General features: G+C 40.6%; 2 protein-coding genes and 1 long non-coding RNA gene across 4 annotated transcripts; 2 read left to right on the forward strand and 1 right to left on the reverse strand.

Annotated features, from left to right (window-relative positions):
• The first annotated feature begins 19,508 nt into the window (after positions 1-19,508).
• Positions 19,509-26,038, forward strand: LOC110938391. 2 transcript variants are annotated; one of them, XR_004886253.1, is made up of 3 exons: positions 19,509-19,776; positions 25,589-25,935; positions 26,012-26,038. It is a non-coding gene; the product is annotated as an uncharacterized LOC110938391 (long non-coding RNA). The 2 variants fall into 2 exon arrangements; XR_004886254.1 differs by having other exon boundaries at positions 25,589-25,659; positions 25,739-26,030.
• A 2,218-nt stretch (positions 26,039-28,256) lies between these two features.
• On the reverse strand, positions 28,257-29,707 carry LOC110939525. Its single transcript, XM_022181084.1, has 3 exons — positions 29,177-29,707; positions 28,597-28,790; positions 28,257-28,530 (listed from the first exon to the last, which is right to left on the reverse strand). The coding sequence occupies exons 1-3, from the start codon at positions 29,705-29,707 to the stop codon at positions 28,257-28,259; spliced, it is 999 nt and encodes a 332-aa protein (XP_022036776.1).
• Positions 29,708-34,433: 4,726 nt separating this feature from the next.
• LOC110939571 (serine/threonine-protein kinase PBS1) lies at positions 34,434-38,204 on the forward strand. The gene is made up of 5 exons (XM_022181127.2): positions 34,434-34,864; positions 35,256-35,461; positions 36,245-36,434; positions 36,523-36,914; positions 37,579-38,204. Exons 1-5 carry the CDS (start codon positions 34,744-34,746, stop codon positions 38,005-38,007), a joined length of 1,338 nt encoding a protein of 445 aa, XP_022036819.1. The 5' UTR covers positions 34,434-34,743; the 3' UTR covers positions 38,008-38,204.
• Positions 38,205-72,089: the final 33,885 nt, after the last annotated feature.

Raw genomic sequence — 72,089 nt, forward strand, 5'->3', positions numbered from 1 at the left:
CCATGATTAACCAAGCAATTAGGAAGAAGAATCAAGTGTTTTCATCAAGAAATGAGCAAGTTATACCAAGTTTAGTGTAGAGGTATGAATCTGTCCGAAAATGCAGATTCTTGCTGGAACTTGAGAGTGTTTTTGAGAGATTTGAGTGTGATGAAAGTGTCCAAGTGCTTGGAGGGCCTTGGGTACTTATAGGGAGGTGATTAGGGTTGATTAGAGGGGTTAACAATGGCCAAAACTCGGTTTAAACCAAAGAATCCCGCTCAAAAATGAACCTGGTCGCGACTCTCCATATTTTTTGCAGATATGAGGTCCAGGTAGGGCTGTTCACGAGCCGAGCCGAACCGAGCGGACCTTTGCTCGTGCTTGGCTCGTTTACAAACCGAACCGAGCGGAGCGGCTCATTTAAAACCGAGCATTAAATCAAGCGAGCATTTTTCGAGCAGTAAAAATTCCGAGCGAGCGGCGAGCGAAGTTCGAGCGATTTGGACAACCGTGTCGCCCAATTTAAATTTGCAGAGAGAGATAGTGACAATGTTGGGTCTTAAGTTTTTATGTCTTTAAAAACATGCACATTTCATTGCATAAGATTTTTCTTATGAATAACAATGTTGTGGCTAACGAGGCGATGATCATATTGCACGAACAATTACGTTGAGAGCAGGAGACAATCGACTTTAGGTAACGACATGAAATATTGAGGCGATGAACAGATTGTCGTTTATTGGTTTAGGGTTTAACTTTTAGTTTTGATTTTAATTTTTTATTAGAGTACTTGGGCTAGTACGTATAGATATAGTTGTAAATTTGTATATACTTGACCAAAATCTAATAGATTGGTACATATAAAACTATAAATTTAATTTATATTTAAGTATATATGTATGTGTAAGTGTGTCTATATATATAGGTGTATGTGTGCATATATACGTATAATTTATATTTGTGTATATAGATGTGTATATATATGTTTATAGATGTATGTGTATCAGTGTATATGTATATATATACTAATTAAAATAATAATTTGAGCCGAACCGATCTGAGCGGACCTTTGCTCATGCTTGGCTTGTTTACAAACCGAACCGAGCAGAGCGGCTCGTTTACAACCGAGCGTCAAATCGAACGAGCATTTTCCGAGCAATTTCCGAACGAGCGTCGAGCGAGCGACGAGCGGCGAGCGATTTGAACGGCCCTAGGTCCAGGCGGCCCGCTTGAGGTTTCAGGGTAAGTCCACGCGGGCCGCGCGGGCTTGTTTATTTGGAATAAGTTTCAAAATTTACAATTTGGCCCCTGGAGTTGTGTAATTGATGTTTTAAGGTGTTTTAAGGACCATTCTTGCCACAAACGCATATTTTAAGGTAAACCCAAGTACGAGGAGTATAAACTAAGTATAATTACGCGTATAAGTATCAAATCAAGTGTCGTTCTCGTTCTAAATACGTTCCATGCATAAATTTAGATTAATTACAAGTTTCGCACATAGTTTCCAAGAATCACGATTAAACATAGATTGATTCACCAAATCGAACATACGAGTATACATAGAATGCGTTTAACATAGATGTAACAAAATATAAGCTTCATTAATGATCCAAGTCTGTGTTTGACAATGATTACAAAGAAGGGAACGATTACAAGAATACAAAGTTTCAGAAAATAGAAATACGAACAAAACCTTCTATAAATGGAAAGTACAAAAGAGCCGGGCGTTACGGTCTCCCCTCCTTTAGGAAATTTCGTCCCGAAATTTAGGAAGACGCAGGGAAAAGATGAGGATACTTTGACTTCATATCCTTTTTGAGTTCCGAAGTAAATTCGGCGCCACGTTTTCCTTCCCATCTAACCTTGACGATAGGAATCTTACTGCGCCTTAGTAACTTGACTTGCTGGTCCACGATTTCTACAGGTTTCTCCACGAAATGCATAGTATCGTTGATTTGAAGATCTTCGAGAGGAACTTGAAGTCCTTCATCAGCGAGACATTTCTTTAGGTTAGAGACGTGGAACGTTGGATGAACGTTGTTGAGCTCTTGAGGTAAATCGAGTCGATAAGCCACCTTACCAATCCTTTTGAGTATCTTGAAAGGACCAACATAGCGAGGGGCAAGTTTTCCCTTTTTACCAAAACGAACCACTCCTTTCCAAGGAGACACCTTGAGAAGAACGTGGTCACCAACGTTGAATTCCATAGGTTTGCGTCCCTTGTCAGCGTAGCTCTTTTGACGGCTTCGAGCCTTGAGTAGATTGTCATGGATTTGAAGAATCTTATCCGTCGCTTCTTGTATGATCTCAGGGCCAGTAAAATGCTTGTCACCAATCTCGTGCCAGCTTAAAGGAGATCGGCATTTGCGACCATACAATGCCTCGAAAGGAGCCATTTGAATACTGGAGTGGTAGCTATTGTTGTATGAGAACTCGATCAAGGGTAAATGCACATCCCAACTACCACCAAAGTCGATGACACAAGAACGGAGCATGTCCTCTAGGGTTTGGATAGTACGTTCAGTCTGTCCATCCGTTTGAGGATGAAAAGCCGTACTAAGATTCAAATGAGTACCCATAGCGGACTGAAAAGTTTGCCAGAGACGCGAAGTGAATCGACCATCACGATCAGAAATGATGTCGAGAGGAACACCATGATGGCGTATGACTTCATTGGTATAGACACGAGCAAGTCGTTCAACCTTGAAATCTTCGCGAATGGGAATGAATTATGCGGACTTAGTTAAACGATCAATGACTACCCAAATGCTGTCGTAACCAGAAGGTGTACGCGGGAGTTTAGTTATGAAGTCCATCGCAATGCTATCCCATTTCCACACGGGGATTTCAGGTTGTTCGAGTAGACCAGAAGGTCGTTGGTGCTCGGCTTTGACTTTCGAACAGGTAAGACACTTGGAAACGTACACAGCAATGTCTTTCTTCATACCGGGCCACCAATAGGATGTACGTAGATTATGGTACATCTTGTCAGCGCCAGGATGAATTGAGTACTTAGATTTGTGTGCTCCGTTCATGATAAGGTCACGAAGATTGTCACGATCCGGAATCCAGACGCGATCACAACAATAGAGGAGACCATCAGGTTTTGAAACGAGTTGACTTTCAGATGCTCCATGTATTTCTACAGCCATGGAACCTTCATTGATAGATGAGTACTGTGCTTCACGAATACGATTGTGAAGAACACTCGAGATATGAAAACAACGAATGACATCTACATGAGCCTTACGACTAAGTGCATCGGCCACGACATTCGCCTTACCAGGGTGGTAGCGAATCTCGCAGTCGTAGTCGTTGAGCAATTCCACCCAACGTCGCTGTCGCATATTGAGTTCTTTTTGGTCAAAGATGTGTTGTAGGCTCTTATGGTCAGTGAAAACCACACACTTAGTACCATATAGGTAGTGTCGCCAAATCTTTAACGCAAAAACAACTGCGCCAAGCTCGAGGTCGTGGGTAGTATAATTTTTCTCATGTATTTTGAGTTGGCGAGAGGCGTAAGCGATGACTTTGTCTCGTTGCATGAGCACACAACCAAGACCACGATTTTGATGCATCACAATACACCACGAAGTCATCATTCCTATCAGGGAGAGCGAGGATAGGAGCGTTGCGAAGCAAGTCCTTGAGAGTTTGAAAAGATTCCTCTTGCTCAGGACCCCAAGCAAAAGGTTTCTCTTTTTGAGTCAACGAAGTGAGAGGAACGGCGATCTTCGAAAAGTTCGAGATGAATCGACGGTAATAACCCGTCAATCCTAAGAAAGAACGGATTTCAGAAGGAGATTTAGGCGCGGTCCAATTCTTCACGGCTTCGATTTTTGAAGGGTCGGCATGGATTCCTTTTTCACTAACAACGTGCCCAAGGAATTGAACTTCTTTGATCCAAAACTCGCATTTAGAAAACTTAGCATATAAACGTTCAACACGCAAAAGTTCAAGTATAAGGCGGAGATGACGCTCATGATCGGCTCGAGATTTAGAATAAATGAGGATATCATCAATGAAGACGATCACGAAGCGATCCAAGTAAGGCTTACAAATACGATTCATGAGATCCATGAACACAGCGGGTGCGTTGGTCAAGCCAAAAGGCATAACCACGAACTCGTAATGTCCATAGCGTGTGCGAAAAGCGGTTTTTGGAACGTCCTCTTCGAGGACTCGAAGTTGGTGATAACCAGAATGAAGATCGATTTTGGAGAAACAGGTAGCGCCTTGAAGTTGATCAAAGAGGTCGTCGATACGCGGAAGGGGATAACGATCTTAACGGTGAGTTTGTTGAGCTCACGATAGTCGATACACATGCGGAAAGAACCATCTTTCTTTTTAACGAAAAGCACAGGAGCACCCCAAGGAGAGGTACTTGGATGGATAAAACCCTTATCGAGGAGTTCTTGAAGCTGAGAAGACAATTCTTGCATTTCGGAAGGTGCAAGACGATAAGGAGCCTTGGCAACAGGAGTCGCACCAGGTACGAGGTCAATACGAAAATCAACAGATCGAGGAGGAGGAGGACCGGGTAGATCTTCAGGAAAGACGTCAGGGAAGTCGCGTACCACTGGAACATCACTTAAACTTTTTCCCTTGCCCTTTTCTTCCACAACGTGGGCTAAAAAGGCAAAGTACTGTTTGCGTAACTACTTGTTCGCTTGTGTGCAGGACATCAACTTTAGTCCCCTTGAAGGTCGGTCTCCATAAACGTGCAAAACGTCACCGGATGGAAGAGGCAAACGAACGAATTTCTCGTGGCAAGCGATTTCAGCATGATTCTTTTGAAGCCAATCCATGCCTATGATGACGTCGAAACTACCCAATTGCATGGGTATAAGATCAATAGAGAAAGCATGCTCGTTAAGAGTAAGACGACAATCGAGGAGAATGGAATCGACTAGGATAGACTTGCCATTGGCGACTTCAACGGAAAACGACTTAGGTAGTTTAGAGCGTGTGCAATTTAACAATGATTCGAATTCTAAGGACACAAAGCTTTTGTCCGCACCAGTATCAAATAGTATCGAAGCATAAAGATGGTTAACAAGGAACGTACCGTTAACGACATCATTGTCGTTGCGCGCTTGATTCGCGTTTAGGTTGAAGGCGCGTCCACGAGGAGGTTGTTGCTGCTCTTGATTCCATTGTGGGCATTGAGGACGAAGATGATTAACATCCCCACATTTGAAACAAGCTCTAGCGGGTCTTGCGTTTTGAGGAGCAGGTAGGGCTTGTTGCGCTTGCTGGGCTTGCTGAGCTTGCTGAGCTGGTGGTGCTTGTTGTGGTTGTTGGCGACAAAAATTGATAGTATGACCATAACGGTTGCAATTGCCACAACGACGGCACCTAGCATTGACGGGATGATGGAAATTACAAGTGGCACACTTGGGGTGAATCCCAGTGTACGGCCTTTGGGTGTTATCAGGAGCAACAGGGTCCGGGTTAACAGGCGGCACAATCGCGTTACAAACGGGGTTGGATTGCTTTCGCTTCTTTCCCCTGTTGTTATTTGATTGTTGGGTGATTTGATTGGCTGGCTTCGAAGGAACGAGGTTTGCGGCTTGCTTATCGCGAATACGGTTGTTGTTCAAGGACGCGGCCAGACGGTAAATGTCTTTGATGCTATCGAGTTTGGCTGCCTCGATTGTGTCACGCATATTAGGGGGTAAACCATTGATATACTTGCTTTTCTTGCGATCAGGGGTCGAGACAAGGTGAGGGACAATGAAACAGAGTTGTTTGAATCGGGTGGTGTAGGCTAGGTTGTCATCACCAATCTGCTTTAACACCCAAAATTCTTCCTCCAACTTTCGTTGCTCATGCGGAGGACAAAACTCATCCATCATTAGGGCCTTAGTCTCTTCCCATGTCAAAGCATATGCCAGCTCGTTCGAACGTATGTTTCTTTCATTCGTCCACCACTCGAGAGCTCGCGCTTGGAATAACCCAGTCGCGCTGCGCGTCTTGAGCTCATCGGGGCACTCACTATTGATGAATGTGACCTCTATGCTGTCAAACTACTCAAGCATGGCGGTCACCCCATCATTGCCAGTGAATGGCTTTGGATTGCACGATGAAAAGTGCTTGAAGTTGAACGAGACGGGCTTGCGTGCTTCAACCTTAGAGTCGACGGAAGAGTGAGGAGTTTCAAAGGCTCGAATCTCGGAAATGACCTTTGGAACGACGCGAGCAAATTGATCGGCCATGAAAGCCATCATCTTCTTGGTGGAGCAAGACTTTGACTTCTTAGACGCGTTGGAGTGACGAGAAGACATCTAAGATTCAAAAGAACGAATAGGTGAGACTTGGTCATAATGTTTGTTTAAGAAAACGAAATTGATCACATAGCATAAAGGTTCACATAGCATCAAAGGTTCAATTTGATTCACATTGCATAAAAGGTTCAATTTGATTCACATAGCATAAAAGGTTCAATTTGATTTACATAGCATAAAAGTGTTTCATATAGCATAGTCATGAATTCCACATAGCATAACATGAATAAACGAAAGCATCGTAAATTTAGTTTGTTCACGAGGAATTATTATTGTTTGTGATTGCGATAACGTGCGAAATGATTAAAACGACATTTGGAAATGAATGAACGTTCAAGTATAAAATCACATATAAATTGAGATACATAAAAGAGAGGCTCAATAAAACATTGGATTGTTTCGGGTAGAGAAACGTCGACTATTCCAAAGTGGGTCGAAAGTTCTTTCGAATTAGAGATATTGTGCTTTGGCCTATAAGTAAGATACTCTCGTCGAGAAGCGATTAACGGTATCTTACCCTTCCGGTTACTACACATCTCTAAATGATTGAAACATTCGGGACTTTGGCGAGAATAAAAATCGAGGAATGGGACTTAATCGACGAGATGCGGGTTTCACCCCTAACTTGACGATTTCGTACCCTAAATGTGGTTGGTACTCGTCGATCAAAATAAAATTTTGACACTTTGACGAGGGTCCACTAGAGTTGAAATGGAAATTACCATTAAGTTGTGGATGTCACTCCTAGCTTAATGGTGAAATTTCGTGCAAAATAGATTAAAGGTAGAATGAGAGTCGTTTACCAAATTGTGGGTTTCACGCCTATTTTGGTAAATTCTTCTCGTTGGTGTTATAAGAGCATAAAAATAGCATAAGTGTATTAGTGTTAGCCTTAGGAAAGGCACATAATTTTAATAGAAAGTATAGCTAGGAAGCATGCATGGTAGAGCACAAAAGTTTTAAACAACAAATAAGAGGCAAAATTCCTAGAACTATAGATTACGGCAAAAGCATGGCAATTTTCATAATTCCCTATAGTTATGGCTCTGATACCAATCTGTCACACCCCAATCGATGGCGGAAACATCGGGATGAGACGAAGTGTGTATAGATTGCTAGAGACGTCATAACACTATGTGACAATATTTAATTTAATTCAAATTTCATTGCAATACTAAATGTCATACAAATTCAAAAGGAGATAACAACATTGTTTCAACCAAAATCATAACAACAAAAGATAGATAAATTTAGGTGTGTATCTAGTCCACCCTAAGCTTGTTTCATCAATCATCCATACTTCAATAATCAACCTGCAACATGTATTAAAATAGAGTTTCAATGCAAAAGCAAAGAGCGAGTATACAAGTTTGTTTACATAGCATAATAGAATAAAAACTCGTATCCAACATGAACATATTAAAATAGTTTCAACCATGCTAGTTTACGCAGTCCAAGTGATAGCCCAAGTTTCCAATGCGTTAAAGTACCTAACCCAAAGTTTCACGGGAGGTTAATATGTCTCCTCCTAACAATACCCCAAAGACTAACGGGGAGGTGCATTACCCCTATAGCGCTACCATTGTTAAGGCGGAACTACACACAAGGATTAAACGTTCACATAGCACAAAATAGTCTCAAGTATCACAAGTTTCATGTTTCATGTTTAAAAGGATAGAGCATGTTTCAAATAAGTTTCAAGTGTCACGTGCGTTTAATATAGAATACATGTTGCACCCAAAGTGTTTAAAAGTAAAATGGGTTCGAGTATACTCACGGTTTACAAGTCTTGACTTGAAGTTCCGAGAGCAAGTTTGGTGGATGAATTAGTTTGGAGCACCTTGTCCTTCTACACGAGGAAAGCGAAGGTGTGTGAGTTTGGGGAAATCGAAAGATTATAGATTCGAAGTCTTAAATGTATAGAAAATAATGTAGGTGAAAATAATCATCTTGTACACATAACCCTTGTTCTTGACACTATTAAACTCAAAAGAGTTGGTATGATTTCATGGATTCAAAGGTCCATTAGAGTCGTAACAAGAGCATGGTCATAGATGATGTAACATATTCTTAACAAGTAACTATTTAGTTATCATTAAGTTTAGTTACTTAGGTATTTATATACAGAATAACTTAGATAATATATAGATTACAAGTTATATGATTCAAGCATGAGGTAGGAGATTAATGTCTCCATTTAGGCACCTCTTTGTGACATAGAGTTCATACATGAGGTAGGAAGAACAAGCTTCCATTTAGGCACCTCTATTGTTCACCACTACACTTGTTGTTATAAACAACAAGGAGGGTCATGAACATACAAGTATTAAGGTAATAACAACAACTAATCTATGGAAAAAAAATCATCAAGTAGTGAGTGGATTTCTATGAAGGATAGCCCAAGCTAGTCCAACCATCACACATTCAACAAGTTTCATACTTGTACACTACTTGTGGGTAAAACCCTAATTAAAACAGAAAGTTTGTGAGGTTTTAACCTCTGATTTAAGTGTCTCAACCATGTTTTTAAGCTTAACCAACCATAAGAGGGGTTGTAAGCATTAGGACATTGGTTTGAGTTGTGTTAAACACAAGTTGAATGAAGTTTGCATAAGATGTAACAAAACAGAAAGTTTTTGGTCAATTTCGGAGCAATTCCAGGTCTGATTTCTCCAAGGAGAAGTCAAGGAATCAAACTCCATGATTAACCAAGCAATTAGGAAGAAGAATCAAGTGTTTTCATCAAGAAATGAGCAAGTTATACCAAGTTTAGTGTAGAGGTATGAATCTGTCCGAAAATGCAGATTCTTGCTGGAACTTGAGAGTGTTTTTGAGAGATTTGAGTGTGATGAAAGTGTCCAAGTGTTTGGAGGGCCTTGGGTACTTATAGGGAGGTGATTAGGGTTGATTAGAGGGGTTAACAATGGCCAAAACTCGGTTTAAACCAAAGAATCCCGCTCAAAAATGAACCTGGTCGCGACTGTCCATATTTTCTGCAGATATGAGGTCCAGGCGGCCCGCTTGAGGTTTCAGGGTAAGTCCACGCGGGCCGCGCGGGCTTGTTTATTTGGAATAAGTTTCAAAATTTACAATTTGGCCCCTGGAGTTGTGTAATTGATGTTTTAAGGTGTTTTAAGGACCATTCTTGCCACAAACGCATATTTTAAGGTAAACCCAAGTACGAGGAGTATAAACTAAGTATAATTACGCGTATAAGTATCAAATCAAGTGTTGTTCTTGTTCTAAATACGTTCCATGCATAAATTTAGATTAATTACAAGTTTCGCACATAATTTCCAAGAATCACGATTAAACATAGATTGATTCACCAAATCGAACATACGAGTATACATAGAATGCGTTTAACATAGATGTAACAAAATATAAGCTTCATTAATGATCCAAGTCTCGGTTTGACAATGATTACAAAGAAGGGAACGATTACAAGAATACAAAGTTTCCGAAAATAGAAATACGAACAAAACCTTCTATAAATGGAAAGTACAAAAGAGCCGGGCGTTACACAAATGATCTACAGATTCCTTATACTCGTTGCAGAAAGGGCACATAACCGATAAAATTTCCACGTTCATTCTTCTCAATGAACTCTAGTTGCAAGCCTATCCAAATTACCTCTCCAGGCCATGATATTATATTTAATTGGAACCCATTTGCACCACTTGAACTTTGCAAGGTTGCTGCTACCCCTATCAGAAATTATTGTCTTTTTTACTGATTTCACCGAGAAGCCATCCTGTCTGTCAATGTTCCAAATCCACGAGTCCCTATTGTTTGACAAATTTACGGATTTAATAACTTCTTTATATTCCTGCCATTCCTTAAGCTCCGCATTCGTCTCGGGTTGTCTAACCCAATTCCAAGCGTAGACTCCATCACCTTGACCCGTTTCAAATCTCTCTGAAACCCTGCAAGATTTATTTGAATCCAAAACTAACAAATGGGGCCATCTTTCCACGAACGGAAGATCACTTATCCAGGTATCTAGCCAAAAATGGACATCCATCCCATTCCCCACTTTGCCCTTAATAACCTGATTAATACCTTTCCCGTTTAATTTCATTTTGGATATTAGGTTCATAATGTTTTTCCAGCACCCCGTGTACTTACCGTTTAAAGGGAGGAAGCTTCTTTGATTGTTTTTATTATGACAAGCTTCCACCACTCTCCTCCATAAACTTTGACTATCAACCCTATATCTCCATCCCCACTTATAGAGAAGCGCCTCATTGACTTCTTTGAGTCTGTTAATACCCAACCCTCCTTTTTTTCCTTGGGCCAAGTGACCCAATCCCAAGCCACCCAGTTCATTTTGTTATTGTCACCATAACCCGCCCAAAGAAACTTTCTCATCTTAGCTTCAAGAGTCTTAATAATACCAACTGGGGCTTTATATAAAGAAAAGTAATATAAAGGGAGACTCTTCAGAATAAAGTTAATCAAAGTAAGTCTACCCCTTATGGACATAGTTTTAGCTTTCCAAACCGATAATCTTTTATCGAAAATTTCAACATTTGGACTCAAATTACTGATTCTGTTCATGTTGGCTCCCACCGTGATACCCAAGTAGGAATCAAGTTGTTAGCTATAGTAACGCTAACTTCACATGTTGTTGACTCACATTTCAATAATTAATTGCCAGGTGTCTTTTGGCTTTTTTTATCTTTTGAGATTTCACATTTTTTTGAACGGCAAATTTCTTTTATTTCTGTCGTCTGTGAGACTTGCACCCATGACCTCTCCCTCCCCCTTTTTGAGATTTCACCATTACCCATGTATATTGGCTTCCATCAAACCCAGTAACATAGAAAATCAATAAAAACAAATATTACAACTAGTACAGTTTGAACAACTAAAAATTAAAATTCTGGTGAAAACCACATGAAATATTAATTTGATATGTTTCGAAAGAACAAATAGTTAACTTTCGTTTTGCTCCCTGTCGTTTGGTCATTTTAACGGTTTTGCTCCAATAGTTTAAAAATAGTCATTTTCCTCCCTGATCTTTCGAGTTTGTCGCCAGTTTGCTCTCTGCCTCTAACTCATTTAAAACGTTCAATTAAAGTAGGGGTATTTCAGTAGTTTACTCCCTGGCTCTAACTCAATTAAAACGTTTAGTTAAAAGTCACGGTAGTCGTGGTTGGCTGGTGGTAGTTGCAGGTGGTGGTGGTGGTGGATGGTTGTAGATGGTGGTGGCCGGTAGAAAAAGTGGTTGGAAAGATGGGGGATCAGAAAAGAATTACTTATATACATGTAAATAAACAAGTTATAAGTTTATTTAGGTGAAAAGACTTACATGCCCTTGCTTTTATCTATAAAATTATTAAAATACCCTTCTAGTTAATGGATTTTTTGGATGAAGTTAGAGGCGGGAGCAAAATGACGATAAGTTAGAAAAATCAGGGAGGAAAATGGCTATTTTTAAACTAATGGGGCAAAACCGTTAAAATGACCAAATCACAGGGAGCAAAATGGAAGTTAACTCAAGAACAAAACATACACAGACATAAGTATAAAAAAAGACTCGCTTCACCCCTCCCTCTTGATTTAGTTCATTCACCGGACCAAAAAGTATCGATACAGCTATCAGTGCTATCGGAAAATTTACCGACATTCGTTTTTATAGTTTTAAATCAATTATAACACGTGTCCACATCCCTTCAAGTCTATCATGACTTTTTCTTTTTTAATTCTATATCAGTTGTTATACTGAGTGCTGGTACCGTATGAAATACGGATACCGTAACAAAATGAACTGATACTGACCGTATTCCCACCGCATAGCACGGGGAATTTTACTAGTTTCTTTAATAAGGTTTAAGTGGAGGGTTCAAATGAGAAGAATTTTTTTGTAAGAAGAAAAAAGAAGAAGTTTCAACTAATAAGAATGCTTCATTTTACTTCATTTAATATTTGGATTTAATTTTAATATAAGGGTATATTGGTAAACTTACAAAAATCATTAATTTGTATTCTTCCCCTTTAATAACTAATTAAATTAAATTTGTAACCCCTTTTCAAAATATATACTTTTTTCAAATTAGAAAAACAACTTAATTTAAAGTGTAGAATAAATTACTAGTCGTGTAGGATAAATTACGAGTTGCGTAGGATATATTTCGAAGTGTGTAGGATAAATTTCGACTGTGTAGGATAAAACTCTATAATGTGTAGGGTATATGTAGGAAAATTTTGATATGTGTAGGTTTTGTAGATTATATGTAGGTTAATTAATGATTAGTTGACTAATTAATTAAAGATTTAAAATTAATTATATGAGTTATAAATGAAATAGTATTTTACTAATATGCTCTTTCTTCTTTTTCTTCTCACATTAAATTTCTTCTCCAATGAACCTTACCCTAAGGTTTAATTTATGTTCCATTTAATAATAAGATTTTGGTATCAAGGTCTTTCAAATTGCATTAATAAAAAGATAAAATATCTTTTTTTTATTTGATAAGTTATAATGTTGAAAGTGACGAGCGGATGACATGGATGCAACATGGTCGCTCTCTTTTGGTTTCTAGAAACAATTACAAAACAATCTTATACCACACAAAAGAATAAATATTACAAAAAAGTCAAACATCATTCAGATTTTTTTTTGAACGGCCAACAAAATCGCCAATTTATTTATTTATCCAAAGGTTAACATTAGTTAACCCACACCAGCTTACAAGATACACCACATCAAAAGCAACAGTGAGCAAAAAAGAAAGAAAAAACATACAGTGCATCACATCCACCCCAATTGACTTACACACCTAAAGAAGCCAAATTAAATAACCTCCATACATCCCAGCTAAGGCCTGTAGCTTTGGCTCTACTTTTGACCCATAAAAAACTCATAGATTTGACCTCTTCAACCACATTCCAGATCCGAGGCTGCTTGTTGTTAAAAACTGCATCATTACGACACCGCCATAAACACCAAACAACCGTTTGCGTTACCGCATAAACTATCTTCTTCCACTTAGCCGATCCCCGGGCGAATAGATGAAAGTTAATTATGTCCTTTCTTTCCAGCAAAAAAAGCCCCTGAATCCTCACCCACTGACCCATTTCATCCCATAATCTTTACGCAAATGTACATGAGATGAATACATGCTCAACCGTTTCATCCTCGGCACCACATATAGGACATCTAACACACGAAACTTGAATATTACGGTTTCGCAAAGCCACCCTTGTTGGTACACGTCCCATATATACCCTCCATAGTAGGAAGTTGACCTTCAGTGGAGTCAAAGAGTTCCAAACAAATCCCTGACCCAACCCCGGACTCCTCCTGCTCTGCATTAGTTCCTTCAGGCTCTTCACAGTAAAACGGCCAGTCGTATCCAAACTCCAGTGCCACCTGTCTGAGCCATTGCCAAATATTACCGAATTTAACGCTGCCACGAGTTCACCGGATTCCCTAAACTCGGCTGCGGAGCAGATCTGGCGCCTCCAATAAAAAGCCTGCTGCAGCGCACCATTAACCACCTGCACTCTATCCGCAACACTCGCATTTCTGTTTCTTTCAAGTTCGAACAAAGCTGGGAACTTCACTGCCAATGGTACCTCAAAAATCCAATAATCATTCCAAAAAGATATGTCCAAACCATTACCAGGGATGCCTCGAAACAATTCTGACAATCTGATATTCATAGCTGAAAGGTCTCGATTAATCTGCGCTACCTGCTTCCATACACCCGGCGTGGAAAGCTTGCTCGGGATAAAGTTCCACGACCTGTTACTATTATGAAAGCCCCAAATAACCTTTCTCCATAGCCCATTGCGATCCTCTTTGAATCGCCACCACCATTTAGCGAGCATGGCAATGTTCGTTTCACGAAGAGAATGAATACCTAAACCGCCCAGTTCTTTTGTAATCGTTGCTTCATCCCATGCCACCGAACACATCTTATTCCCTTCCGCTCCCCCACCCCATAAGAAATCCCGCCTCAGCCTTTCTAGCTCCCTAATCACTTGACTCGGAGCTTTGAAAATGGAAAAATAATATGTTGGAAGCGAGTTGAGTACCGACTTGATCAACGTAATTCGCCCACCATACGAGAGTGTATTTGCCTTCCAAATCGACAGTCTTCTTTTAAACGTATCCACCACGGGTTTCCAGTGCTTGACTAGGTTCATGTTGGCTCCAATTTGCAGCCCCAAATATTTGAAAGGGAAGGCGCCAACTTGACATCTCAAAATAGACGCCAAGCCTTGAACTTGTGCCGGACCTACCCCTACCCCAAACAAGCTACTTTTTGCAAGGTTAACGCGTAACCCCGATGCGAGGTAGAAGCATCTCATAATTCTTTTTAAGTTACGTGCATTTTCCTCCGACCATTCCCCCATAAAAACGACATCGTCCGCATAAAGAAAATGCGACAAAGCCGGCCCCTGCGAACCACACACTAAACCCTTATATATGCCAAGTGAACACGCCTTCTTGATTACACCAGAAAGCGCCTCCATGGCAATAAGGAATAGAAACGGGGATATCGGGTCCCCTTGTCTAAGCCCCCTCCCGCATTGAAACTCTTGGGTTGGGGACCCATTTACTAAAACCGAAGCCTTAGCCGAGGAGACCACCGCCATTATCCAAGCCCTCCACCTAACCGGAAACTGCATCTGCTCCATGATTGAATCGAGAAAGCCCCAATTCAAAGTGTCATATGCCTTTTCGAGGTCCACTTTAAATATCATCCCCACTTTTTTTATACGCTTCATCCAAGCAACAATTTCATTCAACATCAAGGGACCGTCTAATATGCTTCTATTTGCTAAAAACGCCGTCTGTTCCTCCGAGATAAGCCCATGAATGACCAATTTCAGCCAGTTTGCAAGTACTTTAGAAATGACTTTATTAATACATCCCACCAAACTAATCGGCCGAAAATCCGAGAGGCCCGCCGGGTCACTCACCTTCGGAATTAAGGCTATAAATGATGACATGCACCCTTGACTAAAACCTGGGTTATGAAAAAACTCCTCCAACAAGCTAACAAAATCACCTTCCACCACATTCCAACACCGCCTTAGAAAGCGAAAATTGATACCATCTGGGCCCGGGGCCTTATCGCCATCGCATTCCCAAACAGCCTCTTTGATTTCCAAAAGAGAAAACGGTTTAACCAGATCCTCAGAATCTGACTCAGATAGTACCGAAAGATTCGGGCAAACCAAGGTCGGTCTAGACTCCAAGGGTTCCATAAACTTTTCGTAGAAAAAAGAATGCACAAAATCTTTAACCACCGGTGGAGCCGTAATCCAATTGCCATTGATCATCAATCCGTTTATTCTATTACTACTGGTATTGGCGTTTATAATCCCATGAAAAAACTTAGAGTTCTCATCCCCGTCAATTGCCCACTTGATTCTAGACTTTTGTTGTAAGTCTAAAACCTTTAGCCTGTCGGATTCTGCAATGTATTTTTTACACTCAGATCTCAGTTCGAGCTCATGAGGTAAAAGATTTCTGGTTTCGGCTAGAATCTCCAAGTCATCCAGAAGAGCTACTTTATTAGCATATAACCCCGTACTGCCCGCCTTATATTCACGAACCCATTCTTTCGCTTGAAACTTCAGCCACTTCAACTTTGTGGCTATACATAAATCAGCGGGACCCTCAAATATAAAACTTGAGCCAAGGCCCATTATATGCTCCACAAAACCTGGGAGCTCCAACCATGAGTTAAAGATCCTACTAGGGATTGGGCCATAGTCCGTAGGTATGGTTGAGAGAAAAATAGGATAGTGATCGGAGACTAAATTCGAAAAAGCCACTAATGAGGCCGTAGGCCACTGGTTCATAAAGCCTCTACACACCAAGGCCCTGTCCAATTTACTTAATTTTTGCCCGTTATCAGAGTGGTATGTAAACTTACACCCCCCCAAATTATACTCCAAAAGATCTGCATCTTCAATGAATTGGTTAAAATGAAAAGCGTTAAGGGCTACAAACTCAGAATTGAGTCTCTCGTCTGGACACCGAACGTCGTTAAAATCCCCGATCAGTACCCAATTTCCAGCCGTACCATTCTTAACCGCCACCAAGTCGACCCATAAGTGTCTTCTGTTCACTGGCTCATTGGGTGCGTAGATGTTAACTACATTGATTGGCTCCCCTGTCACACTAAGCGTTCCGTAGATAACCAGAAAATGACGGTGTTTAAAAACACCCGTTTTTTTAAAAACTGCAGGATCCCACATTGACACCAGACCCCCTGATGCCCCCACCACCTCTACTGCCTCGAAATCAAAGGCAGATCTGCCCCAAAATTTACTGAATAAAGATTTACTTGACGCACCAAACTTTGTCTCCTGGATGGCTAAGAAATGCGCCCCGTGTGTTGTCTTTAATCCCTTGATCCACTCGGACTTTCTTGGGTCCCTGACCCCCCTCAGATTCACCGATAGAATATTCATTTGGGAACATTGGAGCCACCTTCACCATGAATCAGTTCACTTACCTTGCTGCTGAAGCCATTCAATTGAAACCCAACTTTCGATCCTATTGTAATGGTATGATCGGCTTCGCTGACCTGTCCGACCGATTCCTCGTCGTTCAGATTAATCGTGCCAACAATCATCTCGTTCTCTCTATTCGTGTTCGCCGGAGCCGCCGGTGGAGGTGGAGGAGACGGTGGCGGCGAGCCGACCGGGGCTCTCCATTCAAAGGCTTCATTAACAGCAGGCGTGGGATATTCTTTTAGAGGAGCAAAATTGATGGAAGGGCAGGGGTCGACGTCAGGTATATTGAGTTTAGGTCTGATTGTATCCTCCTGGGTCTGAGGAGAAGCGTGGGTGGGGCTCCTGCATGCCCTAGGCCTTTTCCTTGACCTGGAAGTTGGGTCCACATCCATGTTGCTAGAATTGAGCCCAACTGTAAAAGATTGGCCCATTCTGTTTAAATCAATAGATCCCCCATCCAAACTGTGCGCGTGCTGTCCACCTTCCCCATCATGCCTATCCCCACGTGATTCCCCTTTCCCAGATGGCGGCTGCATGGACTCCACATGCAGAGATTGTTGAGATACCCCATGCAACCCTTCAGTTGCCCCCAACGAATCATCTTCCCCGACCAACCTCCCATGATTCCGATCGCCCCTCGCCGGAATATCCTCCGGTTCACTTCGTATTTCACCATCTTCGAGTTTGTCCTCTTCTCCGTTAACTGACTCCACCGATATTATTGGGCTCACCGCAGCCGGAGTTGACATTGATGAGACAACAGAGGCGAACCACCCGTCGTTTTCTTCCGTCACCCATACCGGAAACCCGTTTCCTTTCCATAATAACTCGACCTCCTCCTGAATCGGACCCTTATGGTTCGTAATAACATGGCACCGGCCAAAAGAAACATCTGATGATGCCCAAGAAAAGTCTGATTTCCTGATAACCCTTCCAAAAGCCTCCCCAATCTTGTCGAATTGGAGGCTGTCTCGAAGCTTGATAGGAACACCTTCTATTTTGACACAGGCAATCCTATCATGCTGAATCTCCTGCCCCTCCCAAACATCCAGGGATGGAAAAAATTCCTGCCACAAGTCCATCCTTTCTAGGAACCCGACTGCCTCGCCCCTATCCTTAAACACGAGCAAGAAGTGCAACCCTCCGACATAGCTTATAGCCGTATCTCCGTACCCACCTCCACTTAGCATTACCCGGAGGTAACTTACCGCCATCGGATCTTTAGCACCCCCTATCACCAATCTACCAAAGCAATGTTTCGGATATAAATCAATATCCTCAGCTGCTGTCACCTGTTTGCGAGATCCGACCCCCCTCACAGTTTGCCCACAAACTATTTCACTGTACGAGACACCTTCCGTCCGCCTCGCCGGTTGCCAGCTTACCGTTGGTTTCGGTGGCTGCCTAACTGGCATCTTCTCTTGGCCTAACCATTCCCCATTATTCTCGAATTTCTTATGGTCTTTGTCGAACTTCGCAAGCGAAACAACTAGTTTTGCTTCGAAGATCGTCACCGTGTTCATCCCTCTTAGAACTTCCTCCACATTTTTTACATTGGCATATCTTACGAACCCGAAGTAGTTTCCCCTTGCATCCCTTTTCTTCGCAACATATGCGTCCTTAACGATCCCGTACGGTTGGAAGGCCTTCCACAATAACAACTTCGAAACACACCCGGGCAGATTGGATACAAAAAATGTAGTAACGGGTTCCGACCTGTTTGACGTTTTGTTATTCGGTACAGGACATCAGTCCACGCTCTCTCACTCCCCCTAAAGTTTTTTTCCCCATCGTCAACTTTCATATTCCAAACATCATTCAGATTATTTACAAAATCCTGAATTTTGATTCTCGTTCCTTAAAAAAAAAAAACAAATTGAGTGATTAACAGATTATATTTATGTGACTGTAATTAGAAGTTAGAACACTATGCATATGAGTAAAAGTACAAAAAATTGACTTCAGTAAAAATGGGAATATTTCATTTTTCTAGATCATTTAACAAAAAGAGAAAAGAGGAAAAAGAAAGTGGATGCCGAATATCTAAAGTGTTAAAAGTTGAAACACATTCGTGTCGACTTCATGGTTTAAATGAAAACGAATCTGACGTAATTAATATTATTTTACTTTACATAAAAATAAAGGCATAATTGATATTAGTTTCGCCATAAAGAAAATAAAGGTAAATATCAAATGACAACATATTTTTGTTAAATGCCTGTGGTCTAAATGCATATGGTGGAATATTGTAGCCTGGATGCGAGTCAGTTACCCTGCCGACAGCCAAGACCTTCGGACCCTTGTGGATTACCTGAAGTCGCAACCGGGAAGTAAAACATGGAAGAGGGTAGTTTATTCGATCGTTATGGGGACGATTTGGCGTATTTGGGATGCGAGGAACGAGAAGACGTTCAATAATAAGTTTATTCCGATTTCGAAAACTGTGGACATGATCAAAGAGGACGTCTTCTTATGGATTAATAACCGATCCGATCTTCCGATTCCAGGCTGGGAGAAGTGGAAGCTCTTTGACATTATTGAAATGTTGTAATCCGTTTTTCCTTTTTGTTTCGTTTTCGTTTTTTGTTTCCTTGGGGTGTTTTCTTAGCTGCTTGCTGGCTCTTTATATATATATATATAAAGTGATTTTGCCGTTCAAAAAAAAAATGATTGCTACAGTAGTATTGAGGGTATTTTCGTAAATTCGCTGTCCATTGAGCACGCATTTGTAATCCATGCCTTCCACCGCCCACTTCAATTTTCTTCCTTTTTCCTCATTACCTACACTAACGCAGATGATAGAGAGAGAAACTGAAGCGTCCAAAGGAAACCAGCGGCTTCTCCGACGGTGGCGATAGCGGCGAGGTCTGAACTCAGACGGTCAAGCGTCTAAAGGAAACCAACGGCTTCTCCGACGGTGGCGATAGCGGCGAGGCCTGAACTCCGACGGTGGCGACAGCGACGAGGAGAATTGCTACCAACGGCAGCAACGTAGGTGGAAAAAAAAAGAAGAAAATCCGTGGTATGGTAAATTGTAATTACTCATTGAAGGGGTAAGGTCCCAAAAATCCCACAAAGATATGGGACCATACCACCAAACCGACCTTTCAACCTTTCTAACCTTGCGCGGCCGCGCATTGGTCTTGCAGAAGGAAGAAAGAAACTAACAAGCGATAGTCGCGCGCCCAAAGGGAAAACTGAACCCTTGCGACGCCTTCCATTTAACAAAGGGTCAAAAACCCTGAGACCAAAAATGTCCACCCAAATATCAAGACTTGGATATTATTTTACCCAGACTAGGATTTGTTCAGCTATGTACACACTAAAAGGTGTCACACCAGATTGCAGCAGTAATCTTCTAGAAGAGGTACAATCGTGCACCACCCAGACGGTTATAACCGTCTGGACACGTGTCATCATCACAAACATTCCTGAAATCACAACGATAGCATGTAATTGAAGAATGATCTCCACTTGGATCACTTTCCACGTGGCAATTCCCTAGCCATAGGATCAGGTCACGATCCGTGTGCATCCACGTCTGATCAAGGCAAACTAACAAAGATTAAAAGAAACGTAACAGAAGGAAAAATAACCGCTACGGCGTTAGCATCTTCCGTTATCTTTTCAATAACAGATTTTCCCTCCCAAACTCTCGGTTATAAATAGGAGAATTCTTCAGGTAAAAATTCAGATCCAATTTCACTACTCAAATACCTTTATCTTCTCCGTTCAAATACTTATTCTCACACCGGAGTCGGGTCAAGGAGAGAACCCTCTTCTCCCCTTGACGAGGCTAATGGTGCTCTGTTTTGCAGAATCATCGGAGAAGGAGCTCGACTTCCACTGAACCAATTGAGAGAGAACTAACCTTTTATGCGGATTCAAACCCCCTGGTTCAATTGATTCTGATCTGTTGAACCAGTGTTTCTTCATTGGCGCCCACCGTTTTCTCAGTTTTTCTAGTTCCTATCTCGTTTCGGTTCAGTTCATCTCATTTTTCTGATGGCAGAGAATTCGTCTTCTCACCGGCAGCATGGTCCTCGACCAAACATCGGAAACAATTTCCAGAAAATAAGATTCCCAAAGCATGGGATTAGTAAATACCAAACTGCGTTAAACGCAATCACCAGATCTGATTCCTCAGACATCAGATCTGGAGAAGGAGTTAACATTACAGAATTGAATCTGGTAATCCCACCTTGGGGAAACATCCAATTCAGCCAGTACAAAGATGGCGGTCATCAGAAACAAATACACATGGTTCAAGGGGGACCATCACGAAGAACAAGCAAACGAAATTATGATCAACACTGGAGAGAACAACAAGTCGTGTTCCCTGTTGTTCCTGGGGGCCCTCAGGAAGAACGACCAGTAATTGTCACCTGTATTTTTGGTCATTACCGGACGGACTATATGTTCATAGATCCAGGAAGTTCGATGGACATCATATATGAACAGTGCTTTAAGCAGCTGGATCCGGAAGATAAAGCACGTTTGGAACAGGTCGATTTTCCTCTCACCGGATTCTGTAATGAAGCTGTTTTCCCGTTGGGGCAAATTGCTTTCCCGGTGACCTTATCAGATGGCAAACACTCACGAACAGTTACAGTAAATTTCATGGTCATGCCAGCAACATCACGACATGACATTTTGCTCGGGAGAAGGTCGCAAAGAGAATTCAGCATGATCACTTCCATCCCACATGCGGCTTGTGGATTTCCAACGGAAACCGGAGTTGCAATTCTCTATTCAAGCAAGGAAGTCATGTCCATAGATGATGAACCTCCAGCAAAGGCAGTCAAAACTTCAGCACCAAACGAACCAGAGAAATGGGTTCTGAACGGCGAATACCCAGAGCAAACCATTTTGCTAGGACACGCCATGTCACCAACAATACGTGTACAGCTGAAAAGCTTGTTGTCTAACAACAAAGATATATTTGCCTGGTGCCCAGCAGACATGACTGGGGTTCCACGCGATATCGCGCAACATTGTTTAAACACCAAACCATCAGTAGATCCGGTCGTTCAGGGAAGGCGCAGCTTCAGCGAAGAAAAAGCAAAAGCGATGGACGAGCAAGTAACAGAATTGCTCAACGCGGGAATCTTGCGCAAAGTGAAATACCATACATGGGTTGCCAATCCAGTCATGGTGCAAAAACATAATGGCGGGTGGAGAATGTGTGTCGACTTCAAAGACCTCAACAAAGCAATAAATTATGAAATGGCGGATGGCGTCCTTTATCGGAAATCATTCATGGGTCCATTACTACGTTGTGTTGATAAAACAGACGCTCAGTATCTGGTCAGAGAAATCCACGAGGGATTATGTGGGATACACGCAGGACCGCGTATGGTCGTGGCAAAAATAATGAACGCTGGGTATTATTGGCCAGACATGCACATGGATGCAGTTGATCTATTACGAAGGTGTGAGGCATGTCAACGCCATGCACCAAAGACGCTTCGACCTAAAAATCCGCTAATTCCCGTTACTTCCGCCTGGCCTTTCCAACAGTGGGGCATCGATCTTGTTGGCCCATTTCCTGACGCGCCGGGTGCAGTAAAATTCATCATCGTTGCAGTGGATTACTTCACAAAGTGGGTAGAAGCTAAAGCTTTGGCCACAACAACAGCAATGGTCATCCGCAAATTCATATGGGAACATATCATTTGCAGATTTGGGTTACCATTGCGCATTATTTCTGACAATGGTACAAACTTTGCTGCGGAAGACCTTCAAAAATGGTTCAAAGAAATGAACATTGAGCACATCTTCGCCTCCGTCGCGCATCCTCAAGCGAATGGTCAGGTAGAAAGCATAAACAAACAAATCGTTGACGGTATAAAAGCGCGACTTGGGACAGCGCGCAGGGGGTGGGTTGACGAGCTTCCCAGCATCCTCTGGGCGCACAGAACAATGCCAAAGACTAGCATCGGAGAAACACCGTTCAGTTTAGTCTATGGGTCAGAAGCTGTCATTCCAGCTGAAATAGGCCTACCCTCGCCGCGCATGTTAGCAATGGAAAAGCAGGACAATGAACAAGAACGGAGGATGGATTTAGACCTTCTGGAAGAAAGGCGCGAGAACGCGGCCATAGCAGAAGCAAGGTACAAATCCAAGTTAGAAAAATATTACAACGCGCGGGTACGTATTTGCACGTTTGTCCCCGGAGATTTTGTCTTGCGCGACAACGAGGCTTCAAACGCCGAAAAACCCGGCAAATTAGCGCCAAGGTGGGAAGGACCGTATGTCATTAACGAAGTCTTAGGCAAAGGAGCATATACCCTAAAAAGGGTCGATGGGACTCTCGTTCCCCGCACCTGGAACGCGCAACAATTGCGCAGGTGTTACATGTAAACAAACCTATAAAGCAAAAAGAACATACAGGCGATGTATTTCCTTATCTTATCTTGTATCACGGGCCTTGCGCTTTTATCAATACAAGTATTACTTTTAGTAACATCACTGTTTATTACAAATTGCATGAAATTTCTTTGGTTCGCGCGAAAACGACATGGTCAAACATTGTACACCTCATGAACAGTCTCAAAACAGGCAAACTGTTGACAAACGTTCACACATGAGCACAATACCATTCCTCATTCGCCTCACCTATTCAAAAGTAATTACACACATGCAACATATTGTAATACACACATATACGAATCATAGCAAACAATCTTCAAAAAAGTATATAATCATATACATTATCAAAAAGTGTAACACAAACACTTAACAAGATCATCACAATGATCTTCAAAAAAATATAATCATGTCCAGTACCCAAAAGCTTACAAACAAGAAAAAAAAAGCATTAACAAAGACGGAGGCAGACCCTGGGCTTCAATGTCTAGTTAGCACCAGCACCATCATCAACAGAAGACACCTGCCTGCTCCGGCGAATCCTCCGACGTCGGTATACCAACCGACATTCCCCCCTCTGAAGCATCGGAAACCGAGTCATCAATCCACCAACATCCAATACAGCATCGACACCAGCAGAAACGTCAGTATGACAAGAGATTTTGCACTCAGAATCAGCAATTGCAGGGGAAACAGGCTTGATCAGTTTCTTCACCGGTGCAACAATGAGAGGCGGTGAACGAGACAGAAGAACGAGACCTTCAGCAGCATCATACACTCTAAGAGCATCTAGCATAAGACGAGTGTGGTAAGAACGCTTCATCTTCTTTGACAAAACTCAACTAAGATCAAGCGTTTCAAACATACACATACAAAAAGAACTCAACATCTCGAAAAAAGAGAAATCCATCATTAACTATCAGAACTGTCACATCCAAACGGCGCTACAGGAACTTGGGTCACTTCTTCATTAATGAAGCCTCACAAAGCGCCATTACAAATCTCGAGACCAATGAGGAAAAATACCCACTTTAACTGACAGGTGACATCATTACCTGACAGAACATGATTACAAATCACATTTTTTCCTCTAAAAAAAAGAAAAAAAATCATCATTACAAATTCAAACCTTCTCATAGAAGTTTTCTCATTTTCTAGCGCCCCAAAAAAGACATTCCTCTCTCCTAAGTCCAGTGCTCCACTTATTTGCATAAGTACAACACTAGACTGGGGGGACTTGAAGGGGTAAGGTCCCAAAAATCCCACAAAGATATGGGACCATACCACCAAACCGACCTTTCAACCTTTCTAACCTTGCGCGGCCGCGCATTGGTCTTGCAGAAGGAAGAAAGAAACTAACAAGCGATAGTCGCGCGCCCAAAGGGAAAACTGAACCCTTGCGACGCCTTCCATTTAACAAAGGGTCAAAAACCCTGAGACCAAAAATGTCCACCCAAATATCCAGACTTGGATATTATTTTACCCAGACTAGGATTTGTTCAGCTGTGTACACACTAAAAGGTGTCACACCAGATTGCAGCAGTAATCTTCTAGAAGAGGTACAATCGTGCACCACCCAGACGGTTATAACCGTCTGGACACGTGTCATCATCACAAACATTCCTGAAATCACAACGATAGCATGTAATTGAAGAATGATCTCCACTTGGATCACTTTCCACGTGGCAATTCCCTAGCCATAGGATCAGGTCACGATCCGTGTGCATCCACGTCTGATCAAGGCAAACTAACAAAGATTAAAAGAAACGTAACGGAAGGAAAAATAACCGCTACGGCGTTAGCATCTTCCGTTATCTTTTCAATAACAGATTTTCCCTCCCAAACTCTCGGTTATAAATAGGAGAATTCTTCAGGTAAAAATTCAGATCCAATTTCACTACTCAAATACCTTTATCTTCTCCGTTCAAATACTTATTCTCACACCAGAGTCGGGTCAAGGAGAGAACCCTCTTCTCCCCTTGACGAGGCTAACGGTGCTCTGTTTTGCAGAATCATCGGAGAAGGAGCTCGACTTCCACTGAACCAATTGAGAGAGAACTAACCTTTTATGCGGATTCAAACCCCCTGGTTCAATTGATTCTGATCTGTTGAACCAGTGTTTCTTCACTCATCAACCGTAACAATAAGAGTGATTGAAATTTTAATGTTTTTTTGAGACATATTTGGGGTTTTAAACATATGATGAATTGTAATGATTTAGAATGTTGATTCCATATGTAAAAAAATTGCTGATATAAATTCTTGGTCTAGATTAGACTCTATTAAGGAAAAAATAAAATTGGTCAAGTCCTTCACTGTTCTCATTGAATTACTTTGATAATTTAGGAGTGGTTATCATGCGTATGGATGATAAGGATTACCACTTTTTTATTCGTATAGAACATTGTCTTCGATAAAAGTACTAAAATAATGCTAATTTTTAGTATTTTGATCTGTATTTATAGGCGCAATCGTCTGGTTTATCGAAGAAGTACCAAAGAGATAGAAGAAGCCTACCTCCTAATTTGTATAACAGGTGATTGATGCCCTATTAAGTTTATTTTTATGTTTTTTGTTTGATATTATTTACCTAGAAGTTAATAGAATGTTTTTAGTTGAAGAATATCGCAGCCGTCCATGTATAGTGACATGGTTTAGGGATATGGATATCTAAATTCTAATGAACCTCTGTTAATAAGGATGGTTTGGTTGAGAACTATAGGGGGCGGAGGAGATGATGTTAATCCGAACATCACAGTGTTTAATGGAGCCTATTTTTGTACAAATTTTTAGGCCTTTGATTTGTCAACTTGTAAGTTCATCTCATATGTCTAAATGACTCATATGTTGAATCACCAATAATAGGGCTGTTTCATGTTGAATTTCAGTTGAAAGATAAAATTTAGCCACAGTCTTCATAGCTGGCTTCGGCTTCACAACCGGCTTTCGCAGACGGTTTACCTTTCACAGCTGGGTTCACTTTCGCAAACAACTTTGCTTTACCAATGACACGTTTAGTTTAGATGTTAGGACTGATCTTGTGTAAGTATGGCCAGGAATGTTACCTAAGTAACGGGATGGCATGTGTTGATATTATAGGTACTTGAACTTTATGGTGTACAAAATAGCATCTGATTTGGATCAAATCGATACAGGTAAGAAAATAAGAAAAGCCACTGTAAAACAAAATTCCACAATACTTGGTATATATTGTAGTTTGTTTCTGTCTTTCGAAGTTATCACTGGCTGTATGCGAAACTGTTAGTTATCTGTACCAGCCACTAGCGATATGCGGAACTGTTAGTTATCTGTACCCTGCCGTAACGCGGCGGGTACTTCTACTAGTTAATATTATTTTACTTCACAAAAAAATAAAGGCATGATTGATATTAGTTTCGCCATAAAGAAAATAAAGGTAAAATTGCCTAGTAATAAGTAATAGAGTAGACTGCAATTTTACCCCCTGAGGTTAGGGGTCATTGGCATGTCTACCCCCTAAGGAAATAATTGCATTTTTACCCCCCCACTGTTTGGGGTTATGTCGCATGTTTACCCCCCGGACCAAGTTTCCGTTATTGTTACCGTTAGTTTGTAGTGAAAAGTCCAAACTACCCTTTATCTTCCCCATTAATAGGTTCAACCTGCCCTAAATCGCTATCGTTCTTCAATCGACCCCCAATCACTGCCCTCAATCGCTCAATTCACTGCCCTCAATTCTCTGCCCTCTAATCAGTGCCCTGAACATGTCTTCATCTTCGTCATCTGTGCTTCGATTCAAGGGCAAAACTCAACATTCAGACATCATATGTTCATGTGGTGCGAAAACAGTGGTGAAACAATCAGAATCGACAGCTAATCCTGGTCGTTGGTATATTCGATGTGTAAGTTTCTTCTGTTTTATGCTTATTGAATCTTAACTTTGTTGGAAAGTCTTGCTTATGATGTCCGATAATAGGTTGGAGGATGTGGATTCCTAAGATGGGCTGACAAAGGTGAAGAACAGGGATGTCCGGTTTGCGGAGAGGTAATGCCTGGTTTAATTGATGAGTTGGCTAAGTGCAAAGAACAGTTGGGTCGGTACAAGAATGGAGATGTGTTGAAACTGAAGATGTACTTTGTGATTACTTGGGTGTTCATTGTTCTACTGTTTTTGGTTAAGTAGTTTAATGTGGACAAGAGTCTGAATTGATGTACTTTAATTGATGATTGTTCTACTGTTTTTGGTTAATTATACTTTGTGATGCAATGGTCTTTTTGAAGTTCTTATTATATGTTTGTTTGGTAGACTGGTTGTAATTCTGTAGGTAAGGATGTTGACAATGAGAAAGATGTTGGTAAGGATGAAGACGTCGTTGCAGCCGAAGAACCAGACAGTTATGTCTACTTTGAGGATCAAGAGTCTGAGATACTCAGACCTTACATGGAGCAAGAAACTGATTATGAAAAGATATTCGGAGATCCGACAAAGGATTATGACCCTGAAGTGCTGGAACATGCATGGGATTACACATATTGGGATGAAGATGATGATTGGTACTTTGACCCATATGAAGGGGAGCATGGTTCTGATTCGGATTGGTCTTGTTTTGATGATTGTCACTGGAAATAGGCTAGATTTTGTTTGGTTTTAAGTTTGTATGTTGGACCTCTTATTTGTACTAAATGTTGCAATGTAATGTAATCGAATCACTTTCCGCCTCTTATTTGTACTAAAGCAGCCAAACATAAAGATTGTAAACCAAAATGCAGCCATATTTGTATAGAACCCAAAATACAAACTTGACAAACCATACATAAAGGTACAAACCAAACATTGTCTTGACCAAAGTTGACAAACCTAACATTGTCTTGAACAAACCAAACATAAAGGTACAAACCAAACATTATCTTGAACGAACTTGACAAACAAACAAACATAGTCTAAACTTTCAAACCATCCATCACTCATCAAGATTGTAAACTGGTGCACCTTAAGTGGCAGTGTGTGATTCCTGTGAAGCAATGGATTGTTCAACCCCTTGTCCTTTGCAGTTCCTGACATTGTGACCCATATTCTCACATTTACCACACTTGATGCTACTACCCTTTCTGGTCATTTTACCTCCTTTGTCAAACTCCTGCTCAAGCTCTTTTTCACCATATGCCTTCTTTCTTTTCTTCTTTGGCCTTCCAACTTGTGTATGTATGATGCTTTGGTGGGATGAGTGTTGTTGGACACTCTGAAGGAGTCCACATCTCCGGCCCGTTGATTGGCTCTATGACATTGTAATAAACTTTCTTCCACGTTGACAGCCAATACACTTCATCCACCCAGTCTTCTGGTATGCCAGCATCAATGCTATTCCTTGACATATCCCATATGGCTGCAACTGCATGTTTGCAAGGCATCCCTGTCAAATCCCACTTTCTGCATGCACAAGTTTTATGTTTAACATTCACAACACACTGTGATCTCGGACCTTTGACTTGATACTTGTTCGAATCAACCATTAAAACAGACATTTCGGCAGCCTGTTTCTTGATCTCATCGAAGACCTCAGTGGCATGAGGAGTCAGTGGCCCCGTACACTTTGCTTGTAATTTCTTAACATTCACTATCCTCTTCGTCATGCCCGAATGAATTCTAGGCATGTGATAATCGGCTTGTCCCTTGCTCATACGATTTGTCTGTTAAAAACCTCACATATGTTGTTCAGCAACATATCACATTTAGCTCTTCCAGAAAAATATGCTCTTGACCAAGCAGTGAATGGGATCTCATTCAGCCAGTTATACATAGCTCGTTCTGTTGTCTTAATTTCTTCCGTAGCTTTGTTAAAGTATGGAATAGATGTCTTCCTTCCGGCTGACCAAAGCAAATTCTTGTAAAGATCTCCACGTCACTTGGATTTCATGTTCTCATGAATGTGCCTCAAACAAAATCTGTGCTCAGCATTAGGAAAAACAGCTACCATAGCAGGAATCAGACCTTGTGATATAAAATGCAATTAATGACAATATTTTGCTAAGAAAGTTTTTTGCAATGTTTGAATTAACACTTAAGAACTTATTACCTTTTGTCTGTCACTGATGAAGGTGAAACAAGAGTTAGCCATACACCCTAGGTCATCTCTCAACAGTTGCAAAAACCATTTCCAGGTTTGTGTTGTTTCTGCCTTAACAAGGGCATAACAAACTGGATATATGCTATTGTTCCCATCAATACCAACAACACTCAAGATCTGTCCAGGAATTGGACCTTTCATGAAACAACCATCCACACCCAGCAATGGTCTTCCAATCATCTTAAATCCTCTCATCATAGAGGCAAAACAAAAATAAACCCTTTGAAACTGCCTTGTAGGACTAGCTGAGTTCCCACATGGCTCCACATCAATTTTAATTGTACTACCTGGGTTGGCTTTTAGAAGTTCATCACAGTATGACCTTAGCATACCATACTGTTCTTGGTAATCACCATAGATCTTCGTAGTTGCGATCCTCTTGGCTCTGAAGACCTTATGTAGTGATATTTCAAGTTGATGCTTCCGAAGCAGTTGACTTTGGATTGCTTGAATTGGCTTGTATGGATTGCTTTCAATCATAGGTTGATCTCTCTGGCAATCGAACTCATTGTGTACAAAGAAATGACCCTTGTTGTCAAACAATTGTGTTGATTATGAATGGTCTTCACACACCACTTATCCTTGTCTGTGTTCCTTGAGATGTGAACTGCCCAAGGACATGTGGGCTTGGTATGCCTTTTAAGATGCTTGTATTTTTGCCCTACTTTGGTGCATTTACTATTTTGCCCCTCTTCTCCCTTTCTTTTTACAGGACCAAGTAGTGGTGGATTGCTTCCAAAACATACTACCCTATACCTTAACAATTCAGTTTTTTAGAATAAACACACCCCTCCTTGCCTTAAGAGCATAATCTTTCACCATCTGATTCATCTTTTTCTTGTCATCAATAAGCTGGCCAACATAGAATGGCAGATCATTTGGACCTTTTGAAGCACTCTTGTTTCTCCTCCTTATCTTCCTGGCAACCTTATCTCTAAAGGTTGAATTTTCATCCGACCCATTTTCAAAATCCTCCAGGTCAACAGGCACATGACCTTCTTCGCTTCTGTCATCATCATGATCCCCATCACTTGAACCATCCAGCTCTTCCCTAGTAAAATCAACATTAGCCCTGAACCTCTGCATATCCACCTCTATTTCATAAACCAAATTATCTTCCTCAACATACTCATAATCAGGATCACTTCCTTCACTCTCTTCTTCATCTTCATTCATACTATGATTCTGATTATTTATTGTAAATGATGCTGGAACAATTGCTTTACATGCCCCTACAGGACCTTCACTTGTATTTTCCAATATTGTTGACATCCCGTGTTCAACATACATGTCTATCATGTTGACTCCTTGACGCACATGAACAAAGATAGGCTATAAGTCAACATCACATTTTAATGTCCTAAGACCAAAATCCAATGAACATTAGGGTTCCTTGTAATGAATGCAGAAAAACAAACCATCATTGTATCCTAATTTCTTAACCATCTCGTCTAAAACATCAGTATTCAACACTCTAAAATCTACATGATCAATGTAGTTCATCTTCCCACCAAAGTATTTCCTATTTGGGTTTTCTACAAAATTACCTCCATGGTGAAGTTTAATGGTAAATTGAGATGGGGTTTCTCTTGTAAACACAAATCAACAACAAATTAACACAGAAAAAAGTTAAACTTTTACCTAATTCAGACCCCTTTGAGCTTGCATGTCACTTACGGTACATTTCACCCGGTTCAAAATACTGATCTTCAGCTCGTATCTTCCACAATCGAAGATCCATGCTCGTAACAGACTTCCAATCTTATGTAATTGTTGAAGAATGCCTGATCGCCGGTGCAGAGCTCTTCAATTTCGATTTAGGTTAAGTTCAGGGTTTCAAAGTGATGAATTGGTGATTAAATGAGGTTGCAGGTCAACATGAAAGCGAAATTACCTAATTGCCCTTTGACCATTAACAGAAATCGCTAACATCTAACGGAAACTTGGTCCGGGGGGTAAATATGCGACATAACCCCAAACAGTGGGGGGTAAAAATGCAATTATTTCCTTAGGGGGGGTAGACATGCCAATGACCCCTAACCTCAGGGGGTAAAATTGCAGTTTACTCTAAGTAATAACTAGTGGGATACCCTCGCGCTACGCTGCGAGAATTAAGCAAGAATTCGATCAGTCGGTATCAGTTCGGTTTTTATGGCATCGACACTCGTTATAATTACTAATTACTGAAAGAGAAAACTCCAAAAATAAAATCTTGATATACCTAAAAGAATATTGACACGTATTTTACATCAATTGAAAACCATCACAAATATCCATACCAGTTCCAGTAATACCAATACCGGTACCGATGTTGCTCGGTCGGAATCAGTTCCCCATGGTAGCGGCACTTGCATAAATTTAGATACCAAAAAAGATACTCTATCTTGTATATAAATTTATATCGAAATGTCTAGCAAAAAAATTACACATAGTCGTATGTTCAGACTTTTTAAAAAAGTTAACGAACACAAATTGTTTGAAATATCACATTAATAAAATATAAACAGATTAAAGATGTATATTACGCATACCTGTACTGATATAAAAATATTAATTTTTTTAATTATGTAATATTTAGTTAGTTTAAATTAATATACTAATGGGAACTTTCAATATTATAAGTTAGGAAATAAATGTGATGCATGATTTATTTATACATTGGTTGAAATGAAAAGTAAGTGAATATTTAGTGTTAAAAACAAAAAAAAGTATATGTATATATAGTCCCTACTTGTTTGAAATCTAGTGTTCAAAATATAAAAATAAAAAGTTAACTGTAGTTAACATCACATGTTTGTAAGCACTTATAAACTTGAACATTATAGGATTACCTTTCACCCTATGGATAGAAGAGATGCAATTTACCATCACATCATGTCCTTTAACGACATGTTAACAATTGAGTTAATAATCTCTTCCAATAGTCATTATTCGATCCGAGATGTGATAAGGAAAATAACGCATAATTTTAGAGTGTGATATGCGTAACCATACATATTCGACACCAGTATTCATAAAATGCATCATGTAAAGGCTAGACACATCAATGTTAAAAAAAAACTTCCGTTATGAACACCCATTACAAATCGAATCATAACTAAAAAGTTGGATGCGCCATATAATCAACGATGTCTCAAAACTCAATATACAAAAAATGGATCAAAACTAAAATGTTGGATGTAGGTCTTAATGAGTTATAACAAGTTTAACTATCGATGTAATATAATTAGACATAGGGATGCCATAATCGAGTAGAGCTAGAACTAGCTAATTTAATTCAGAGAACTCGAGATTGCACATTTCGAGTTCTTTATCCAAATCTCGAGCTTGATAAGCGGTTATGATATTGTCTAACCATCTTATGTATGCCACTAAAAGAAAACTAAATACATATGTTTATAAAGTTATCATACTTCTCTACTTCAAATTATCAGTGTACATTGAACGGATGTGTTAATGATTACTCCTATGTATGCATGTATCTAAAAGCGTTCAAGCATGACTCTGATTCGAAATAGCCTTAGTGGTATTGAAGGTGAATGATCAAAGTTGTTGATGGTGAAACCAAGTGACCATAAAAAAAAATCGTAAGTTTAGAAAGAAAAAAAAATCATGACTAGTTGTTATATATATATATATATATATATATCATCAAGTCACCTTTATACCACACATGTAACTTTATAGTAGCGTACATTATCTAAACGGCTGTTAAGAGTACATAAATCCATAAATTATGTGCAACTACATGAATAATAATAATAATAATATTAATAATAATAATAATAATAATAATAATAATAATAATAATAATAATAACAATAATAACAATAATAATAATAACAATAATAATAACAATAATAATAACAATAATAATAATTACAATAACAATAATAATAATAATAATAATAATAATAATAATAATAATAATAATAGTAATAATAATAATAGTAATAATAATAATAATAATAATAGTAATAATAATAATAGTAATAATAATAATAATAGTAATAATAATAATAATAATAATAATAATAATAATAATAATAATAATAATAATAATAATAATAATAATAATAATAATAATAATAATAATGTCTTCATATATACAATCTTTTCGTCATATGTTGTTCTACTAACCCGTTGTCATCTATAAAATATAACACTTATGTTATCGCCATATGAAATGTATATATTGGCAAACATATGAAAATGGTCCTGATTAGTTTAATGAGTGATTATATAATGTTTTTATCATATTATAGAGTAGTACGGGTGCTTTAGAATGATATAAACCAATTCAAAGCAAATGAATTTTGTCACGAAATATGGTGTAAATCAAGACTTACCTACAATGTTATCTTACAAAACGTATATTTTATAATAGATACAGTATATTGAATAGTGATGACATTTCAATGTTTTCAATAGATCGTCTTTAGTACTCTACAAGAATTGATGACATTAAACGGTTACTTTTCAAAATAAACTGTTTCATAGGTGAAAACAATAGAAGAGTTTTTAGTAATTACCCATCTAAGATTCACATTGATTAGATTTATCTTCGACCAAATTTGTGAGGTTGACTAAGACATGTTTTTACTTTTTAGGCAATATGTGAGTATATTGCAAATACCTTAATACGTTTCCCGATTTATCTGAAATTAAATTAAAGTAAATTCTAAACATAAACGTTAATATGCTTCCCGATTTATCTAAAGCAAATCCTTTATGAGAATTAATTAAAGTAAATTATAACGTAGACCTTTTCTTTACTAAAAGTGCATAATAAACCATAAAAATAATTATTTTAAGATTTTCTTTGTAACGGTTTATTTACCAACTCATAGTAATATTAATGAAAAATTAATACAAAATAGTTTTAGATTCATTGTACCTAGTTGTATTATTCTACAAATGTGATTTGTAAGCTATTTATTCCTTTCCTAACCCACACACACACATTATTGTTTTCTCTTCTTTTATAGTAAAAAAACTATATTGTCATCAATACAATTTTTTAATTAATTAAAGTTCAATTCAAAAGTTATTCTCTATGTTTTTAGTTTAAGGGTGCAATAAGAAAAAAAAAACAAATATCACTTTCCAATTCACAAGCCTTAATTATAAATAATAAAAAAAAATAATCAACAACACCAAAAATAATACACATATGCATATGCATATGTATTCCATTAATTTGGTCAAAATGGAGTGTGAATGATACGACGACGTGTCGTTGATGAAAGACGCATCTTAACATATACACTCCCTCTACTCGTTTCTTGATTTCTCTCTTCTTTCAATTTCCTGCTTTCAACTCTCAATCAATCGATAATATTCTCATCACTTGGATTCAAGATCAGATTTTTCCATCTGGGTTTCAATCAAGATTGATTCTTGCGCATTCAGAAATCCAAAAAACTGTTGATTTGAAATCATTTGATTACAAATTAATCATCTTTAATTAATCTGGGGTTTTGAAGATAGAAACAGAGATAAAGATTAATCAATTCATGGGTTGTTTTTCTTGTTTTGATTCGAGGGTAGAAGAAAAAAAGATTCCTCAAAAAGTTGGGGCTGATCAACCTCAACTCCACTCACCTGCTTCTTCCAATATCTCCAGATTACCTTCTGGTATGTATGTACGTGTGTTTATTTAATAATTAAGTTTATAATTTGAAGTATGAATGGATATTAGATAGATAGATAGATATACAATATTGGTTGTTTGATCTGATCTATGTTTGTATGTATTAGGATTTCGGAATCCCCTTTTGTGTCTTACTTGTTATGACTAGTTGATTATTCTTTTTTTGATTGATGTAGACCCCATTAGGTTATATGATATAAACATCATTTTCATTTCTTTATGTTATTGAGAAATTTGATTGACTGTTATACTGTTGTACTGTGCCTTTTTAGGTTTGAGAGATCTAATTGAATTGTGCAGTTATTAATCATTTAATTCATTTAATCTTGTGTAATTTGAATTGGTTTTATTGGTATTGAATGATTGGATTTGCAGGTGTGGATAGATTGAAGAACAAAAATAATGTGAGTTTGAGGAGGGAATCGTCGGGCCCGAAAGATGGCCCGTATAGTCAAATTCCTGCACATACTTTCACATTCCGTGAGCTTGCGGCTGCAACGCGTAATTTTAGCCCCGATTGCTTTTTAGGGGAGGGTGGGTTTGGATCTGTGTATAGAGGGCGTCTTCAGGGCAGCGGTCAGGTATTTTCCGTTAATTTTTTTTTTTTTTTTTGTGAATTTTATGGTATTTGCAATCTTGATTACATGAAGGAAACTAATTTACTGAACTGTATCGTTTTGGGTATTGTGTGTGCTCTTCAAAGATTCCGTTGACTGATAAATTCTTTGAATTTTAGTAAAAACAATTTGGGGATTTAGCGCTTAGAGATATTTGACCATTGTATTTAGGGTAGTTTATTAAAAACCGGTTAAAGATTAGTAGATTGCTATGGGTTGTCTTCATGATTACAAAAACATTACCATTCCAATAAAAGCTTAAATCTTTGCGTAAAACCGAGTTAGGGCGGCAGGTTGTATTGGGTTGGCCTGTAAACATTTTTGTTTCCATATGTATAGTTTTATTTGTGGATAGTTAATATATTTCTTATGATTACAAAAACATTATCATTTCAATAAAAAAAGTTTAAATTCTTGCATAAAACCGAGCTAGGAAGACATATGCGTAAAAACACACCCTTTGACCCGCTGCCCCATTTGGACCCGTTCATAAGTAAACGAACCGAAAATGACAGTTGTGATCCATCATTGAATCTAAAGTCTAAGATCAAGGGGGGGGGGGGGGTGATTACTGGGTATGGTCATCATAACAAATATTTTTCAGATGATGCACCACGATAACTTTTTTTATTTCTTATTTTCTTTTCCCATAACAAATTACAACTATTTTTCAGGTCATGCACTTTTTTATATCGAATTCGACTAGTCATATCGTTTCTTAAATTAAAATCTAACTCTGTTTTACAGATTGTAGCGGTCAAACAATTGGACAGAAACGGACTCCAGGGTAACCGTGAATTCCTTGTGGAAGTTCTTATGCTCAGTCTTTTACATCATCCCAATTTAGTGAACTTAATCGGGTACTGTGCGGACGGTGACCAAAGACTTCTTGTTTATGAATTCATGCCATTGGGATCATTAGAAGATCATCTTCTAGGTAACCATCTTTGCGTATTAGAGCCGGTTATGTTGATAACTTGATATATAATAATAATTCGACTAATTTATTTATGTACTCTTTGCAGATCTTCCGCCAGATAGAGAAGCGTTAGATTGGAACACGAGAATGAAGATAGCGGCAGGTGCAGCGAAAGGTTTGGAGTTTCTGCACGACAAGGCTAACCCTCCGGTTATTTATCGGGATTTCAAATCGTCAAACATTTTGCTTGGTGAGGGGTTTCAGCCGAAGCTTTCTGACTTTGGGCTGGCTAAGTTGGGCCCCACTGGAGATAAGTCTCATGTATCCACACGGGTCATGGGAACATATGGTTATTGTGCTCCTGAATATGCTATGACCGGTCAACTCACGGTTAAGTCCGATGTATACAGTTTTGGAGTGGTGTTTTTAGAACTTATTACGGGTCGAAAAGCCATTGACAGTGCTGCACCACAAGGACAACAGAATCTGGTCACTTGGGTAACCCCTTTGTTTCCATCATATGGAGTTTTTATTTTATTTTGAGTAAAATGCCATTTTCGTCCCTGAGGTTTGGCCAGTTTTGCGACTTTCGTCTAAAGGTTTGTGTTTTCGCATCTGGATCCAAAAGGTTTAAAATCTTGCCATTTTCATCCGGCTCGTTAACTCCATCCATTTTTCTTCGCTAAGTCAAGGGGTATTTCCGTCTTTTTGGTTAACTTAAACGGCAATTTTGTCTAACGAATTCGCTTAGGGGTATTTTAAATGCTTGTACATAAATTAAAAAGCCCGAATTGCCCTTTAAGTTAATAAAAAAGATGAAAATACCTCTGACTCAACAGAGAAAAATGGATGGAGTTAACGAGCCGGATGAAAATGGCAAGATTTCAAACCTTTTGTATTCAGATGCGGAAAACAAACCTTTGGACGATAGTCGCAAAACCGGTCAAACCTCAGGGATGGAAATGGCATTTTACTCTTTATTTTAAGTAAGATAATGTTTTGTTCTCGAGCGTCTAAAGGTTCTTACTGCATTTAGTAATGGGTCAAAATGAGCTAATAATTATATTTAAATAAATGTTCACCGTGTGTCCGTGTCAAACATTATTCATAATCCTATTTTCTAATTTGTGAATAAAATTAATTTCACTGTTTGTAATTACAGGCCCGACCCTTATTCAACGATAGAAGGAAGTTCGCAACGTTAGTGGACCCCAGGCTCGAAGGTCGTTATCCAATGAGGGGTCTCTACCAGGCTCTAGCCGTTGCATCGATGTGCATTCAAGAACAGGCTGCGGCTCGACCTCTAATTGGAGACGTGGTGACGGCCTTATCTTATCTCGCGAACCACACCTATGACCCTAGCGAGAGGAATGGTAGAGTTTCGAAGAATGAAGAAGGTGGCGGGTCGGGTCGTAGCAGATGGGGGGATCTAGAAGGTTCGGATAAAGGAGATTCGCCTCGAGAAACACAACCTCCAAAAATAGTGAACCGAGATCTTGATCGAGAACGAGCTGTTGCCGAGGCTAAAATGTGGGTGGAAAAAAGACGACAAAGTGCACAAGGAAGTTTTGACGGGAATCATAACGGTTAGGAGACGAGTATTGGTGAGTTGTTGTACGTTGTTTTTTGGTCAGTTTTTCGTCGTTTTCCCAATACTAGATTTAGGCAAAAGAGGCGTTTGTCTATGTATGTATGTATGTATACTAAATGAAGAGAATGGGAAAACTTTAAACATGTTTTATGGTAAATTTTGGTTTGTTTTTCTGTAACATATTGGCTGATGATACATAACATGGTTTTAGACTTTTAGCAACTTATTAAATGTGTCAATTTAGAGTTTTTTTTTATTGAAAAATTGATTTTTGTTAGGAATATATTCATATATTTCAAGAATTAGCAATTTAAAATTTATATTTGATTTTTTGAAGACAAAAAAGTGAAAGGGACAGTTTGGTCATTCAGTTTCTTAACTACCACTAATACAACAGTTGGTGTCATATTCGACAACATTACCTGTACGAGAATCATATATAGTTGGTCATGAATAAACATACTGTTTAAACATTTCTTAGGGTATACGGTGTGGAAAGTGGTAAACCCACTTTACCAATTGGCAAACCAATGCCAACATAGTTTGCCGAACACCATTTGCCGAAAAGGGGGCAAAATCGGTGAGTGGATGCCGATTCGGGAAGAGGGAGGGATGTGAGAGAGAGGGTATTGTGGGGTGGGGTCCAATCCAATCTCAACCAATCACACCTTTTTCCTTTTTTTTAAAAAAAAAAATAGTTTACCACTTCACCAAGTGTCTAAACCATTGCCAACATTTTGAGCATAGTTTACCACTTTGACATGGCACACTCTCATTGGTTGATTTTTTAGTTTGCCACTCAAAGTGTTTAACCACTCCCTACACCCTTAAGTCACATGACTTAAAAGGTTAAAACACATTATTATTTTAATTTGCATACATGCAATGGGGATGCAAGAAGCTGAAGTTGTGAGTATTTTACAGGAATAATCTTGCCACCAGCCACAAAGTTCTAAATACACGACTTGAACCACCTTAAATTTGAACATCATTATTATATTTTTTTTAATCAAAATTTATCATTAAATTACAAACTAATTTGTATCTTAGTTCATCCAAACTTAGAAAGGGAAAACTCATTTTTAAGGTTTTTTTTTTTCAGAACCCTTTGTATAAACTTAAGGGCCGTCCCCGAGAATGATAAAATACTTTTGGGCCCTGTGCAAAAAAAAAAAAAAAAAAAAAAATTGGGCCCCTCCCTATAATATAAACTCACAATCATATATCAAAAAACCACAATACGACTAGATTTGTTATAAAATAAACAAAACAAAAGTAGCGTAGCAAAAAGAACTGAATATATCTAAACATACCCAAATTAGTTTGGCAACACGAACCTTTTCATATAAAAAAATAGAACTAGATACTGAGTTTTTTTAAGTTTATATTGTAAATGGTTAAATGAGAAATAAAAAACCTACAAGAAAACATGTAAAGTTTGTTACGTAAATGATTAAATGAGAAGAAAAAATGAATGAACTTGCAATTTTGTGAAGGCCCAAATTTAGATGTGAAAAATCAAAATTAAAACTAAAAAAATAAGTTTGGAAAGTTGCAATTGATGTGAGCATAAATCAAAATTAAAACTAAAAAATAAGCTTGCAAAGTTGCAATTGGTGTGAGCACATAGGACTTTTTCCCCCTGTTGATAAAACAAAACATCAGTTGAAAAACCAAAAAGGAAAAAATAATCAATTAGAAATGAAAAACAACAAATGAAATAACCTGCTTAGAAATGAAAAACAAAAAAAAAATAATCAATTAGAAATGAAAAATGAAAGAACCGACTTAGAAATGAGAAACAAAAAAAGAAAAAAAAATAATCAATTAGAAATGAAAAAAGAAAAATGAAAGAACCGCCAGGAGGAATCGAACCCGGAAAGTCAACTTTGGAATTAATTGCTGCATCCATTGAGGCAAAGGAGTAACATGTATAATTCTTCCTACAGCAAATTTATATATACAATACATATTAACTTTTAAACGATTATGGGCCCTAAATGTTTTGGGCCCTGTGCGATGACACCTCTTGCACAGGCCCAAAGCCGGCCCTGAAACTTATATTATTTAAATACCGGCAATTTATTCTTCTACCTTTTTTTTTTCAGATTCAACAAAATAGCTAATCTATATGTGACATTGTTGGCTTGGGTAAATAATTCTTTAATAGACACTTGTTTTTATTTTTAAGGCTTTCTATTCTCCAGGATCTATAGATTTAGAAGATAGGAGTCGACTAGCCCCTGCTTGGACTACTTGGAGTAGAAGGGACTTGAATGGGGGCGTGGAGCGATACATGGATGTGACGTCAGCAGATGGGGCTTTGCTCTTCAAGCCCCAAAAACCATGGGGTGGTGGTGGGCGTTTTTTGGGACCCACTTTTTTTTTGTTTAAAAAAAAAACTAACCACACCAATCACCAAACCTCTCAAACAACAATGCCGCCACGCCGGGTGAAGATACCCACATCATGTCCATGCCCCTCCATGGGGTGGTGTTGCAGGCGCGGATGGGGCTCCCACGCCACCTCCATGCTTCAATGCTGCCACTATGTATAGTCTTAGGTCCGGGAGTGGCTTCGGGATGGAGGGTGTGGCAAGGCAATGACACAAGTATTAATAAATTTTGATGATTCTAGGGCCATTAAGCTATTTAAGGCAATTGCAATTTACATGATGACCCAATGAGGAATCAAATATTGATTCAAGTTAAGAGTTTTGGAGTACACACTCCATCAAAACTATTACGACTTCAAGCACCACAAAACCTCAAAGGTTCTAAGAAGCCTTGGACCATGCGGATTCCAAGGGGCACCGCCGGTGGAAAATGGTTGCTACAAATGTAACTACAACAATTATGTTGGAAGTTTTGGGTGTGAATGAAAGTCTCAATTGGTAATCCACTTTGTCCACATTGGTGTGGGAACAAAAGGAAAGGTTACTTATAAGGAAAAACCTTGACCAAGCCTTTGAAGCTTTATGACATGTTTTACCAAAAGTCCTACCCCCCCGCGCGCAGGGGGGTGTGCAAAAAATGGGTTTCGGAACTGGAATTTGGTTGAACTCGTGCGTGCCCGCACGTCCTGCGGACACGAATGCAGCTCCGAAAACCTGGGTGTAACACCCCGTGTTTTCGAATGTCAAAGTCAAAGTCAATCAACTTTGACTTCTTGACTGTAATTAGTCGATTTTGTGTTTTATTTGTATTATGTGGAGTAAGTGTTGTCTAAATGAAATGATCGAACGTTTAATCAATGCGACCGATTTACGACTGTGAATGATAGGAAGTAACAATGCGATAAAGTTAATCCATCGATAATCAAGTTAATAAAACCAATCAATCGAACTCGAGGCTCGAAACTATGCGAAACTGGTGTGGTAATACTTACGTGTGTGTGTGCCTTATGTGTTACTTGTGCATGTTTACTTTATGTTTTGTGTGGTATTCAATCGAATCAATCGAAACTCGAACCGAAACTCGAAAGGCAATCGAACTCAATCGAAATCGACATCGGAACGTGACTTATAGATGGTTGTATGTTAGATATAGTAGTTGGGACTGAAAGTAATTTTACTAGGACCTCTATCGTATTCGTATCATCGTTTATCGAAATCGAAATATCGAAAACCGTCGTGAAACACTCGAAAAGGGTTGCTGATCAAACCGGAAGCATCCTGATCGAACAGGCCAGCCGATCGGCTAGCACTTTCCTGGCCGATCGAGCAGGCCATTCGATCGGAGGTCCTGGCCGATCGGTTGACACTTTCCTCTTTTGGAGCCTATAAATAGCCTTGTCATTGTCACTCTTTCTACTTTTGGAAAGCTCTGACCGAACCAGCCTTGTTCTTCACCTTTTCTCAGATTTCTCTCAACTCCGGTAAGTTTTCACTCTAATTCTTGTACGTTTTTGATCATTACATGATTCTACACCTTTCTATCTTTCAAAACTTGATTTCTAACCGTGAAATCACCAAGATCTAAGTGTTCTTGGGTGATGTCATCATGGTGTTCTTGAAGAACATCATACTTTGGCCTCATTCAACCATGAATAGCTTAGATCTGACCGATTTCCACATAAACAAACTAAGATTTGTAAGAATCTTAAGATTTTCATGGAAGGACTTCCAACTTTTCTTCAACATTTTACACTCAAAACCTTAAACCGATAGGAACGGAGCTCGAACCAACTAACTAATCATTCTAACGGTTAAAAGGTTCAAGATTCGGATACTATCTACAAGGTTCACCGATTTCGGGTTAAACATCAAACTACCGTTCCGAACAGTTCACCGGCCGGACTTGGGTGATTCCTGTCCGAACCGGTGAAGCAAGTAAGGACCCACGTTCTAATGGTTTAACTCGCTGTCGAAACACCTTAAAATCATGATAAATAACCAAACAGCCAAGTGTTAGACGGAAGGCCGACCAGGTCAGAACTGCTGGCCGAACGGCTAGGCTGTTCGAACGAACAGCCCAGCCGATCGGACATACCAGCCGATCGGCCGGGCCAGCCGATCGGCTAGCACATGGTTCCACACTTTTCAAATTTCATGAAGTATGCTATTGACAAGGTGATGTTCGATCGAATACGCTACTCAATGGGTAAACATTACTCTTCGGATCATGAGATACTGTGCTTCAACACTTAATCGATTTTGCAACTCGTTCGTAGTGTGGAATGCCAGCCGATCGAACAGGCTGTTCGATCGGGCGACATTCTGCTGAGAATCACTTCTGAAGCTCCTAATCGATCGGATAAGCCGGCCGATCGAACAGCACGTTCGATCGATCGACCTGAAAGGTAAGAACACTTCAGTGTTCTCAAATACTACAACGAAAACTTCAAAAGTTCAAACCATCATACACAAACACATCAGAGGAAGAAACAATCCACTCGAATGGTCCAGCCGATCGAGCCTACCGGCCGATTGAACAGGACTGTTCAAACGGACTTTCAAGCCGGTCGAACATCCCGTTCGATCGAACCTACTGTTCGATCGACTAGACTATTCGATCCATTCACACATGTTTGCATTTCCGCGTTACTCATTGTTGTGCTATCGAACTATTCAGGCTAACCCTACTCTCAGCGCTCCCTTCAATCCATAACCAATCACTGTGAGTATACTCGAACCCTTTTTGCTTTAGCACTTTCGGGTGTTACATACGTTACCTATCAAAATCACAATCAAACACACTATCCAAAGTATTTGAACGCTAACCGATTGCATGTATTACGTGACTAAATGTATGCTTGTTGTTATGTTTACACGTGGAATGCTGTCTACCTGCCTTAGCAACGTAGTACTATAGTTTGGACTCAGCACCCGTTCACACGGGGGTTGTTAAGGACAATTACTTGCATGGATTACGGTGGTAATCATGTATTGCGAACTGTCTCGGACAGTCAACCCGCAGTCGTTGGTATCGATAGGTCCATGTCGATAATTAACATGCATCATTTCCCTCTGTGTACGTGCTGGTTATGCGTAAACTATTCGAACTCTACATGCTATTATCGAACTTGTATGCCCACCTTTACATTTTATGTATTGACTTTATTTTAACGTATGTGACAGGTGTTTAAGGTATTTGCTTGCTAGGGAAGTGAAGCTAGAATAAGTCTCTAGAGGTCCCCAACAAATAGTTGTCTGTCAAGAACAAGCTGCTAGTGCATAGTTGTCTGTAGATCTTGTCAGTCTGGGTCTTTAGGGGCATTAAAACAATATTTATGTTTAATTTGAATCTGAGTTGTCGGAACAGGATTAATTGTTTGGATGTTATCTGTAATAACTTGTTATTTATTCGGGATACGGTATGGGACGTATCATTTTAAACTGAATTTGTATTATAGTTGTTGTGGAAACTTCTGGACAATCTGTTTCGCTCAGTGCCATGCCCCGATGATTCCGCCATCGGTTGGGGTGTGACACCGGGCTCGCGTGAGGTGTTTCTTTTCAGAATGGAATCCCAGCCCATGAACACTGCTGTTTCTGCGATCATGAGTGAACCAGAGAAATTCACCGGTGTGAATTTCAAACAGTGGCAGCAAAAGATGTTCTTTTATCTGACCACTCTGAACCTAGCACGGGAATCCGTTCCCCATGTGGCTGAAGGTGGATGCTCAATCAGTGAGCGCGTTTCATGCTTGGAATCATTCAGATTTCTTGTGCCGCAATTATATCTTGAATGGTATGGTTGATACGCTTTACAATGTGTATTGTAAAGTCAAGACTGCCAAAGAGTTATGGGAGTCCTTGGACCGACAATACAAAACAGAAGATGTGGGCACTAAGAAATTCGTGGTGGCTAAGTTCTTGGACTTCAAAATGATAGGCACTAAAACTGTCATTAGCCAAGTCCAAGAACTTCAAGTTATTCTTCATGATATTCATGCGGAAGGAATGGTGCTCAGCGACACGTTCCAAGTTGCTGCTATGATCGAAAAGCTACCACCAAGCTGGGTTGATTTCAAGAACTATCTCAAGCATAAGCGAAAGGAAATGACCATTGAAGATCTTGTTGTCCGCCTTCGCATTGCAAAAGATAATAAAGTTGCTTTGAAAAGGATTGATAATCCTGAAACAGCAAAGGCCAATATTGTTGAACATGGCCAACCTTCGAAGGGAAACAAGAACGGTGGAAAGAAAGCTCATGGGAAACGCTCCAACCTTGGTCCTAAGGGGGGAGTTGGGAAAAAGAAGTTCCAAGGAACTTGCTATAATTGTCAAAAACAAGGCCATAAGGCCAACGAATGCAAACTTCCAAAGAAGGAAAATGCTCGACAAGTTAATATGGTTCACGAGGTTGATAACCTCATTGCTATGATTGTCACACCCCAACCGATGACGGAAACATCGGGGCACGACACTGAGCGAAACAGATTGTCCAGGAGAAATTCCATAACAATGAAATTACCGGATAGTTAATATTACGTCCCATACCATAACCCATCAAATCATTCAATCATTACAGATATCGATATCTCTAAGATAAATGACGTGTTCCGACAACTCAGATTAAAATAGAAATAATTAAATTGTCTTTGTTTCTAGACTCCAACCTAACTTGATTCCAGCAAATACAAGCAAGCATCCCAAGTACCTGTCACTTACGTTAAAATAGAGGTCAATACACATAGTGTAAAGGTGGGCATACAAGTTTAATAGTATAGTAGAGTTCGAAATCATTTACGCATAACCAACATGTAACATGTAATAAAGTGAAGGCAAGTAGGTTATCGACAGAGAAATATGCACAGACGTGACCGCGAGTTGTAGAATGCGCAACACATATCCCCACTAGGGTACGTGAAGTAAAGCCCTTAACAACTCCTGTCCACGACAGGTGCTGAGTCCAAACTGTAGTACTATCTTTGCTAAGGTGTCAGGCAACAATCACTGTGTTAACATAACATACAAGCATTCATCGAATAACACGTAGCATGCAATAACGGTCAGCGTATAAATAGTGTTTGCGTTGTGTGTCGATTGTGATTCAGAATAAGTAACGTATGTAAGTGCATAAAGCAAAAAGGGATCAAGTATACTCGCATATAGCGTTTAAGTTAATAAACACTGTCTTGGATTGAAGGGAGCGCTGAGAGATTAGCCTGAATAGTTAACGATAGCATAAGCGAGGAACGGCGTGTAAATTGGTGAAAAGTGACTAAGTGTCGAGTGGTAATCCGATCGGATGGCTATGCGATCAGATGACCATCCGAACGGATTGACATTCGTTTGGTAAGGATGTGTTTGTGTATGATGGCTTTGAAGTTTTCGTTGTAGCATTTTGAAAACATAGAAGTATCTCTACCTTTCAGGTCGATCGATCGAACGGTCATTCGATCGGATAATGATCCAATTGGCAGGACACTTAGTGAGAACAAGTTCACAGCAGGATTGTCACTCGATCGGATAGCAATCCGATCGGATAGCAATCCATTAGAAACTGATGTTCTTTGAAAATTATGAAAACGTTTAAGTGTTGAAGTCCAAATGTCAAACTGATCGGATGGTCGTTCAATCGGATGGTAATCCGATCGGACGGCAATCCGTTCGATGTACAGATCCTTTTGAGTAGTTTGAAAATGTTAAGTGTTGGAACCAAGTGCAATCCGATCGGATAGCAGTTCGGTCGGATCGGATGGCTATCCGATTGGACGACAATCCGTCCCAACGAACCTGATCGTCTTGAACTTGATTATTTTTGAAAGTTTTGCAGTTTGATCGAGACGAGGTGATAACGTGCTAAACAACGGAACCACGGCAAGTCCCAAGTCGTTCGATCGAACAGGAATCACCCTAATCCGACCAGTTGACTGTTCCTTGACGGTTGTTCATGTTTATCCCGAAATCGGTTGTCTCGTTGATAGGATCCATATCTTAAGCCGACACATCACTAGAGAAGAGTAGATGGCCCGAATGAGCTCCGATCCTATCGGTTTTGAGTGTATTGAGTGTAAAAGAGTTGAAAGAATGTTAGAAGAACTTCTTTTAATCCTTTTAACTTTGAAAATGTTTAGATCTTTGCGAAATCACTGTGAAATCATGTGGAAATCCTTCAGATCTGAGTTATTCTCGGTGGAATGAGGTTAAAACTTTAAGTTCATAAGAACTCCATGATGACATCACCCTAGAACACCTCAAATCCGCTGATTTCACAGTTAAAAGTTACGATTCAAAGGTGAAAATGATGAAGAAGTGTGTGTAGATCATAGAAGTACAAGATTTGAGTTGGAAACTTACAAGAATCGCGAGAAATTGAGAGAAAAGAGAGCTTGAGTGCGGCTGGTCGAATGAGAGAGCTGTCACATCACTTGTGATATGACAGGGGGGTATTTATAGGATGCCAATCCGATCGGATGGCCATTCGATCGGATGGTCACTCGATCGAGTGGCTCCAGCGAGTTGGTTTTCTGCATTTCGTTTCGCGTGTTGAGCGTTGCGATGCGTTTAGTACTAATATTGGAAAAAGTGTGCTTTTGTCTTCATTTTGTATTTTCAGGATTAAATGAGCTCAAATGAACAAAAGAAGTAAAAAAGGCAGCTAAATCTAACATAAATACAAGAAAAGGAATAAACGTGGCATGCCCGACCCCTCGACAGCATCCTCCCAAACAAGAACAAGAAAACAGAAGGCTGAACACGCCCCGTGCTCAATGAGCACGGGGGCGTGCCCAAGTGTCTGCAGAAAAGACAAAGCTGTAGAAGCTTCTATCACCCACCACGGGGGCGTGCCCAGCGGACACGGGGCCGTGGTCAACTATAAGATTCGCAGAATCTAAGGAAATCTTGATAGTACAGATACGCTTCTGCACACGGGGTCGTGCCTAGCGGATACGGAGGCGTGGTCAACTAATGTAGACAAACTGCAATTAATGAAGAAAGAGAAGATGGGTGGACACGGGGCCGTGTCGGGGCTTCTGTGCAGGCTATAAATAGGGGTGCTTGGCTCACTTGCAAATCATCCCTTGGCAAACCACCTCTCTCACACTTCACCCACACTCCACCACCACCATAACACCATCATCCACCACCATCATCCATCATAGAGTGTGTGAGTAGTCTCGGGATCCAAGATTGATCGTAAGAGTTCTTGACAATCAAAGGCCATGTTTGCCTAAGTCTCTTACATCACTTGGTGAAGACAAGCATTTAGTGTAATACTTTTTATTTTTAATCTTTTCGCACTTTTTATTTGGTTATGTATTAATGACTTTAATAACTAGTTTCTTATATTGAAGGTGAGTCTTCCTTATCATTTATCCGTGGTGTCTTGGCATTATTTTACTGTCTATATAAAATAAAAGATTTTCACCATTCATATCTCCATGGTCTATATGGAGATATGTTGGCTACCTGGTCGGGGGTTAAGGGAATGGTTTGGTAAGAGTCTTGCCTTGTTCAGTGTGTAGATCCTGCAAGGACCTGGGTCAAATTTAGTAGGACCTCCTTCAATACCCATTGATTGGATGGCGGGGGTCCAAACTCTTTGATCCCCTCATATGTAAACTACTATTAAAACTTTAACCCGGCTACTTAGGACTGTATCCCTGCTGACTCAGACTACTTAGCCGAGGGTAACGTCACCTTCAAAAGAGGGGCCTACCACATTACGCATTAATAACTTAATTAATTATCTTTCAATATTCCAACCCTTTAGGATTGTATCCTTGCTGACTCAAACTACTGGGTTGAGGGTAACGTCACCTTCAAAAGAGGGGCCTACTACAATAACTAAGATAATCTCTTAAAAAGTTCAAAAGTGCGGAAATAATCAAAGGTTACACTAAAGGCGAGTCGGATCCAAGTGATTCATCTTGTCTATCTGTTTTTACTTTATTTTTATTTTCAGCATTTTATTTTTTATTTTCTAGTTTAAACCTTTTTTCTAAATTTTTGATTTGATTAGACGTTGAGGATAAACCGGTATTAAAAGCTCCTGTGTCCTTGGACGACCTCGGTATCTTACCAACAATATACTACGCTCACGATGGGTGCATTTGCCCATATGTGTGTTTCGTGTTAGTAAATATCGTGTTTTATAAATTTAAAACTTGACTAAAGTGGTTAAAAAGGGCTAAAAATATACATAAAAACTTATAACACCGCACGCACATCGTAAGAAGCGACCGAGGAGGTGAATATGTTTCACCTTTTATTGATGTGTGTGAAAAAAAAGGAATCATACATGAACTCACGGCTCCTTACTCCCCTCAATCAAATGGCATATTGGAACGGAAAAACCGCACTTTGAAAGAAATGATGAATGCCATGATGATAAGTTCTGGGGTAAGCCAAAACATGTGGGGGGAAGCAATCTTATCGGCAAATTATGTGTTGAACATGATACTCAATAAGAAGAAAGATGTAATGCCATACGAATTATGGACAGGAAAGAAACCACCATATAAATACTTGAAAGTGTGGGGTTGTCTAACCAAGGTGGTGGTCACACCACCAAAGCGCCTAGTAATAGGGCCCAAACAGTGGATTGTGTATTTATAGGATACACTCGTCCTTATGGTCCATATCGTTTTCTTGTGCATGATTGTAAGAACCCTGGAATATGCAATGGCACCATAATAAAATCTAAGGATGCATCATGGTTTGAACATGTGTTCCCATGCTTAGGTAAAAGTGAACCAAGTTTCACTAGACCGGTTGAGGAAATTGTTCCAGAGAATGAGGTTGCAAATAATGAACCTCGAGAACAATCTAAGATTGAGGAAGTTGAAATCAGAAAGAGTAAACGGTAAAGGACTGGAAAATCCTTTGGACCTGACTTTCTTACCTATATGGTAGAAGAGGAACCTCAAACGTACCAACAAGCGGTGAATTCCTTAGAAGGACCTCAGTGGAGGGAGGCCATCAAAAGTGAGATAGACTCTATCTTACAAAATCATACCTGGGAACTAGTGGATCTTCCTCAAGGATATAAACCACTAGGATATCGATATATCTTCAAGAAGAAGATGAAACCAGATGGGACCATCGATAAGTACAAGGCAAGGTTGGTGATCAAAGCATATAAACATTGAGAAGGTTTAGATTACTTTGATACATATTCGCCAGTTACACGAATAACATCCATCAGGTTGGTGCCTGCTATTGCCGCCATTAGAAATTTGAAAGTTCACCAAATGGAGGTGAAAACAGCTTTCTTGAATGGAAATCTAGAAGAAGAAATTTACATGGAACAACCTGGAGGCTTCACAGCCATTGGGCAAGAAAAGAAAGTGTGTAAACTTGTGAAATACTTGTATGGATTAAAACAAGGTCCAAAACAATGGCACCAAAAGTTTGATCATGTCATGTGCGTCTCACGCCGCAACGCGAAATGCTTAATACTATTTTTACGTAATCATATCACAATATTTTGGGCTTAAAAGTTCACACACAATTTAAATTTCGGCTTCAGGTGTGTTCTTTCAACTTTGAGGGCATAACTTGATGGATACTTCTGTTAAACAAAACTTGATGGATACTGACGACGGGCCAGTGGGTAAACCCACTTTACCCGCTTTGGGCCTTTTTATCTAGAAGCCCAATTATTTAAAAAGCCCACCGGTCATAATAACCTTGCTCGCTAAGGTTTCTCCTATGTACAAATGTGACACCTCGTATTTTCGATCTTTCCATTTTTGGCAAGTCTACTTGTACTTTCTATTTTTGTAAGTTGTACCTTTGTGGTATTTGGTTTTATTCCCAAATTGTACCTCGTGACTTGAAATCATAATGAAAGTGCATTATTTTATTCATATTTGTGTTTGAATACTATGTATTGTCAAAACAATTGATAACATGTTAAACTATGTTAAACACGTAAAAACAGTGAAAATACATCTTAATCTCAGCTCTCAGATTCATCACTGCCAAGAGATTACCCTAAACCGTATAAAAAACCGGGAATTTATACGTTAATTCGGTAAAAATATCAAAATTTGGGTTAAAATAATTTTTATATTATTTTATTAATATTTTAAATAAGTAAACTAATAATTAAAATTAAATAAATAAATATTTTAAACTGAATTTTTAATGATTTTTGTTAGTTTTGGTTAGTTAAACTAACTCAGTTAGTGAAAACCCAGTTAAATCAGCTAACTGGGTTAATTTTATCAAAGGGTAGCACTAACTGAGTTAGAAAACTCAGTTAGTGGCTAACCTAGTTAGTCAGACTAACTAATGGCAAAAAGGGGGTCTCCTGGGTGAGAACCGGCCCTTGTGCGGTTCGAACCCGGGTCTCTCGCCTCACACACACGCGTACTAACCACTCGGCCGGGCATGCCACATCCGTTCTATATCGTAATTTAATTTCATTTAACATCTAATTAACGTCGCTGATTTTAAATAAATAACCGCCAAGCCTTTCTTCTTCCTTCGACCCTTGAAGTATTTACCGGAAAGGTTGGACCGTTCATGTTCGTAACCGACGGGCCTACGTCTCCTTTATAAACTGACCGAACCTCAAATCTTTTGGCCCCTTCACACCCGATTACCGAAGCTAACCGTAAACGTCTCGCACGTAACCTCGCCGGAAAACCTGCAAGTAGCCGAACCGTTCGACCACCACCCTCGCTGCCGGGAACACTTCGCCGGAGCCTCCGGTCGACCACCGGAAAGCCATCTGAAAACCTTGTTCGGTACCGGTTCGTCTCCGTTTTACTTTCTTCTTTTCTGTTATAGTTTCTGTGTTATTATTATTATTATTATTATTATTATTATTAATATTGTTACAGTTATTATTATTATTATTAATATTATTATTATTAGATATTAATATTATCAGAAATATTATTATATCTTTTAAACAGATTTAGTAATATTTTTAAATCTGAAATTTTATAACAGAATTATTATATATAATCAGAATTTTATTTAATGTTATTATCAGAATTATTTATATAAATATAAAATCAGAATTTTTTTTAATTAAGCATAAATATTATTAATATTTATTAATCAGAATTATTATTTAAATTATTATTTAAATTTGAATTATTATTCTTTATTTAATCAGATTTATTATTTTATTTAAATCATAATTTATATTATATAATCAGAATTATTATCAGATTAACTATTTTATTTAAATCAGAATTATTATGTTATATAATAATCAGATTTATTATTGTGACAACTCGAGTTTCCACGATTTCCATCTTCGCATTTATTGCATGTCAATTGTTTGGATTGTTTATTTTCACGACTTGGTTGTTCACAACTGTACACGTATTGTGATTTATATGATGTAGAGACTTAGTGTGTATGTAATATATGTTTTGTTTAATAGCATGCCTAATATCAACAAACTTAGAATCTATGAAATCACTAACCTAGCCGAAAACCATACCATATGAAATCACCCTCATGAAAACACTTTCTGGTGAAAACACAATATGTGTTTTCGTCCACTGCTACCCAACGAAAACAAAATGGGCTTTGGCCCAGTATTGATCTATTATATGTATTGGTATTAATCTTTACGCAAGAACGATATTCGGCAAAAGCAAACCCTAATCACCTCTCACAATCTCTCTCACTATCTTGTGAAACCCTACGGCAGTTTTGAACAACCGAGTCCGATACATTGAGTGAAGTACCACCTTTCCGCTTAGGTTTGTAATCGATTACTTATCATTATCTGATTGGAATCACTTGTTTATTTGATATCATGAATAAACAGTTAGCACGTAATGATTGTGAATGTATGATTTGTATTAATCCGCATGATAAGAATGTTTATGATCCGATGTAAAAATCTGTTGTGTGATGAATGCTGTTTATGTGGATTAGATACTGATGATTTCGATTTTGATTCGTTGATTGAGTAATAATCGAATGATGATATGATGATTGAGTATTTCCATGAGTTGTTCGGACTGAATGATTGTGTGATGAATTCTGGGATTTTTGGTGTAACTGATTAGATGATCATTTGGATTCTGTGATACGTAATTGTTGTTGTTGAAGATGAAACTGACGAAAACAATGGAACCACGAAAACACTTGTGTTTTCATCACCCTTATGCCCAACGAAAACCCAAAGGTTTTCGGCCCAAGTTTTGGTTTTCGGCCCAATGTTGTTTTCGGCCCAAACAGTTTTCGGCTCAATGTGTTTTCGGCCCAAGCTTGGTTTTCGCCCACTAAGTGATTTCGTCTAATGATCTGTGACTAGTATATTACTTGTTAACTCCATTAGTGTTTAGCTTTGTTAAGTAAACGTGTAACTCTGTTAAGCATGTAAACCCCTGTTAAGTGGTTAAGTTGTTAACTTTAGTTGTTTACTAACTCAGTTAGCTAACTAACACAGTTAGTTTATTATCTCTGTTATGTATGCCATCTCAGTTAAGTTTGTTAACCTTGTTAAGTAGGTTAAAGAGTAACCATGTTAGAATAAATTATGAAAGACCGTTATGTGAAACATGAAATTGTATGCGCATGATTAACTGGTTGTGCTGCATGATGATTAACTGTCAAACACACTCTGTGATATTACTGCGATGCTAGTTACATGTGAAACATTACGAACGTGAACTGATTGAGTATACGTGCACTATAGGACGTGACTGATTATTTGTGAGCTTGCATTCCTTTAGCATACCGAGCAAACCCAAGGTGAGTTCACACATCCAAGGCATGGGGTTCCCGGTGGGAATGGGATTTGTTGAATTATTGTACATACTCAGCTGATAGAACCGAACGATAAGATACGACTAGACTAGTAACACTTACTGAACTGATCTTCGCACACCTGCCAAGGGTTGGCCGCGATATTATGACTGACTTCGCACACCTGCCTTTGGAAGGCCGCGAACTAAACTTACTAACATCTTCGCACACCTGCCTGGTAGGCCGCGATACAATTAAACCTAGTCTAGAATACTTGGGAAGAACATCCCCTAATCTTCGCATACCTGCCTGGGAGGCCACGATGGAAACCATTACAATACATGACATAACGAACGAACATACTACTACTCACGCTATACTATTACTGAACTATACACTGTGAACTCGCTCAACTAGTTGTTGACTCTCTGCTGCATGCCTTGCAGGACCTTAGGTACTAATGGAGCTTGCACAAGGAGGAGCAGGTCGTTGTGGGAATCGGATCGTAGACATTATGTTAAACAATTGAACTTATAACTTTACTTTGGGTTTTCATAATTATGCATCCGCTATTGATACTATGTTTGGTTTAGAACATCAATTGTATTGAATTGGGTTTTACGAACTATCTTAATTATATTATGCTATGATTCAATATGATTGATGGCTTGATCCTGGTCATGTCACGCCTCCAAGCGGTGGTACTCCGCAGGTGGATTTTGGGGGTGTGACAGATTGGTATCAGAGCCATTGGTTATAGAGAACTTGGTTTTAATATGGGAAAACGTTTTTTTTAAAACCAGACTATAACCAGTACAATGCTCTCAACGATCCACAACGACGCTTCGCTCCACGTGCAAGACTCGACATCCTAGGTAATAAGGTTTATGTTTATTACCTGCTTGCTAGAATTGCATAGAACTTTGCTCGAAGTATGCTTACATTATTTTTGCTCACTACTTGTTATTGCTTAAGAACATCTATGTGCTTACACTCTTCTGTCATCGCTCTATTCGCGAACCTCTCTAACTCATGTTGCATTTGCTATGAAGATCATGTCTGGACGAATTAACATGACTCAAGCCCAGCTAGAGCCTCTCGTTCAAGCTCAAGTTGCTGCGGCACTTGCAGCTGCTCAAGCAGGTAGTATACCCTGCAGTATAGACACACACTAGGATCTTTAGATCCTACATTAACTCTCGTATTTAACTTTGTCCTATTCGTACACAATAGGTCAACACGCGCAGCAGCCTGTCTGCACTTTCAAGAACTTCATGGACTGTCGTCCAAGTACTTTCAGTGGCACCGAGGGGGCAGTGGGACTCCTTCATTGGTTTGAGAAGCTAGAGTCCGTGTTTGAAATGTGCGAATGCCCTGAGGCACGCAGGGTCAAGTATGCCACTGGCACGTTGGAAGGGATTGCGCTCACCTGGTGGAACGCGCAAGTACAGATCCTAGGGTTGGCAGCTGCTAACGCCACACCTTGGGAGGATTTCAAGGAATTGATTAAGCGTGAGTATTGCACACGAGACGACATTCACAAGCTGGAGAATGAGCTATACCACTTGAAGATGACGGGGTCAGAGATTGAGGCTTACACGAAACGGTCAAACGAACTGGCCATCTTATGTCCAACGATGGTGGACCCTCCAGTTAAGCGCATTGAGTTGTATCTCAAGGGGCTGGCGCCAGAGATTCAGAGCCACGTGACGTCTGCTAACCTCAACAACATCCAAGACATTCAGCGTCTTGCTCACCGACTCACCGATCAGGCAGTGGATCAGAACAAGCTGCCAAAACGCATCAGTGCTACCACTACTGCTACTACTACTCCAGCTACTACTTCTGCCACACCCAGCGAGAACAAAAGAAAGTGGGATGGGGATTCCAGCAAGGGATCAGTTTCTGTTCAGTCTCAAGCGCAGCAGCGTCGCACCAACGACTACCAGAGTCCGAATCAGCAATCATCAGGTGGTCAGGGGCAGAGTGGATATCGGGGAATTCACCCGTGGTGTAATAGGTGCAACAAACACCACAGTGGGAGATGTCGCAGGGAACGTTGTCAAAGATGCCTCAAGCCGGGTCATGAGGCAAAGGATTGTAGAAGCTCACGGCCAGCAAATCAGAACCAGCAACTCCCACCGCCAGCTCCACAGAACCAGCAGCAGCAGCCACAGCATGGGAACCGGGGATGTTTCCAGTGTGGGGCTGAAGGCCACTACAAACGTGATTGCCCTCAACTGAACCAGAACCAAAATCGCAACAACAACAATCAGGGCAACGGGAACAACAACAACAACGGGGGAAACAACAACAACAATGGCAACGAAGCTCGGGGTCGTGCTTTTGTATTGGGTCGGGGCGACGCCATGAATGATCCCAACGTGGTTATGGGTAAGTTTCTTCTCGACGATATCTATGTTACTGTCTTATTTGATTCGGGTGCTGATACAAGTTATATGTCCTTGAAAATGAGTAAACTGTTAAAACGCACACCAACCCCCCTAAACACTAAACATGTCGTAGAGTTAGCAAATGGTAAGAGCGTAGAAGCCGCACACGTAATCAAGGGTTGTAGCATCGTTTTAGCTGGTCAGACCTTCTCGATTGATCTTATACCCATAGTTTTGGGTAGCTTCGACGTTGTCATCGGTATGGATTGGTTGTCCCGACATCACGCAGAGATTTTGTGCAAGGAAAAGGTTATTCGTATTCCACGCTCTAGTCAAGAACCTCTCGAAGTCCAAGGCGACAAGAGTGGTGCTGTGGTTGGCATCATCTCTTTCTTGAAAGCTCAGAAATGTTTGCGCAAGGGTCACACTGCCATTCTGGCACTTGTCACTGACGCATCAGCAAAAGAAAAGAAGCTGGAGGATATTCCAGTTGTACGTGACTTTCCTCAGGTGTTTCCTGAAGATTTACCCGGTTTACCACCTCATCGCCAAGTCGAGTTTCAGATTGAGTTAGCTCCTGGAGCAGCACCAATAGCCCGTGCACCGTATCGTTTAGCTCCAACCGAGCTGGAAGAACTGTCGAAGCAACTACAAGAGCTCTTGGAAAAGGGCTTTATTCGTCCGAGCTCATCGCCTTGGGGAGCTCCAGTGCTTTTCGTGAAAAAGAAAGATGGCACTTTCAGGATGTGCATCGACTACCGTGAACTGAACAAGGTGACGGTGAAGAACCGATATCCTCTTCCGCGTATAGACGACCTATTCGACCAGTTGCAGGGGTCGAGTTACTACTCCAAGATAGACTTGAGGTCAGGGTATCATCAGCTGAGAGTCCGGGATGAGGACGTCTCCAAAACCGCATTCAGAACTCGTTACGGTCACTACGAGTTTCTTGTCATGCCATTCGGGTTAACGAACGCGCCTGCCGTATTCATGGATCTTATGAACAGGGTGTGCAAACCTTATCTAGACAAGTTCGTCATTGTTTTCATCGACGACATTCTGATTTACTCCAAGAGTCAGGAGGAGCACGAGCAGCACCTACGATTGATTTTGGAACTCCTTCGAAAGGAACAATTGTACGCCAAGTTTTCAAAATGCGACTTCTGGCTTCGTGAAGTCCACTTCTTGGGCCATGTGGTGAACGGGGATGGGATTCATGTTGATCCATCCAAAGTGGATTCGATCAAGAACTGGCCTGCACCGCGTACACCAACGGAAATACGCCAATTCTTGGGTTTGGCGGGTTACTACAGGCGATTTATCAAAGACTTCTCCAAGATCGCACAGCCGCTTACACTGCTGACACAGAAAGGTGTTACCTACCGTTGGGGAGATTCCCAGGAAATCGCTTTTCAGTACTTAAAGGATAGGCTTTGCAGCGCACCTATTCTCTCATTGCCAGAGGGCACGGATGATTTTGTGGTCTATTGCGACGCGTCGATACAGGGGCTTGGTTGTGTATTGATGCAGCGGGATAAAGTTATTGCCTACGCTTCGCGACAACTCAAAGTTCATGAACGGAATTATACGACGCACGATTTAGAGCTGGGAGCTGTTGTTTTGGCGCTTAAGATATGGCGACACTACCTGTACGGTACCAGGTGCACGATTCACACCGATCACAGGAGTCTCGAGCATATCCTTAAGCAAAAGGATTTGAACATGCGACAACGAAGATGGGTCGAACTACTGAACGATTACGAATGCGCTATCAAGTACCATCCAGGCAAAGCCAATGTTGTGGCTGATGCCCTCAGCCGGAAAGACACTCTACCTAGACGCGTACGAGCTTTGCAGCTCACCATTCAGTCCGATCTTCCTGCACAGATACGAACTGCTCAGATTGAAGCATTGAAACCCGAAAACGTCAAGGCTGAAGCCTTACGCGGCTCAAGGCAACGAATGGAACAAAAGGAAGACGGCGCCTACTATGTAACGGGACGTATTTGGGTCCCACTTTATGGCGGTTTACGCGAGCTGGTAATGGATGAAGCTCACAAGTCCCGCTACTCGGTACATCCAGGGTCGGATAAAATGTACCACGACATCAGAACTACATACTGGTGGCCTAGTATGAAGGCCCACATCGCTACTTACGTCAGCAAGTGTTTGACATGTGCAAAAGTCAAGGTTGAGTACCAGAAACCAGCAGGTCTACTTCAGCAACCCAGGATACCACAATGGAAATGGGAAGAAATCTCCATGGATTTCGTTACAGGCCTACCCAGATCCCAGCGTGGGAATGATACCATATGGGTGATCGTGGATCGACTCACCAAGTCTGCACACTTCCTGGCTATAAAGGAAACGGATAAGTTCTCCACTCTTGCAGACATCTATCTTAAAGAAGTTGTCTCGAGGCACGAGGTGCCCACCTCCATCATTTCGGATCGGGATGCACGATTCACGTCAGAGCTATGGCAAGCGATGCATAAATCTTTCGGCTCACGGTTAGACATGAGCACAGCGTATCATCCTCAGACAGATGGACAGTCTGAGCGGACGATCCAAACTCTTGAAGGCATGCTTCGGGCATGCGTTATTGATTTCGGCAACGGCTGGGAAAAGCACCTCCCTTTGGTGGAGTTCTCATACAATAATAGTTATCACACCAGCATACAAGCCGCTCCATTCGAGGCATTGTACGGACGTAAATGCCGGTCACCTCTCTGTTGGGCAGAGGTGGGGGATAGTCAGATTACGGGTCCAGAGATTGTAGTGGACGCCACGGAAAAGATTGCGCAGATACGACAACGCATGGCGGCAGCACGCGACCGTCAGAAAGCATACGCGGATAAGCGTAGGAAACCGTTGGAATTTCAGGTCGGGGACCGGGTTTTACTTAAAGTATCACCCTGGAAGGGTGTGGTTCGTTTTGGCAAACGGGGCAAACTAAATCCGCGGTATGTCGGACCATTTGAAATCACAAAAAGAATAGGCCCAGTAGCCTACCGATTGAACCTACCAGCTGAACTCAGTGCAGTTCACAATGTCTTTCATGTGTCAAATCTGAAGAAGTGCCTATCAGATGAGACCCTTATTTTTCCTTTTAAGGAACTCACTATCGACGAGCGGTTGCAGTTCGTCGAGGAACCAGTTGAGATCACGGACCGGGATGTGAAGGTCCTCAAACACAAGAGAATCCCTCTTGTTCGAGTTCGTTGGAACTCCCGTCGTGGCCCAGAGTACACCTGGGAACGTGAAGAACAGATGACAGAAAAGTATCCCCAGTTATTCGAAACCAAAACAACCACTGCTGAGGCTGAAGCTACTACCACAGAATTTCGGGACGAAATTCCAAATCAACGGGGGGATGATGTGACACCCCAGGAAAACCAGTGAACGACACAATTTACCTAGCTTCCTCAGTGAGTGCGTACCAAATTTCGGGACGAAATTTCTTCTAAGTTGGGGATAATGTGACAACTCGAGTTTCCACGATTTCCATCTTCGCATTTACTGCACGTCAATTGTTTGGATTGTTTGTTTTCACGACTTGGTTGTTCACAACTGTACACGTATTGTGATTTATATGATGTGGAGACTTAGTGTGTATGTAATATATGTTTTGTTTAATAGCATGCCTAATATCAACAAACTTGGAATCTATGAAATCACTAACCTAGCCGAAAACCATACCATATGAAATCACCCTCATGAAAACACTTTCTAGTGAAAACACAATATGTGTTTTCGTCCACTGCTACCCAACGAAAACAAAATGGGCTTTGGCCCAGTATTGATCTATTATATGTATTGGTATTAATCTTTACGCAAGAACGATATTCGGCAAAAGCAAACCCTAATCACCTCTCACAATCTCTCTCACTATCTTGTGAAACCCTACGGCAGTTTTGAACAACCGAGTCCGATACATCGAGTGAAGTACCACCTTGCCGCTTAGGTTTGTAATCGATTACTTATCATTATCTGATTGGAATCACTTGTTTATTTGATATCATGAATAAACAGTTAGCACGTAATGATTGTGAATGTATGATTTGTATTAATCCGCATGATAAGAATGTTTATGATCCGATGTAAAAAATCTGTTGTGTGATGAATGCTGTTTATGTAGATTAGATACTGATGATTTCGATTTTGATTCGTTGATTGAGTAATAATCGAATGATGATATGATGATTGAGTATTTCCATGAGTTGTTCGGACTGAATGATTGTGTGATGAATTCTGGGATTTTTGGTGTAACTGATTAGATGATCATTTGGATTCTGTGATACGTAATTGTTGTTGTTGAAGATGAAACTGACGAAAACAATGGAACCACGAAAACACTTGTGTTTTCGTCACCCTTATGCCCAACGAAAACCCAAAGGTTTTCGGCCCAAGTTTTGGTTTTCGGCCCAATGTTGTTTTCGGCCCAAACAGTTTTCGGCTCAATGTGTTTTCGGCCCAAGCTTGGTTTTCGCCCACTAAGTGATTTCGTCTAATGATCTGTGACTAGTATATTACTTGTTAACTCCATTAGTGTTTAGCTTTGTTAAGTAAACGTGTAACTCTGTTAAGCATGTAAACCCCTGTTAAGTGGTTAAGTTGTTAACTTTAGTTGTTTACTAACTCAGTTAGCTAACTAACACAGTTAGTTTATTATCTCTGTTATGTATGCCATCTCAGTTAAGTTTGTTAACCTTGTTAAGTAGGTTAAAGAGTAACCATGTTAGAATAAATTATGAAAGACCGTTATGTGAAACATGAAATTGTATGCACATGATTAACTGGTTGTGCTGCATGATGATTAACTGTCAAACACACTCTGTGATATTACTGCGATGCTAGTTACATGTGAAACATTACGAACGTGAACTGATTGAGTATACGTGCACTATAGGACGTGACTGATTATTTGTGAGCTTGCATTCCTTTAGCATACCGAGCAAACCCAAGGTGAGTTCACACAGCCAAGGCATGGGGTTCCCGGGTGGGAATGGGATTTGTTGAATTATTGTACATACTCAGCTGATAGAACCGAACGATAAGATACGACTAGACTAGTAACACTTACTGAACTGATCTTCGCACACCTGCCAAGGGTTGGCCGCGATATTATGACTGACTTCGCACACCTGCCTTTGGAAGGCCGCGAACTAAACTTACTAACATCTTCGCACACCTGCTTGGTAGGCCGCGATACAACTAAACCTAGTCTAGAATACTTGGGAAGAACATCCCCTAATCTTCGCATACCTGCCTGGGAGGCCGCGATGGAAACCATTACAATACATGACATAACGAACGAACATACTACTACTCACGCTATACTATTACTGAACTATACACTGTGAACTCGCTCAACTAGTTGTTGACTCTCTGCTGCATGCCTTGCAGGACCTTAGGTACTAATGGAGCTTGCACAAGGAGGAGGAGGTCGTTGTGGGAATCGGATTGTAGACATTATGTTAAACAATTGAACTTATAACTTTACTTTGGGTTTTCATAATTATGCATCCGCTATTGATACTATGTTTGGTTTAGAACATCAATTGTATTGAATTGGGTTTTACGAACTATCTTAATTATATTATGCTATGATTCAATATGATTGATGGCTTGATCCTGGTCATGTCACGCCTCCAAGCGGTGGTACTCCGCAGGTGGATTTTGGGGGTGTGACAATTATTTCATTTTAAATCAGAATTTTTATATAATAAACAGAATTATTATTTTATACAAATCAGAAATTATTACTTTTAAATATATAGTAATCAGGAATTATTATTATTTATAATCCGGAATTTTAGAAATGATAGTTATAATATATTGGTAAAATCAGAAATATTATATCATATAAAAAATCAGTATTATTATATCCACTTATTTATAAAAATAAATTTGACATTATTAAATACAAACTATAAAAATGAGACATATGATTATTATTTTAAAAATGTTAATATTAATTTATAAATGCCTTGTTATTTAAATGACCTTTAAATTCCCAATATTTAACAAATCCTCAAAATTAATATGGTAAATCTCTTGTGCACATCCACTTGGGCAAACTCTTGATTCTTAATCTTTTCCAAGAAAAACGCAACGCAACCTAAGGTGAGTATACATGACCCATTTTCTATTTTATCACAATTTGGGTGCTGTATGCATTTCTATATCAAACACACTATGTTAAACATTTTTGCACCCTCAATCCACATTTCATGTGAATCTATTTGACTCATGTTAATCACGTTATGCTATTGTTAAACATTTATGACTGTGTGTTCATTAACTTTGTAAGCCTCCCCTAACAATGGCAGCGCTGTAGGTTGAGAAACGCCCCTCCCATAATATTATGGGTATTGTTAGGTTTATTCTATGTTACTCATTTACCACCCTTCTAGGGTTAGGCTATGTTAATTGCGTTAAACTTTGGTTTGAACACATAGATATCATCGTTACGAGTATAACTGTTAATATGAAATCATGTAGCCACGTGGATTTGAGCATGTTAAACTATTTCAAACATATTATACTATATTCAAACTTGTATACTCGCCAACATGTTTTGTTGACTTTATTTTAAATGCATACTGCAGGGTGAGGAAGTCAAGATTTGAAGAAATGAATAGGATGGCCTAGAAACCCACTTTTGAAATAAACTATGTTTAATGTTTGTTATTTCCTTTTATGACAATGTATGAAACTTTGCAATTTTAATAAATGAAATTTAATTATATTGTCACATGTAGTGTTATGATGTTTTGAGCAATTTGTTCGTCTCATCCCGATGTTTCCGCCATCGGTTGGGGTATGACAACAAATGGGCGGGAAACAGCTAAGGAAGACAGGGCTCATTAAATGCATGACAAGAGGCGGCTCCGGTCTAAGTCACTGTACTTATCCGACGGATCATTAATGAAGAGGATCATCCTACCGTTGGGGGTCAGACACGTGTCTGACCTTCCCAAGAACCCCCAAAAACCGTCGGATCATGCACGGGAGAATCCTTAACAAAGATAAGGACATGTCATTATATAAGAAGGAAGAAGGATCCAAGGAAGGTATGATCTCCGGTTCATTCTCATTATTACACCTTCATTTACTCTCCACATTAACTTCCGACCAATATTCTCACATTTACTACACATCAATAAGATTCACACCAAAAGGGAAATCTTCCGGTGATTATACTCATCGGAAGAAACTCCTCTCATTTCCGGCAAGTTTACTTATTCTCACGCCGGAGCTTGGTCACGGATCCCCCTCCCGGGGTCCCCCGTGACGAGGCTAACGGTTTATTCTTTTGTAGCAAGCAAGGATCAAAGCTCTTGACGTCACCGAAGATCTAACCAACGTCAGCCGGAGGTTGGGTATTCGACATTGGCGCCATCCGTGGGACACAGGCCTGACCGGTGTTCCCACATTAACATTCGACGTCCAGAGAGCAACTCACCTTTCCAGAAACAGCATGGCAACTCCACATAGTTCACGTGTCACCCAAACGACCCAGAATGATCTGGAGAAAGTCACTGTGGAGGATATCACTCATGAGGAAGGTAACGAGAATTTGGTAGAAAACCTGGAAGAAACGGAGCATGTCACCCCTGGCTTTGTGGCCATGCACAGGGAGAAGATAACCAAGTATCTTGACGATCTGAAGAGACAAGAAAAGTTGGACAGCCTCAGAGCCAGACTCTCTTTTGACACACCCTCTAATCAAGAAGGGACGGACCCCCAGAGTAAAAACGACTAGGGGGACCAATTGGAAACATTCATGACGGCCCTGAGGCAGATGTCTTCCGAAGAAAGAGAGGACTTGATCACCGGTCAGAAACATAAGGAAAAGGAGAAAGACAACTCAGGTAACACTGGTTTGGACCAACCATACCTGCCACGAGACTTGGCCGAAGTCTCAAAGTTCACAAGGAGAATATCAGAGGCACCCATGCCCCCTAAGACAAAGCTGCCTCCAGGCTTTGACCGCTATGACGGAACGAGAGACCCAGAGGATCATCTGCATGCCTTCCGGGGAGCAGGGCAACTTGGAAGGTGGCCCATGCCAGTATGGTGCCACATGTTTGTCCAGACTTTAACGGAAGGAGCCCGACTGTGGTTTGACAGCCTTCCCCCGGGGAGCATAGACAGCTACGAGGAGTTAAGCGAAAAATTCCTCAGGAACTTCGGCCAACAAAGGAAGGTGGTCAAAAATCCCAATGAAATCCTCCACATCAGGCAAAGGGACAACGAGCGGATAGACCAATACATGGAAAGGTTTGTCAAAGAAAGCATGAACATCAAGGATGTCCCAGAGGTCATGAAAATTAGTAGCTTCATAAACGGGCTGAAGCATGCACAACTGTGTGAAAAGCTGGGGGAGGAGTTCCCTCCTTCTTTCGACAATCTCATGGACAGGGTTAGGGCTTTCGTCCGGGGAAAGGATACGGTCAGCAAAGCTAAGGAGACAGACACCACGCCCCGAAGGGCCACTCCAACGACAAGACCACCTGAGAAAGGTACCCCCTATTCACGAAAGCCTCCCTTTGATAGAATTTTGCATGACAGGGCAAGGCCCTCATACTCCCCCTACAGACCCCGAGGGAGAGGCCCTCTCCCTTACTCCGACAGCTTCACCCCCCTTGTCAAAACTCCAAGTGAGATACTGGCCACGGAAAGAGTGAAGAATTTGTTCCCGAGGCCACCCCCCATAAAGCCAGGACCCAAAGCACAGCCAAATGAATATTGTGAATTTCATAAGGGCTTCGGGCACAAAACCGATGATTGCATGTACCTCAAGAGGGAAATAGAGGCGGCGGTGAAGACGGGAAGACTGGCCCACCTGGTCAAGGAAATCAAAGAAGGGGGAGGGGATCGTAAGGGAAGAGATGCAAGAGAGCCTGGGAGGGCAGATGTTGATATGATAAGAAGAAGAAATGAGTTTGATGTTACCCGAAGTGTTAAGGCCAGAATCCTAGGCTCTCCGAACTGCATGAAAACTCCCATCCTCATGCCGTACTTGGAAGAAAGCGAAGTACAACGGCTTCCGCTGAATATCTCAGCTGTGATAGCTGGGCACAAAGTGTCTAGAATACACGTAGACGGAGGGTCCGGCGTCGAGGTAATATATGAACATTGCTTCCTCAGATTCGACAGAGATATAAGAGATAGACTGGAGGAAGACTCCATCCCATTGGTGGGATTCAACAACAGCGTATCACACCCTCTGGGAAAGATCATGCTCCCATTTACAGTCGGTGTAGGGGACAGGGTCCGGACGATCAATTTAACCTTCACTGTAGTCAGGGCACCCTCCAGGTACAACGCGATTTTGGGAAGACCTGGGATTGGAGATCTACAAGCACAAGCATCTACTCCTCACGGGGCTTTGGTATTCCAAACACCAAAGGGGCTTGCATGGGTTAAGTCAGCCTACGAAGTGGTCTCCTCAGTATCCAAAGGGGAGGAACCCGGGAAGACCCAAGGGAAGAAGGTGGAGGAATGGGTCCTCTGTGATAAGTTCCCGGAGCAAACGGTCAAGGTGGGAAGCCACCTAAGTGACAAATGCAAGAGTGCCCTGAAGGAGTTGCTCCTCCATAACCTGGACGTGTTTGCATTCCAACATGGTGACATGACGAGGATTCCCAGAAGCCTGACGGAACACCGGCTTAACACTTTCACATGGGCGAAACCAGTGAAGCAAAAGAAGCGGAGCATGGGGCCAAACAAGAGAAGGGCTGCTTGTGAAGAGACCCGCAAACTGCTCAGGGCGGGGATAGTCAGGGAAGTCAAATACCCATCCTGGGTTGCCAACCCAGTTATGGTTCAGAAAAAAGATGGGGGATGGAGGATGTGCATCGATTTCCAAGACTTAAACAAAGCATGCCCCAAGGACTGCTACCCCCTCCCGGAGATAGACACCCTGGTCGACTCCCTGTCCCAGTACCCATTGAAGTGCTTCCTAGATGCCTACAAGGGATACCACCAAATACAGATGTCAATAAAAGATGAGGAAAAGACCGCTTTCATCACCGATGAGGGAACATTTTGCTATACTAAGATGCCCTTTGGTCTCAAAAACGCGGGGGCGACATACCAAAGGTTTATGAACACCTTGTTTAGGCAGCAAAGGGGAAGGAATCTAGAGGTGTATGTTGACGACATTGTCATCAAGAGTCTGACAGAAGCAGCCATGATAGACGACATAGCTGAGACTCTTAACACAATGCAGGATGTAAATATGAAGCTGAACCCCGGGAAATGCTGTTTCGGAGTAGAGGAAGGAAATTTCCTGGGGGTGGTGGTAACTAAAGGAGGGATAAAGGCAAACCCAGAAAAGACCCAGGCTGTGGCTGAAATGCGCTCCCCCAGGTCCTTGAAGGACATCCAGCAATTAAACGGAAGGCTGATTGCGCTAAATCGTTTCTTATCAAAAGTGGCTGACAAAACCCTCCCTTTTATGAAGGTGTTAAAAGACTGCCTCCAAACCAGCAAATTCAACTGGACCACCGAGGCCGAAACCGCCTTTCAGGAAATGAAGACCTACATCTGCAAGCTCCCAGCGTTAGCCACCCCGGTGCCCGGGGACCCACTGCTCCTTTACCTATCTGCCTCTAAGACGACCATAAGCGCGGTCATGATGGTGGAACGGGAGGGGAAACAGATCCCCATATATTTCATCAGCAGAACACTTAAGGGGCCCGAGGAGCGGTACATGCCTTTAGAAAAGCTTGCGTTGGCCCTGGTTTTTGCATCTAGAAGGCTCAGAAGGTACTTCCAAGCGCATAAGGTCACCTCAGTAACTGATCAACCCCTCCAGAAAGTGCTTAGAAAGCCGGAACAGTCAGGGCGACTGGCTAAATGGGCCGTAGAATTGGGAGAACATTCTCTGGAGTTCAAGCCCAGGACAGCCATGAAGGGACAAATACTGGCTGACTTCCTAGCAGAAGTGCCTGAGGACGAAGAGAGGGAATTACTAAGGTGGGAGGCTTTGGAGGAAGAAGAAAAGAGGAGGGAAGACGAGGATGTCTGGAAGTTGTTCACGGATGGAGCATCCAGAGAAGAAGGGAATGGTGCAGGCATCACATTGATAAGCCCCGAGGGGGTTGAGCTGACGTATGCTATAAGGTTGGATTTCGAAAACACCAACAATACCGCCGAGTACGAAGCCCTCTTGGCAGGGATGAGATTGGCACAGAAGATGAAAGCAAAACACGTGGAGGCCAGTACCGATTCACAGTTGGTAGTGAAGCAGTATCAGGGGGAATATGAAGCGAAGGATAGCATTGATGTGTGTAAAATGCAACATATAAATCACATCAATTAAGGCATAAAACTAACCCTTTTTAAGTACTAATGTTGGAAAATGAGTGTTTTTGTCTTCCTTTTGTATTTTCAGGATGAAATGAGCTCAAATTCACAAAAGAAGCAAAAAGACAACTAATTCTAGCATAAATACAAGAAAAGGAATAAAAGTAGACTGCCCGGACCCTCAACAGCATCCCCCAAAGCAAAGAAGAGAAAGCAGAAGTCTGAACACGCCCCGTGCTCAGCCAGCACGGGGCCGTGCCCAAGAAGCAGCATAAAAGACAAACTTATAGAAGCTTCCATTGCCCACCACGGGGCCGTGTCCAGCGGGCACGGGGGCGTGGTGAAAGTACAGCAGGCGCATTAATTGTAATTGCGAATTACAATTAATGAGGAGAGAGAGTGTCAGACGGGCACGGGGGCGTGTCCAGTGGACACGGGGCCGTGCCCAGCCTTCTGTTCAGCCTATAAATAGGAGTGCTTGGTTTCATTTCAACTCATCCCTTGGCACACCACCTCTCTCACACTTCATCCACCACCCACCACCACCATAACACCATCATCCACCACCATCATCCATTGCCCATCGTAGAGTGTGTGAGTCGTCTCGGGATCCAAGATTGATCGTAAGAGTTCTTGACAATCAAGGCCATGTTTGCCTAAGTCTCTTACATCACTTGGTGAAGACAAGTGTTTAGTATAATACTTTTTATTTTCAATCTTTTGCACTTTTTATTTGGTTTTGTATTAATGACTTTAATAACTAGTTACTTATGTTGAAGGTGATCTTTCCTTATCGTTTGTCCGTGGTGTCTTGGCATTATTTTACTGTCTATATAAAATAAAAGATTTTCACCATTCATATCTCCACGGTCTATATGGAGGTATGTTGGCTACCTGGTCGGGGGTTAAGGGAACGGTTTGGTAAGGGTCTTGCCCTTGTTCAGCGTTTAGAGGTCCTGCTTGGGACCTGGGTCAAATTTAGTAGGATCTCCTTCAATGCCCATAGGTATTGGATGGCGGGGATCCAAACTCTTTGACCCCCTCATAAGTTAACTACTATTAATACTATAACCCGGCTATTTAGGACTGTATCCCTGCTGACTCAGACTACTTAGCCGAGGATAACGTCACTGCCGAAAGCGGGGCCTACCACAATTTGCATTAATAACTTAATTCATTATCTTTTAATAATCCGACCCTTTAGGATTGTATCCTTGCTGACTCAAACTACTGGGTTGAGGGTAATATCGCCTTCAAAAGAGGGGCCTACTACAATAACTAAGATAATCTCTTAAACAAGTGCAAAAGTGCGAAAATAATCAAAGGTTATACTAATACACGTGTCGGATCCAAGTGATTCATCTTGTCTATCTGTTTTATTTTATTTTTATTTTTCAACATTTAGTTAGTTTTTATTTTCTTAGTTTAAAAACATTTTTCTTATTTTTTTTTATTTGATTAGACGTTGAGGATAAACCGGTATTAAAAGCTCTTGTGTCCTTGGACGACCTCGGTATCTTACCAACACTATACTACGTCCACGATGGGTGCACTTGCCCATATGTGTGTTTAGTGTTAGTGAATATCGTGTTTTTATAAATTTAAAACTTGGCTAAAAGTGTAAAAAGGGTTTAAATATACATCAAAAATATATTACACTACACACGCATCAAGTTTTTGGCGCCGCTGCCGGGGACACAAGGATTTTAAGAAAGCTTAAAATCAACGGCCTAATCATATTTTTATTTTTCTTTTTAATTTTTAGGATTTTTCTTAGTTTTTTTCAGCTTCTGCAGGGCTCAGCACGGGCCGTGCCTGGTCGGACACGGGCCGTGCCCAGCATCGTTACTGGCAGTTTTTTTTTGTTTTCCAAGTTACAGAAGGCTGGCCACGGGGCCGTGCCGGTGCAACATGGGGCCGTGTCCAACTTCCAGTAACTGGGATTTGGAAAACAATCACTGAAACTCCGACCACGGGCCATGTTCGCTAAACACGGGGCCGTGGTGAACCTTCTGACCAACATTCTTTTCTGTTTTTATTGCAGGACTTGGAACCCGACGCCAACCTCACGTAGTGTATGAGCTCCAGTTCCAATAAAGACATAAAAGAACCACTAGAAGAACCCGAACGCTTTCTCAGAAAAAGGTTAAAAGCCAAAAACCAAGAGAAGGTTTCGGGTGATCCACCTCCAATGGCGGACCAACGTACCCTTATGGATTATCTACGACCCACCGTAGGTAATCTAGGCGCCGCTATCAATGCTCCGAATGTCGAAGCTAATAACTTCGAACTCCTGCCGCATTTGATACAAATGCTCCAAAACTCCGCAACCTTCCATGGGCTTGCGGACGAGGATCCCCATCTACATATAACTAATTTCTTGGAAATATGTGATACCTTTCGGATCAATGGAGCATCAAACGACGCCATCCGCCTCCGTATGTTTCCCTTCTCACTAAAAGACCGAGCGAAAGCTTGGCTCAACGCCCTCCCAGCTGGATCGGTAAACACCTGGGATGAACTATGTCACACCCCCAAAATCCATACGCGGAGTACCACCGCTTGGAGGCGTGACATGACCAGGATCAAGCCACCAATCATATTGAACATGTAAATAAGTAGTAATCGTTATTCAACAATACGAAAGGTGTTTTCAAAACCAACATAATCAAGTGTAGCGGAAGCATAAATGTAAAGACCCAAACATAAGTATCAAGTGTGTAATGTCATAAACGTTTAACAAGCATTCACGATCCATTGCCCACAACGACCTGCTCCTCCTTGTGCAAGCTCCATAAGTACCTAAGATCCTGCAAGGCATGCAGCAGAGAATCAACAACTAGTTGAGCGAGTTCACAGTGTACAGTTCAGTAATTGTAATAGTATGAGTAGCATTATGTTCGTTCGTTAAGTCATGTTTCGTATTAGTTTCCATCGCGGCCCTCTCGGCATGTATGCGAAGATTAGGGGAAATATTCCCAAATATTCTAGACTAGGTATGTTGGTATCGCGGCCACCCTGGCATGTATGCGAAGTTTAGAGTATAGTTCGCGGCCTTCCTAGGCATGTGTGCGAAGATTAGTCATAATATCGCGGCCAACCCTGGCGTGTGTGCGAAGATCAGTTCAATTTAGTACCATTAGTCTAGTTGTATCTTATCAATAACCCTTCCTCACCCGAGGACCATATAAATAAGTTCCATGTGCTAGGTAAACACAAATAAATAATCCAACCCATTCCCACCCTGGGAACCCATGCCTTGGCTGTGTGAACTCACCTTTGGTTGCTCGGTTTGAATCTTAAAAAAAATATCTAACAGTCAACGTCGTCAATCACGTCCTAGTACAATTATTATTACAAACAGTTTCGCATATCCTTAAATCACATAATCAACACTTTGCATATAGTATACATCTGCTAATAACGCATGTTAAATAATCAACTTGCACACAAGACCACGTCCCACATGCATAACATATATTAGTGCTTAACAGTTGAGTTGGTTGTTCAAATTAGTTGATTCACATTGATCAGTACAGTTACTTGTCACACACAGTTAGTATCCATCACATGATTATTTCCAATTGCAAAACAAATACTCAATTCCCAAGGTAACATCAAACCATTAAATTGCCTACTTATAACAGTCGTGTCTAGATCCTCACAAATAGTTAACACTACCGTATGCCTTAAACAGAATCACAGCCCATGCCAATCGTCCTAACATTCGTAGTCCCCATAAACCGATGAAAAAAAATCATTATCACATGCAGACAAGTAATGCCGTCATTATCAAGGAAATGCTCAAATAAATTTATCACACAAAGCCTCACATGGACCCTAATCATTATCCCATAGTTCAAAGCACCATCAAAATACACAACAATGGTCGACATATGTTATTGTCCTCATGTTATGATTGGGCCGATTTTAGTAGTGGACTGCAAATTCATTCACATGGACTACTCCACTTATAGCCTACCCGATTGGACCACAAGATAATGGGTCGGTTACTTTTAAATCTTGGCACTTAATCAATTAATGTAACCTCATTGGGCCGCCAAACTACTGTTGTGCTACACATGATTGGACCGAATAAACACATGGATCATACAATCATTGACTAAATCACATAATGGCCAACAACTACAATTCTAGTCTCAACCCTATTGGACCGATTTAATACTATTATCCTATAACAATCACATGCAAACATATATAACCCAATCAAGCACACACTTCCAACATCGACCAATACAAGATGAGATATGGCGGAACACTAACCGTACGAGGGAAAAGGATGCGAGAGAGAGAGAGAGATCACCGACAAGAAGGAACCGCGGTGAGGGGGCTGCTGCTGTTGACGGTCACCAGTGGAGAGGGGAGGAGCAAGTGCGATGATTGTAATTTAGGGTTTAAGTGTTTTGGAGTTGTGGTGATATTATGATGCATGGTACGTATATATCATCTGAGGGTTTGGCGGTTTAGGAGAGGTGGGCTGAAGGGTAGTTTGGGGCTGGGATCAAATGTTTGTTGGGTTGGGGTCGACCAAAAGAAAGAAAGCAAAACAAAAGAAAAGTGGCAACAAATCTTGTGCCATACCTTTTAGTATATTTGTTTGTCGTATTTTATTATTTTTTATTTTTTTTCAACTAACATAAGAATGTATCGAGCACCAACTAATCTAATATATGTATATCAGTCAAGTTTATGGTTCGGCCCTATAAGTTTCCAGTTATGCGAGTGGGTCGAATCGACTTACACTTAGTTCAAACACTTCAGGTCAGTTCAATGTGATACGGATAAAATGTAATCATTTCATCAAATAATAACACGTAGGATTTATTTTATAACAGTGAAACGATTCCTCAAAGTTACGGGTTGTCACATCATCCCCAAGTTGAAAGAAATTTCGTCCCGAAATTTAGTACGTGGTTACTGAGGAAGCTAGTTAAGTTGCGTGGTTTCCGGGTTTTTCTTGGGGTGTCACATCATCCCCCCGTTGGTTTGGAATTTCGTCCCGAAATTCCGCAGAATGATAGGAATGGGGTCGATAGAAAAGGTCTGATCAGCAAGAACAAGATTGCAACCCTAAACTATGTGTGTGGCCTCTAGATTTTTACCGTTTGCTAGTTCTACTAGGTGCTTGGTGTTCAAAAGTGTTGGGGTACGATTAAGCATTTGACTAACTTTTAAAGACACGAAACAAGTATTGGCACCCGAATCAAATAAAACAGTAATATAAAAGTCATCAA

Source organism: Helianthus annuus, chromosome 17 (genome assembly GCF_002127325.2).
Source record: "Helianthus annuus cultivar XRQ/B chromosome 17, HanXRQr2.0-SUNRISE, whole genome shotgun sequence".
In the NCBI taxonomy this organism is placed as follows: domain Eukaryota; kingdom Viridiplantae; phylum Streptophyta; class Magnoliopsida; order Asterales; family Asteraceae; genus Helianthus; species Helianthus annuus.

Bases quoted from the DNA above. Each gene is read 5' to 3' on its own strand.
- LOC110939571 (XM_022181127.2), top strand. From the start codon at position 34,744: ATGGGTTGTTTTTCTTGTTTTGATTCGAGGGTAGAAGAAAAAAAGATT. The intron at 34,865-35,255 runs GTATGTATGTAC...TTGGATTTGCAG, and splicing joins TATCTCCAGATTACCTTCTG to GTGTGGATAGATTGAAGAAC. The intron at 35,462-36,244 runs GTATTTTCCGTT...TCTGTTTTACAG, and splicing joins GTCTTCAGGGCAGCGGTCAG to ATTGTAGCGGTCAAACAATT.
- LOC110939525 (XM_022181084.1), bottom strand. From the start codon at position 29,707: ATGATTGAAAGCAATCCATACAAGCCAATTCAAGCAATCCAAAGTCAA. The intron at 28,791-29,176 runs GTAATAAGTTCT...GGTTTTTAACAG, and splicing joins TCATCAGTGACAGACAAAAG to ACAAATCGTATGAGCAAGGG. The intron at 28,531-28,596 runs GTATCAAGTCAA...TTGTGCATGCAG, and splicing joins TTAATGGTTGATTCGAACAA to AAAGTGGGATTTGACAGGGA.